The 72,089-nt window shown below is 45.8% G+C and overlaps 1 protein-coding gene across 1 annotated transcript; it reads right to left on the bottom strand.

Annotated features, from left to right (window-relative positions):
* Window positions 1-877: 877 nt before the first annotated feature.
* HCK (HCK proto-oncogene, Src family tyrosine kinase) lies at window positions 878-57,557 on the bottom strand. Its single transcript, XM_073682802.1, has 12 exons — window positions 57,417-57,557; window positions 47,429-47,673; window positions 9,456-9,486; window positions 6,460-6,559; window positions 6,014-6,112; window positions 5,403-5,506; window positions 4,987-5,136; window positions 4,717-4,869; window positions 2,921-3,180; window positions 2,661-2,814; window positions 2,449-2,580; window positions 878-2,287 (listed from the first exon to the last, which is right to left on the bottom strand). The coding sequence occupies exons 2-12, from the start codon at window positions 47,540-47,542 to the stop codon at window positions 2,085-2,087; spliced, it is 1,500 nt and encodes a 499-aa protein (XP_073538903.1). The 5' UTR covers window positions 47,543-47,673; window positions 57,417-57,557; the 3' UTR covers window positions 878-2,084.
* Between the last annotated feature and the right edge of the window lie 14,532 nt (window positions 57,558-72,089).

Below are 72,089 nucleotides of genomic sequence, written 5' to 3' on the forward strand. Positions count from 1 at the left end.
ATATAGCTGTATTATTTAGGCACTGTATGACAGTGTGCTAGCCATATAGCAGTAATGTAGGCACTGTATCACAGTGTGCTAGCCATATAGCAGTATTATGTAGGCACTGTATGATGGTGTGCTTGTCATATAGCAGTATTATGTAAGCACTGTATAATGGTGTGCTTGTCATATAGCAGTATTATATAGGCACTGTATGATGATGAGCTAGCCATATAGCAGTATTATTTAGGCATTGTATGACGGTGTGCTTGTCATATAGCAGTATTATATAGGCACTGTATGACGGTGTGCTAACCATATAACAGTATTAAGTAGGCACTACATGACAGTGTGCTAGCCATATAGCAACATTATGTATTCACCATACAGTATATGGGCACCATATAGTGCTATTATACTGGAACTGTACAACAGTATTACATTAAGATTGAACATTACTATCTGAGAACTGTATATCGTGCATCATAGTATAGGTGTACTATGTAGTTAACAAACAGCACCTTTACATGGACATTGACACTCTTACCTCTATAGTGGTATTATGTGGACACTGTATAGTTGTAATAATATAGGCACTGTATAGTGGCATTTATGGGCACTGTATAGCAGATTATGAGGTTGTTATGTTGCATTATTAAATGTTAATTGACACTCTTATGTGGACACAGCCAAGCTGTATTATGTGGCCACTGAATAACAGTAATATGTAGTTACTCTGTAGTCATAGTATTATGTGGACACAGTGCGGTGATATAACGTGAGCACTGTATAATGGTGTTATGTGGGCATGGTATAAGAGTATTACATGCTGACCTCAGTGTATACATGGCATTATTCTGGGACACACACAGACCAGCATGGACTCCACATGAGATGATCACACACTATGCACACTTGTGTATTATGTGCTGTATTCCCAGCAGTAGAGACAGATTAAGTGAATGTATAAAAAGAAACAATTAGATGACTGCGATATGAAAGTGCTATAAGCCTCGCTCAGTGAAAACAGTATATCTATAGAAAAAGGTGATAACACACAAATGGTTAAAAACACCAGTGCTCAGTGCTGAGCGACAGTCTCCCATATACAGTGTGCAAGATTCAGGAGTATTCGGCGCTGCCGAAATATCCAATGTACACAGCGGTGTAACAAAATTCCCATTGTACATAGTGCTGGTACAACGTCTCAGGTGTTTGCTCATAAGTATCCTATGTAACGCCTGCTGGTTCAGGGTCTCCGGTGTACACAGTGCTGGTTCAGGGGCTCCGGTGTACACAGTGCTAGTTCAGTCTCCATTGTACACAGTGCTGGCTCAATCTCCATTGTACACAGTGCTGGTTCGCAGTCTCCAGGGTTTGCTAACAGTCCACAGTTTGCACACTGGTTGTTCAGGGTATGCGGTGTACACAGTGCTAGTTCAGTCTCCATTGTACACAGTGGTGGTTCGCAGTCTCCAGTGTTTGCTCGGAGTCCACAGTCTGCACCCTGCTTGTTCAGGGTCTGCAGTGTACACAGTGCTGGCTCAGTCTGCAGGTGTACCCTCTCATGGATCAGTTTCAAATACATGGCACTGGTTCACTCACCAGTCTACATACAGCAGGCCCGATTTGCATGCACTTAATGTCGGTGGAAGGGCTCAGAGTCTATAATCACAACCCAATAAGACCAATGTATACAGTGCCGGTTAGCTTTGTGCCACCCGGCTTTTGGTGCCAGTACCGGCAGCGGTGGGCACACCACCAGCACAATACTAAATATAGTTTCTGCTCTAATATTATACAAATAGCTATAAAAGTCTCAAATTCTGGGTTTTTAATCTATAATTATAGATGTAACTGTTCACCGATCTTCTCTGTTAACGAATCAATTTGCAGATATTGATTGATCTGCCGCCATCCGATTGGTATAAATGTACATAAGGCAACGGTGTTAATAGATAATACCCCATAGAGGGCGGGCAGCAATTATAGCCCAATTATTAGCATCTGTAACAGTATATTGCGCCACTGATGGTTTGCAATGATGTGGTTGGGTGACAGATTTGGACAGTCAGTGGCAAATGGGCACAACCCGGCACTCCTTACGGCTGCTGCTGGTACTGGCTTTCCGTGGCAGTGAAGAAATCCTCCAGGACTCCTTGCAAATATTCAAAGGTTGGTCGCTGCTCTGAGTTTTGCTGCCAGCACTGCAGCATGATGCCGTACAGCTCCTGAGGGCAGTTGGCTGGGCATGGCATGCGATACCCGCGCTCCAGAGCGGTAATTACTTCCAGATTGGACATTCCTGGAAGAAAAGAAAATAACTTGTAATCAATTCGGAAGGACATGTCCTGCCATTGGCACTTCTCATGTCCGTCCGTGGGACATACTTTTCTGTGATTCCTTATTTTATTTGGTTCAGCCCACAAAATGCCCACTTCTGCCTGCAAAACATGATGCTCTCACCTGGATACGGGGTCCTTCCATATGTGATAATTTCCGTCATTAAGATGCCAAATGACCAGACGTCAGATTTGATGGTGAAGGAGCCGTAGTTTGCTGCCTCGGGAGCCGTCCATTTAATGGGAAATTTGGCACCTAAAATATTAATAGCATATCTGTCCAGATGCCACCTGACTTTACCAGCCACAGCTTGTCCCCATTATTCTGATAGTTACCCTCCCGTGCTGTATACTCGCTGTCCTCGATCACTCGAGCTAACCCGAAGTCTGCGATTTTACATGCCAAAGATGCGGACACCAGGCAGTTTGCTGCTCTCAGATCCCGGTGGATGTAATTCTTCTGTTCAATGAACCACATGCCCTCCGCAATCTACAGGCGTAAAAAGCAAAAAAAGTTTAAAAAAAAAAACCTATAAGACACAATAGGCCGTGATCTGGGAGGTGACCCCAATACTGTCCGACTCTGTGACCCTCACCTGGGCAGAAAAGTCGATAAGCTGCGGCAGTGACAGGCAATTCCCTTCCTGGCTCTTGAGGAAGTCCAGAAGGCTGCCCTTCTCCATATACTCAGTGATGATGTATATGGGCTCCTCCTGGGTTACGACGGCATTAAGACGAACAAGGCGGTCATGCTGCAAGGTCTTCATAAGGTTGGCTTCTTCCAAAAAGGCCTCAGGAGACATGCTGCCCGGCTTCATGGTCTTCACTGCCACCTGTGTGTGCCCATTGTATGTTGCTGTGGGTAAGAGATGGCACAAAGGTGAGTGTACAATAATCCCCAGGGAGTGTATCTAAGCCTTCATGTATCATACAGTCTGCTCAGATTAGTATCTAATGTATGATACTGTCTGAAGACCTGAGACATCTAAGCTTATTGTGTGATACCGTCTGCTCGGCTGCTGTATCGAAACCTATCATGTGTGTACTGTCTGCTGAGTTGGTGTATCTAATGCTATAATTTGCGATATGAATATCTACTGAGCCACTGTATCTAAGTCTATTGTGTGTTATAACATCTCCTAAGTTGATGAATCTAAGCCTATCATGTATGATATCAGCTGCATATCTAAGTCTATCTTGTGATTTTGGCTGCCAAGCCACTGTATCCAAGTCTATTGTGTGGTTATGGGTGCAAAGCTACTGTATCCAAATCTGTTGTGTGATTATGGGTGCAAAGCCACTGTATCCAAGTCTATTGTGTGGTTATGGGTGCAAAGCTACTGTATCCAAGTCTATTGTGTGGTTATGGGTGCAAAGCCACTATATCCAAGTCTATTGTGTGGTTATGGGTGCAAAGCTACTGTATCCAAATCTGTTGTGTGATTATGGGTGCAAAGCTACTGTATCCAAGTCTATTGTGTGGTTATGGGTGCAAAGCCACTGTATCCAAGTCTATTGTGTGGTTATGGGTGCAAAGCCACTGTATCCAAGTCTATTGTGTGATTATGGGTGCAAAGCCACTGTATCCAAGTCTGTTGTGTGGTTATGGGTGCAAAGCCACTGTATCCAAGTCTATTGTGTGGTTATGGGTGCAAAGCTACTGTATCCAAATCTGTTGTGTGATTATGGGTGCAAAGCTACTGTATCCAAGTCTATTGTGTGGTTATGGGTGCAAAGCTACTGTATCCAAGTCTATTGTGTGGTTATGGGTGCAAAGCCACTGTATCCAAGTCTATTGTGTGGTTATGGGTGCAAAGCCACTGTATCCAAGTCTATTGTGTGGTTATGGGTGCAAAGCCACTGTATCCAAGTCTATTGTGTGGTTATGGGTGCAAAGCCACTGTATCCAAGTCTGTTGTGTGATTATGGGTGCAAAGCCACTGTATCCAAGTCTATTGTGTGGTTATGGGTGCAAAGCTACTGTATCCAAGTCTATTGTGTGGTTATGGGTGCAAAGCCACTGTATCCAAGTCTATTGTGTGGTTATGGGTGCAAAGCCACTGTATCCAAGTCTGTTGTGTGGTTATGGGTGCAAAGCCACTGTATCTAAGTCTATTGTGTGGTTATGGGTGCAAAGCCACTGTATCCAAGTCTGTTGTGTGGTTATGGGTGCCAAAGAACTGTATCCAAGTCTATTGTGTATCTATGGGTGCCAAACCACTGTATCTAAGTCTATAATGTGTCCTACTGTCTGCTAAGTTGTAAAATCTAAGCCTATCATGTGTGATATGAGCTGCTTTATCTAAGTTTATCATATCTGTCTGCTAAAATGGGGAATCCAAGCCAATCATGTATGATACTGTATCTCAGCATTTTTATGCTGAGCACGTACCCAACCAAACATCTCCAAACTGTCCGGCTCCAAGCTTCTTCTCCAGCTTCAGCGATTCCCTCGGGACCTCCCAGGCGTCCTTCTCCCATGGTTTCTGTGGACAAGCCGACTTACAAGGCTTGGTGAGATACTGGCACAAGCCGTCCATATTACCTGAGAAGGTAAATCAGACATAAATCCTAAAGCTACCGCCACCTGACTTACAAATGATTCCTCCTGAATATAAATCTATTCTTTTTTCCCCCCAATTTTAACCATGGCCCATCTTACTTTTATAGTAGCTGACCAGCTCCTGCAGAGAGCTGAAAGTTTTGCGAGGAGAGACGTAGAAACCTCCATTATCCAGAGTACGGATCTTGTAATGCTTCACCATGTTCCCAGACTGAGAGTTGTAGTCCCTGACCGAAAGTGAGTAACAACCTGAAAAAATATCAGTAGGCGACGTCAGACATGATATGAACCAGTAGGTGGCAGCAGAGAGATGTTAAAGCCTGTAGCAAGTGAATAGATCAAGTGCAGCAGCTTTGGATGTGACTGGAGTATTGAACATCACTTTATAGACCAGCACCACCCTGGTTCACTCCATATAGTTTGGTCTCATGGATCTGCCCTTCTTCTCCCCAAATTTCATACTTATGAAACCCAATAGTTTTGTAGATTGACATCAGGAACCCTATAAGGCGCACCTTTCATGGTCTCACTGTCCCGAATCATGAATGCTCCGGCCTGGTTCTCGGAGGACAGCAGCTGCCGCTCAGCTTCCTTCCTACCAACGCTCTTAAAATACCATCTGCGGAAATAAAACAAAGAATTCTCTGCTAAATGGAAACTTGAAGATTTGCTCAAATTCAAGGCTTGTTGACACTTTCATATTGCTGTGAAATTCCAAATCTGCTATTTCTAAGACCAGTGAGATATTACAAACTGTTTTTAGGGTAATGTGTAACAATTCTTTGCTGACTCATTTCATAATATATTTTTATAGCCGTGTTAGTACCTCATAGATCTCAAAGAAATACATTATAAAATTCTGTCTACCTATAGCCACCACTAGGGGGAGCTCACTGCATACTGGATTCAATAATAAATATGTATGCACTGAGCTCATGAGCTCCCCCTACTGAAAACTACCCGCACCCAGATTTTTATAGCCTTACTAGGCGATTTGGAGCTTTATGTAAGAAAAGCTGTGGTTGCTATAAAAATATATGATGAACTGATTCAATGCAGTCTGCTTTATGGGACAACTGGTGGACCCGTTTACTTATTTCAGACATGTATTTAAAGGGACACTCACTCTTCAGACTCCAAGGAATTAACCCGTCCCACATAATTGCTGGGGATATAACCTTCTTGTCCTGTAATGGTCAGACGGGCTTTCCACCATTCTCCAGACCTAGAACAAGAAAAAAAAGTTGTAACGAACTGTCCTATGTATTGACAGGTTGAAGGGGAAATAATATATCTAGGTTACAGGGAAGCTATGGTAAAAAGGGAACAGAGTTTTGCACTGTAATAATTTCTAGAAGCGCTGATCTTCCTGTGGTGAGAGAGAATTATTCTAGCATTGGGCACCACAAGCAGGGGGCGACGACCCTTGTTCTCCTGTCTGGGGCGCTGTTCTGCACTTTGCAGTCAGGTGGGGACACAGCAGCTCAGAGAACCTCTTACATCTATATTAAGCCTGTGGCTGTGAACCCTAGATATAAGTACATAGTGAACCTGTAATATTCTACTACTTACTCCTCAAGAAGCTGTAAAGTATCTCCTTTCTGAAATGTCAGATCATCCGGGTGCACGCCATCATAATCATACAAAGCCACGAGGATGACGGGATCATCGCCTGTGAGGAAACACACGCGTCAATATCCCCGCACCATAGAGCAATGTGATACTGTCTGCTGAGCTGTGTATCTAAGCCTATAGTGTCAGCTGAGCTGCGCTATCTAAGTCTATCATCTGTGATACCATCTACTCAGCTGTGTATCTAAGCCTATCATGTGTGATACCATCTACTCAACTGTGTATCTAAGCCTATCATGTGTGATACCGTCTACCCAGCTGGATATCTAAGCCTATCATGTGTGATACCATCTACTCAACTGTGTATCTAAGCCTATAATGTGTGATACCATCTACTCAGCTGTGTATCTAAGCATATCATGTGTGATACCATCTACTCAGCAGTGTATCTAAGCCTATCATGTGTGATACCATCTACTCAGCTGTGTATCTAAGCATATCATGTGTGATACCATCTACTCAGCTGTGTATCTAAGCCTATCATGTGTGATACCATCTACTCAACTGTGTATCTAAGCCTATCATGTGTGATACCGTCTACCCAGCTGGATATCTAAGCCTATCATGTGTGATACCATCTACTCAACTGTGTATCTAAGCCTATAATGTGTGATACCATCTACTCAGCTGTGTATCTAAGCATATCATGTGTGATACCATCTACTCAGCAGTGTATCTAAGCCTATCATGTGTGATACCATCTACTCAGCTGTGTATCTAAGCCCATCATGTGTAATAGTGTGTAATAGTCACAGCTGAGGTGCCGTATCTAAGCCTATCATGTCTAACACTGACAGCCGAGCTGCTGTATCTAAACATATAACGTGATACTGTCTGTTTACACACGTGGTCAAAATTGTTGGTACGTTTAATGAAAGAAAAACCCACAATGGTCACAGAAATAACTTGAATCTGACAAAAGTAATAATAAATTAAAAATCTATGAAAATGAACAAATGAAAGTCAGACATTGCTTTTCTGCTTCACAGAATTTAAAAAAAAATTAAACTCATGAAATAGGCCTGGACAGAAATGATGGTACTCAGCTTAATATTTTGTTGAACAACCTTTTGAGGCAATCACTGCAATCAAACGATTCCTGTAACTGCCAATGAGACTTCTGCACCTCTCCACAGGTATTTTGGCCCACTCCTCATGAGCAAACTGCTCCAGTTGTCTCGTGTTTGAAGGTTGCCTTTTCCAGACGGCATGTTTCAGCTCTCTCCAAAGATGCTCAATAGGATTTAGGTCAGGGCTCATAGAAGGCCACTTCAGAATAGTCCATTGTTTTCCTCTTAGCCATTCAGGGTGTTTTTAGCTGTGTGTTTTGGATCAGAACAAAGTAGAGCCTCCTCCATGTTTCACAGTAGGGACAGTGTTCTTTTCTTGATATGCTTCAGATTTCCATCTGTGAACATAGAGCTGATGTGCCTTGCCAAAAACTTCCATTTTTGTCTCATCTGTCCACAGGACATTCTCCCAGAAGCTTTGTGGCTTGTCAACATGTAGTTTGGCAAATTCCAGTCTGGCTTTTTTATGATTTTTTTCAACAATGGTGTTCTCCTTGGTCGTCTCCCATGAAGTCCACTTTGGATCAAACAATGACAGATGGTGCGATCTGACACTGATGTTCCTTGAGCTTGAAGTTCACCTTTAATCTCTTTAGAAGTTTTCCTGGGCTCTTTTGTTACCATTCGTATTATCCGTCTCTTTGATTTGTCATTAATTTTCCTCCTGCGGCCAGGGAGGTTGGCTACAGTCCCATGGATCTTAAATTTCTGAATAATATGAGCAACTGTAGTCACAGGAACATCAAGCTGCTTGGAGATGGTCTTATAACCTTTACCTTTAACATACTTGTCTATAATTTTCTTTCTAATCTCCTGAGACAACTCTTTCCTTTGCTTCTTCTGGCCTATGTTGAGTGTGGTACACACCATGTCACCAAACAGCACAGTGAGTATCTGTAGCCCTATATACAGGCCCACTGACTGATTACAAGATTGTAGACCCCTGTGATGCTAATTAGTGGACACAACTTGATTTAACATGTCCCTTTTGTCACATTATTTTCAGGGGTACCATCATTTCTGTCCAGGCCGATTTCATGAGTTTCATTTTTTTTTTTTATTCTGTGGACGCAGGGTTGAAAAGCAATGTCTGACTTTCATTTGTTCATTTTCATAGAGTTTTCATTTATTATTACTTTTGTCAGATTCAAGTTATTTCTGTGACCATTGTTGGTTTTTCTTTCATTAAACGAGGGGTACCAACAATTTTGACCACATGTGTACCTGTGTATCTAAGTCTATTACATGTGATACGGTCTTCTGGCCCACTGTATCTAAGCCTATCATGTGTGATACTGTCTGCTGAGCTACGTATTTAAAGCCATCACGTGTAACATTGATAGCTGAGCTACAGTATCAAAGCCAATCACTTGTGATACTGTCTGCTAAACCAATGTATCTAAGCTTATCACATAAAATAATGACAGCTGAGCCGATGTATCTAAGCATAACATCTGTGATATGGTCGCCTGTTTTGCTGAATCTAAGTATATATAAGCCTAGTAAGTCTGATACTATATGCTGAACTGCTGGATCTAATCTATTGTGTGATACTGTCTGCTGGGATGGTGTATTCAAGGCTAACACATGTGATATTGTCTGCTTAGCTGTGTATCTAAGCCTATCGTGTGTGATACTGTCTTCTCAGCTGTGTATCTAAGCTTATCATGTGTGATACCGTCTTCTCAGTTGGGTATCTAATGATACCGTCTACTCAGCTGTATATCTAAGCCTATCATGTGGGATACTACCTGCTACTACATTCCCCATCATGTAATGTTTCTGAGTTGCTGACTGTGGCCGTGATGCGACCTCCCCACTGTCCTCCTCTCCCACTCCCGACCAGTCCTGGTGGCGGTCACTTACCTCCAGCTCCAGAGCCTTCTTTTGGTTTCTTCTGTAAAATAATCAATATCACACATAAGAATGACTATCTGGACATGTGATCATACAAGCACAATCACAACAGAAGGGGTTAAATTAAAGGTAATATCCAGGATTAGAAAAACATGCCTCTTTTTTTCCAAAAATAGCGCAACCCCTATTTACAGGTTTTGTGTGGTATTGCAGCTTTTGCACCACTCACTTGAATAAAGCTGAGCTGCAATACCAGACACAACCCATAGATGGGGGTGGCGCTGTTCTTAGAGAAAAGCGGGTATAGTTTTTTTTTTAAATTCTAGACAACCCCTTTAAGAGTTTATAAAAGTCAAACTGACAAGCGTTGTTGTAATTGCTGTTTTTACACTTTCAGCCCATTTGTCACCTCCCTTTCCCCACACACCAATGAGAAGGGGTTCTGATACCAGCATTTTATTATGTAGCTGTTATTTAAGCAATTCCCTGGTATAATCATTAACAGTAAATTGGGGGTGGGGTAGGGTAGGGGGGGTGTTTCCACTTTAAGATGTAGAGACCATTTACATAACATTTTGGGGAAGTGTCAGCTCTTCCGTTCACGCCAAGGATGAAGCAATTGGGGTTTATTGCATTTGCTTCCTATGTATTTGATGCAATCTCGCAAAGATGAAGTTTTGCACATTCGCCTGTAATTAGGGAACTTCCGAAACTTTTCTTCAATTTACCAGCAGACCATTAAATAAAATCTCCACTTTTTGCAAGATAAGAATATTTTGCAAATAGTTCATGAAGAATGAGGAACCGGACTCGTCATGTATAGAAATAACGACTTCTATAGAAGCGATCGTCATTGTGATGGTTCTTGAGACTTTAGCATTTTTGTCAAGAAAGAAAGAATTGTGCGGTGTTAGGGAAGTGCTAGAACAACTAGACAGGGGATTAAGGTTATAACACACAGACCTTTTATTGTTTAATACGCTTTCTAACACCACAACGCGTTTCGACAGAAGCTATCTTCCTCTGCATCAGGGAAAGTCCTACTGAGACTTATGCATTTTTGTGGCTCCTAATGAAGACTTTCCAGGTATTCGTTCTGAAAGGATCATGACAGCCGCTCCTTCAGCTATAAGGAAATGTCAGGCTGTCAGATGTGCTGTCTCTTCAATGTGATTGTGAATACATATGTTCCAGGTGGCAATTCTATAAACCAGATGACAGCGGCTCTTTCTGCCCTTAGGAATGAAGCCCCGTCCAGTTATATATACCCCTTGCAAATTTATAATTTCCATCTATTGATTTTAGATAATACATGACAGCCGCTCCTTCTGCCTTTAAACGTTAGAGAAGCAGTGAGATCTTCCCCTCCTAAATATGACTGTCAGCAGCCCTCCGCCATTCATGAAACCTCCTGAGAATAAATTCATTCTAACTGCTTATTCCAGTATGGCAGCAACTTCTACCAGGAATAGAGAGGCTGTCAAGTGTACACTCCACAAACCACTGGACATCAGTACTGGGACACTGTGATGAAAGCCGGCCGGTGGGTGCAGCTCTCTGGCGCCCCCTTACCTCTCAGGTCAGTCAAGGTACTGCACCTAGAGAAAGTAGTGCCAGGTAGCTGCAACCAGCGCAGGGAACACGGTAGTGTGTTATCCCTTCAACGTCACTACACAGCACAACTCGCTAGCGCCCTCTTAGCCTCAGGTCAGTCAAGGAACTGCACCTAGGATAAGCGGTCGCCAGGGAGACTGTCCTGTAACCTACTGGGTATCGGGGCCCTCTGTAGTGAGGGCGGTATATATATCTTCCTTGGCCGCGCCAGGAATATATATATCTGAACCTCCGACCGTCACTACCAGCCTTCCCCAATCCCCAGTTGGTATGCTGCCACCAGTCCCTATTTTAGATATACGCCCAGTCCGTGAATGGGCCTATATCGGGTCAGGAACCAACCCTGGGTAGCGTTTTTGGCTTGAGCCGAGCTCACACGGACGTGCGTTCGTTATGCAGAATAAAAGGCAGGCCCACAATTACTTGAGGTAATTGATTATAATAATACACTAGATACACGATATACCACTAAATATACACAGGTATAAGGTCAGGCTAAACTATACAACAATGGAATACAACACACAGAATCACCACAGCATATCAGTTACCGGTTTCTTGATTTTCTTGTGACGCAGGGAGAGGATTCTGCGGTCGCAGGCACGGTTCTTTGTTACAGGCTGAGGCCTACCACCGCATGGTCAAACTGCTCCTCCCCTTGGTGGCCTCAGCTGGTGCTCAGATGTTCAGCACACCACTCTTGGGTCAAGACTGACTTGTCTCTTGTCTGTCCTGCTATCTTACCTGCCCTGTCCCGCCCACTGCTGGTGAGGTCAGCTGACTCAGTCTCCACCCTCAGGTCTAACTTCGATCAGAAGCCCAAATTCTATGGAACCCAATAACTTCTTCTGGGATGGTCTCATGATACCCCCAGGGGTTCCCATGGATTCGGGCCGCCGTAACCGACCTTTTGATATCAATTATGATACCATACGGTCCTCAGGAATGGCTCCGCGCTATATCTTGGCTTCCAGAGCACGTACAAACGTCTACCGCGGAGGCTTGTGTGCGCAATGGCTCCGGGACGCCGTGATATTTTTTTATTGGCCCATCCCACGCAACATGCGTGTACTATTCATGTTTCTATATCTTATGCCTCCATGCTTGTGACAGACAAAGAAACTAGTCCTATGGGACAAATGGTCAGGTACAGATAGACGAAGCACCCCCCCCTGCTGGCTGTGTTTCCTCTCGAAGTCTTTGAAGCTCCTAGCATTCAAGTGTTAAGTAGGCTTCTTATCTTACAGGAGCCTGGATGGGGGGAAACTATCTAGTTGACGTTTTAACAGAAGGTCCCAAGGGTGGGGGCTGCTGAAGTGTGGCCATCCCTGGATATGATTTATCATTACCAAGATGGCGGCTACAGGTTCATCACACCTCCCCCTATACGAGGGCGCGAGGGGGTAGCACATTCCTGTGTTCCCCCGTGCGTCCTTCTGCACCCTCCCCTTGCCGGGATAACCCGTCAGCGTTACCGTGGTCACGGCCTCTTCTGTGGCGAATGGAGAAGTGGTACTGCTGGAGAGCGAGGCTCCAGCGTAGCAACCTGCCATTCGACCCAGAGACCGTGTGTAACCAGCTGAGGGGGTTGTGGTCCGTCTCCACGGTGAAATGGCTCCCGTACAAGTAGGGCTGCAGACGCTGCAGGGCCCATACAATTGCCAGGCATTCTTTTTCCACCGTGGAGTAAGCCACCTCCCGGGGCAGTAGCTTCCTGCTCAGGTACAAGACAGGATGTTCCTGGCCTGTCGTGTTGACCTGACTTAGCACAGCACCGAGGCCAAAGTCACTGGCGTCGGTCTGTACCACAAACGGCCGGTCGAAGTCGGCAGCTTGCAGTACAGGGGAGCTACTTAGGGCGGCCTTGAGTGCCCCGAAAGCTGTCTCGCAGGCGACTGTCCAGTCGACTGCGACGGGCAGCTTCTTCTTGGTGAGGTCCGTCAGGGGCTTGGCCAGGGTGCTATAGTGTGGGACGAACCTCCTATAGTACCCGGCGGTCCCCAAGAAGGACATCACCTGCTTTTTGGTCCTAGGAGTGGGCCAGGATGCGATGGCATCCACTTTCCCCGGTTCTGGCTTCAGAACCCCCCCGCCTACCCGGTGACCCAGGTAGAGGACCTCACTCATGCCCAGCTGGCACTTTTCCGGCTTGATGGTCAAGCCTGCCCGGTGGATCCGACCGAGCACCTGCCGCAGGTGCTCTAGGTGATCCTCCCAAGTGGGACTGAAGACTGCAATATCGTCCAAGTACGCAGCCGCGTACCCTTCAAGTCCCTCAAGCAGCGTATTGACCATCCGCTGAAAAGTGGCAGGGGCATTCTTCATGCCGAATGGCATCACTGTGGACTCGTACAGTCCAAAAGGGGTGATAAAGGCAGAGCGTTCCCTTGCCGCGGGGGTCAGAGGAATCTGCCAGTACCCCCGGCTCAGATCCATGATGGTCAGGTACTTAGCCCCGGCCATCCGATCGAGCAGGTCATCGATGCGTGGTATGGGGAACGCATCGGTGGCCGTTACAGCGTTGAGCCCCCGGTAGTCCACGCAGAACCGTGTAGTTCGGTCCTTCTTTGGTACGAGGACTACAGGCGAGGCCCACGCGCTGCTGGATGCCTGGATCACCCCCAGCTTCAGCATCTCGTCTATCTCTTGGCGCATGTTTCCCTGCACCTCGAAAGAGACCCGATATGCTGAACGCCGGATCGGCGGGTGATCGCCAGTGTCCACGTCGTGGACAGCCATCTCAGTCCTTCCGGGCAGGCTGCTGAACAGCCCCCGGAAGGGGTGCAGGGTGGTCCCCAGCTGGGACCGTTGGTCCTCCGTGAGCTGGTGGCCAACCCCCACATCCGCGATGGACCCACCCGCCTTGGCTTGGGTGAGCAGATCCAGGAGGGTTTCTACCTCTCCTTCCTCGGGAAGGTTGCACACTGGGTGGGCAGTCGCTTCCCGCTCATGATGAGCCTTCATCATGTTCACGTGGAAGGCCTTCCTCCTTCCACGGGCGTGATCCAGGGTGACCAGATAGGTGCCGGCGTTGAGTTTCTGGTGCACGAAGTAGGGACCTTCCCAGGCTGCCTGAAGCTTGTTCTGTGGTACGGGGACCAGTACCCACACCTTTTGACCCACCTGGTAGGTCCTCTCACAAGCATTCTGGTCGTACCACCGCTTCTGGTCGGCCTGGGCCTGGGCCATATTGTCCTGCACCAGCTTTGCCAAGGCCATCATCCTGTCCCGGTGGCGCACGACATACTCGATGACCGACACCTCGGGGGTGGCCAAATCCCCTTCCCATGCTTCCTTCACCAGAGCCAGGGGGCCCCGTACCCGTCGCCCGTACAGGAGCTCAAAGGGGGAGAACCCCGTTGAGGCCTGCGGAACCTCCCGGTAAGCAAATAGGAGGTGTGGGAGGTAACGCTCCCAGTCTCTCCCGTGGGAGTCGACCAACATCTTAAGCATCTGCTTTAAGGTGCCATTGAACCGCTCACACAGGCCATTAGTCTGTGGGTGATACGGGCTGGCCACCAGATGTTGCACCTGCATTTGCTTACAGAGGGACTCCATCAGCCGCGACATGAACTGGGTCCCTCGGTCGGTGAGCATTTCTTGGGGGAAACCCACTCTGGAGAAGATCTCCAGTAAGGCGGTAGCCACCTTGTCGGCCCGAATGGACGACAAAGCTACCGCTTCCGGGTACCGGGTGGCATAGTCCACTACCGTGAGTATGAAGCATTTCCCGGAGTGGCTGGGAGTGGACAGAGGTCCAATAAGATCCACAGCGACCCTCGAGAAAGGCTCTTCGATGATTGGCAGAGTTACCAGTGGGGCTTTGGGGCGCGGCCCCGCCTTCCCCACCCTCTGACAGGTGTCACACGAACGGCAGTAGGCACCCACCGCGGCTCCCATCCCAGGCCAGTAGAAATGCTGAGCTATCCTGGCCTTGGTTTTAGCGATCCCTAGGTGTCCGGCCATCGGAATCTCGTGTGCGATCCGCAACAATTCCGCCCTGAACGGATAGGGTACCACTAACTGTCGGTCCCTGGGCCACGCCTCCGGTGAACCCTGCTGGACCGTTACCCGGTACAGCCGTCCCTGGTCCCAGACCACCCGCTCGCAGTCTGACTCCATGGGAGGCTGTGCCGCCTGTTCCTTGAGAGCTTTCAGGCTGTCGTCTGCTTCCAACGCAGCCTGAAATTCCTGACTTGATGTGGCCAGAATCGACGAAACTGCCACATCCTCTGTCAGCCCCTCCGGGCATGTCACCTGGCCGCTGTCTGACCCGGCAGACACTTGGTCAGAAGTGGGGAAGCCGTCGGACCTCTGCAAGGCTCCTTGGGCTCCGGCGCTCCCACTCCTGGTGACAGCGGCTATGACCGCTGTGACCGTGGGTAGTGCCTGCTTCCCCTCTGTTTCTGACCAAGCCGCCCGATCAGGCAGGCTTCCTAGGCCTTTGGACATCTCGGATGTGGGGAACTCCTGCCCTGGGGTCTTACCTGGCGGCTCCTCTCTTGGGACACCCCCACCCCCCATGGCCTGTTCCTCCCCCTGCAGTGGGCCTATACTCAGCAGCCTGGATACCCCTGGGAGCCCTACACTGCCGGTAGCTGCCCCCCTCTCCATCCCTGAGCTTCCCTCTACAGAATCCTGCCCGCCCCCTCCCTCACCGGAGGACAAGAGGTCACGGCACGCCGGCTGAGCACCTCTGCGGGCATCCCCACACTCCCCACCTGCTTTCACTAACCCTGTTTGTGTTGTGTCTGTGCAGGTGTTACCCTCAGGTTTCACTCCCTCCTCCTCAGCAGGACGCACACTACATACAACATGGTTGGCATTAGCAGCAGACAAATCAATACACTCTTGGGGGGCCGAACTTGGGGGTTCAGAGGGTACATACTGCGATACTAGACGCCCCAAGTCGGTCCCTAATAAAACATTTGCGGGAATATTTGGCGTTACTCCCACCTCCCGCATCCCCCTTCCGGCACCCCAGTCCAAATACACCATGGCAACGGGAAGTGCCGGCTCCACGCCTCCAACCCCGGAGACGGAAAGAGTCTTTCCTGGTACCAAGTCCTGGGGGGACACCACCTCAGGCCGTACCAGTGTTCGTTCAGCGCCCGTGTCCCGCAGTCCCATGACCGCAGAACGGCCTATGGTGACGGGTTGGATGTTGTCCAGGGACCTACCACCACCCCCTCCCACACACAAAACATTGGGCGCTCTCTGGGACTGGGATGGGGTCTTTTGGCGCTGGGGACACTCAGCCCTAAAGTGTCCTGGTTTGTTGCATAGATGACAACGTCTTACGTCTGGTCCTTGCCTGGAGAGGGCAACAGGGGGATACACCCCTTGTGTTCTAGGGGCCGGGGAAACAGGGGCATGACTGGGCTTACCCCCTCTCCAGGTGCTGCTGGCAGACTTCTTCAGCTCAGGCGCCCTGTTATTGGCATACTCGTCTGCCAGGGCGGCTGTAGCAGAAGCCCCTGTTGGTTTTCGGTCACGGAGGAACTGTCGGAGGTCCTCTGGGCAGTTCCACAAGAACTGCTCCGTGACGAACAGTTCCTGGACCTCCTGGCGGGTAGTAAGCGCTAGACCCGAGGTCCAGTGCTCTGCGGCTCTCAACAGCGCCCGCATATGATCGGTCCAGGTGTCCTTGGGGCCACGCAGCAGGCTCCGGAACTTCTGGCGGTACGACTCGGGAGTGAGGTTGTACTGCCGGATCAGGGCCCGCTTGATGCAGTCGTAGTTCTGTACCTCCCCGGCAGGTAAGTCCCCCAAGGCATCCAGGGACTTACCCCTCAAACGGGGGGTCAGGTATCTGGCCCACTGATCCCGGGCCAGATGGTGCTGAAGACAGGTCCGTTCAAATGCCACCAGAAAGGAGTCCAGGTCCCCATCCTTCTCCAGTAGAGGGAAGTCCTCAGCTCGGACTTTGGACGACTTGGTCTCCTGATGGGTTGGTTGCTCTAGCGGAAGCCCCCGCTGGGCCAGGTCCAGTTGGTGCTGGCGCTCCGCAGCTCGCTCTGCACGCTCCGCAACCTCCCGGCGCTCTGCAGCTTCACGCTCCGCAGCCTCCCGGCGCTCTGCAGCTTCACGCTCCGCAGCCTCCCGGCGCTCTGCAGCTTCACGCTCCGCAGCCCGCTCCGCAGCCCGCTCCGCAGCCCGCTCTGCACGCTCCTCCTCCGCTGCCTTCTCTGATGCTGCCAGGAGGGTTTTGTAGACGGCATCGCCATGAGACTGGAGACTTGCCATAGCCGCTTGTAAAAGGGCTTGTGATCTGGACAGGCTGGGCTGGGTAGGTGGTGGGCAGCCCACTGCGGGACCGTATACTGGGGACTGGCTCCCTGAGGTGCCCGGGCTGGACTCCTCCTCGCCATGAGTAACAATGTCCTCCCCTCCTGCCACACGGACCGTAGCATTAGCCTCTTGCAGGGTCTTGCTCCTGGTGCCGTCTGCCATCTTGGTAACCGACACCGCTGCAACCCTGAGTTTGCACACACCTTGTTATACTTTTAGCCTGACCGTCTAACGTTGGGCTGACCTTAAGACTCCAGCAGTGGAAGTTACCACTGGCAGTCTTTAGTGCCTGGGAGTAGGGGTCCCACAACACTATTATTCTGCAATCCCACCGCTCTGCCACCAATGTGATGAAAGCCGGCCGGTGGGTGCAGCTCTCTGGCGCCCCCTTACCTCTCAGGTCAGTCAAGGTACTGCACCTAGAGAAAGTAGTGCCAGGTAGCTGCAACCAGCGCAGGGAACACGGTAGTGTGTTATCCCTTCAACGTCACTACACAGCACAACTCGCTAGCGCCCTCTTAGCCTCAGGTCAGTCAAGGAACTGCACCTAGGATAAGCGGTCGCCAGAGAGACTGTCCTGTAACCTACTGGGTATCGGGGCCCTCTGTAGTGAGGGCGGTATATATATCTTCCTTGGCCGCGCCAGGAATATATATATCTGAACCTCCGACCGTCACTACCAGCCTTCCCCAATCCCCAGTTGGTATGCTGCCACCAGTCCCTATTTTAGATATACGCCCAGTCCGTGAATGGGCCTATATCGGGTCAGGAACCAACCCTGGGTAGCGTTTTTGGCTTGAGCCGAGCTCACACGGACGTGCGTTCGTTATGCAGAATAAAAGGCAGGCCCACAATTACTTGAGGTAATTGATTATAATAATACACTAGATACACGATATACCACTAAATATACACAGGTATAAGGTCAGGCTAAACTATACAACAATGGAATACAACACACAGAATCACCACAGCATATCAGTTACCGGTTTCTTGATTTTCTTGTGACGCAGGGAGAGGATTCTGCGGTCGCAGGCACGGTTCTTTGTTACAGGCTGAGGCCTACCACCGCATGGTCAAACTGCTCCTCCCCTTGGTGGCCTCAGCTGGTGCTCAGATGTTCAGCACACCACTCTTGGGTCAAGACTGACTTGTCTCTTGTCTGTCCTGCTATCTTACCTGCCCTGTCCCGCCCACTGCTGGTGAGGTCAGCTGACTCAGTCTCCACCCTCAGGTCTAACTTCGATCAGAAGCCCAAATTCTATGGAACCCAATAACTTCTTCTGGGATGGTCTCATGATACCCCCAGGGGTTCCCATGGATTCGGGCCGCCGTAACCGACCTTTTGATATCAATTATGATACCATACGGTCCTCAGGAATGGCTCCGCGCTATATCTTGGCTTCCAGAGCACGTACAAACGTCTACCGCGGAGGCTTGTGTGCGCAATGGCTCCGGGACGCCGTGATATTTTTTTATTGGCCCATCCCACGCAACATGCGTGTACTATTCATGTTTCTATATCTTATGCCTCCATGCTTGTGACAGACAAAGAAACTAGTCCTATGGGACAAATGGTCAGGTACAGATAGACGAAGCACCCCCCCCTGCTGGCTGTGTTTCCTCTCGAAGTCTTTGAAGCTCCTAGCATTCAAGTGTTAAGTAGGCTTCTTATCTTACAGGAGCCTGGATGGGGGGAAACTATCTAGTTGACGTTTTAACAGAAGGTCCCAAGGGTGGGGGCTGCTGAAGTGTGGCCATCCCTGGATATGATTTATCATTACCAAGATGGCGGCTACAGGTTCATCACAAGCTATCTTCCTCTGCATCAGGGAAAGTCCTACTGAGACTTATGCATTTTTGTGGCTCCTAATGAAGACTTTCCAGGTATTCGTTCTGAAAGGATCATGACAGCCGCTCCTTCAGCTATAAGGAAATGTCAGGCTGTCAGATGTGCTGTCTCTTCAATGTGATTGTGAATACATATGTTCCAGGTGGCAATTCTATAAACCAGATGACAGCGGCTCTTTCTGCCCTTAGGAATGAAGCCCCGTCCAGTTATATATACCCCTTGCAAATTTATAATTTCCATCTATTGATTTTAGATAATACATGACAGCCGCTCCTTCTGCCTTTAAACGTTAGAGAAGCAGTGAGATCTTCCCCTCCTAAATATGACTGTCAGCAGCCCTCCGCCATTCATGAAACCTCCTGAGAATAAATTCATTCTAACTGCTTATTCCAGTATGGCAGCAACTTCTACCAGGAATAGAGAGGCTGTCAAGTGTACACTCCACAAACCACTGGACATCAGTACTGGGACACTAATACTGGGGCACCAATAATGGGACACCAAACCATTGTACACTAATACTGAGACACTAAACCACTGGACATTATTTTAGGAACATTAAACCACCGGCCATTAACACTGAGAGATTAAACCACAGGACACCAACATAGGGACAATAAACCACAGGACACCAACACTGGGACAAAAAACCACAGGACACCAACACTGGGACAATAACCCAAAGAACACCAATATTGGGACAATAAACCTAAGGGCACTAATACTGGGACAATAAACCACAGGACACCAATACTGGGACAGTAAACCAAAGGACACCAATACTGGGACAATAAACCAAAGGACACCAATACTGGGACAATAAACCACAGGATACCAATACTGGGACAATGAAACAAAGGACACCAATACTGGGACAATAAACTTAAGGGCACCAATACTGGGACAATAAACCACAGGACACCAATACTGGAACAATAAACCACAGGACACCAATACTGGGACAATAAACCACAGGGCACCAATACTGGGACACTAAACCACTGAATACCAAGATCACAACACTAAACCACTGGACACAAACAGTGGGACACTAAACCACTGGACACCAATAGTAGGACACTAAACCAATGGACACCAATAGTGGGCCAATAAACCACTGAACACCAATAATAGGACACTAAACCACTGGACACCAATAGTGGGACACTAAACCACTACTGGACACCAATACTGGGACACTAAACCAAAGGACACCAATACTGGGACAATAAACCTAAGGGCACCAATATTGGGACAATAAACCACAGGACACCAATACTGGGACAATAAACCACAGGACACCAATAATGGGACAATAAACCAAAGGACACTAATACTGGGACAATAAATCACAGGACACCAATACTGGGACAATAAACCACAGGACACCAATACTGGAACAATAAACCACAGGACACCAATACTGGGACAATAAACCACTGAACACCAATAATAGGACACTAAACCACTGGACACCAATACTGGGACAATAAACCACTGAACACCAATAATAGGACACTAAACCACAGGACACCAATAGTGGGACACTAAACCACCACTGGACACCAATACTGGGACACTAAACCACCACTGGACACCAATACTGGGACACTAAACCACCACTGGACACCAATACTGGGACAATAAACCACTGGACACCAATACTGGGACAATAAACCAAAGCACACCAATACTGGGACAATAAATTACAGGACACCAATACTGGGACAATAAACAACAGGACACCAATACCAGGACAATAAACCACAAGACACCAATAATGGGACAATAAACCAAAGGACACTAATACTGGAACAATAAATCACAGGACACCAATGCTGGGACAATAAACCACCACTGGACACCAATACTGGGACACTAAACCACTGGACACCAATACTGGGACAATAAACCAAAGGACACCAATATTGGGACAATAAATCAAAGGACACCAATTCTGGCACAATAAACCAAAAGACACCAATACTGGGACAATAAACCAAAGGACACCAATACTGGGACAATAAACCACAGGACACCAATATTGGGACAATAAACCAAAGGGCACCAATACTGGGACAATAAACCATAGAACATCAATACTGGGACAATAAACCACCACTGGACACCAATACTGGGCACTAAACCACCAGTGGACACCAATACTGGGACACTAAACCACTGGACACCAATACTGGGACAATAAACCAAAGGACACCAATACTGGGACAATAAACCATAGGACACCAATACTGGGACAATAACCCACAGGACACCAATATTGGGACAATAAACCAAAGGGCACCATACTGGGACAATAAACCAAAGGACACCAATACTGGGACAATAAACCACTCAACACCAATACCGGGACAATAAACCACTAAAGACCAATATCACAACACTAAAGGATTGGGCACCAATAGGGGGACACAAAACCACTGGACACCAACAGTGGGACACTAAACCACTGGACACCAATAGTAGGACACTAAACCAATGGACACAAATAGTGGGTCAGTAAACCACTGAACACCAATAATCAGACACTAAACCACTGGACACCAATACTGAGACACTAAACCACCACTGGACACCAATACTGGGACACTAAACCACCACTGGACACCAATACTGGGACACTAAACCACTGGACACCAATACTGGGACAATAAACCAAAGGACACCAATAGTAGAACACTAAACCACTGGACACCAATACTGGGACAATAAACCAAAGGACACCAATAGCAGAACACTAAACCACTGGACACCAATTCTGGGACAATAAACCAAAGGACACCAATACTGGGACAATAAACCACAAGACACCAATATTGGGGCAATAAACCAAAGGGCACCAATACTGGGACAATAAACCATAGAACACCAATACTGGGATAATAAACCACAGGACACCAATACAGGAACAATAAACCTAAGGGCACCAATACTGGGACAATAAACCAAAGCACACCAATACTGGAACAATAAACCACAGGACACCAATACTGGGACAATAAACCACAGGACACCAATATTGGGACAATAAACCAAAGGGCACCAATACTGGGACAATAAACCAAAGGACACCAATACTGGGACAATAAACCAAAGGACACCAATACTGGGACAATAAACCAAAGGACACCAATAGAGATGAGCGTTGTTCGACTCGAACGGTTCGCCAATCTCAAATTCGAGCTGTTTTGGGCGGTGTTCGAGCTGTTCGGCGAACACGAACGATTTGAGAAAAATTCGGCTGTTCGAGGTTATGTTCGATAACTGTTCGTGCACCAAAATCATAACTGGATTTTTTCTCAGTAATGATGAAAATTAATGTTAATACGCAGTTTGAGTGTACAGCGGGGTGGGGGGAGGGGCAGGGGATGGATCTCTGCAGAAATAATGAAGATCTCCATTTTTTTTTCTCTTTCCCGCATTTACAGTGGGGAGGTGCAATCTGTCAGCCTATCAGCAGCGCACACACGGAGCGAAGTGCTTTTTTTCACACAAGCAAGGGCATGTGTCATTGGCAGTGTATGTCACATGTCCTTGCCCTATAAGACCCAGCCATTTTCCCCGTCGCCACCATTTTCTCACTGCTGCAGCTGCGTGTTAGACGGCACCGCTGTTGCTGTGTGCGCTATACCTTGTTAATTTCAAGCCAATTTTCGCACAAATCTACAGATAGCTTTGGAGTAGGGAATAGTTGTGATTGCAGTCCTTTTAAGGACTAGGTTACAGCATTTCCTACGACTTTTATCAGGCAGGTCTGTGCTCTTAAATAGATAGATTGTGGGAGTAAAGACTAATTGTAATTGCAGTCCTTTTCAGGACTAGGTTACATCAGTTCCTATCAGTTTTAGCCAGGCAGGTCTGTGCCAGTGCTGTGCAAGTTTTTTTCACAGCATTTGGCTGAATCTAGCAAAGCTAATCCTTTTTGGCCTATTGCAGAGTGTGTTAGTCAGTGGAGTAGCCTATCTGTGTTGCAAGATATACCACCTGTGTATAGAATACCAATTTTTTTACTGCACCTAGTGAAGTAAAATCTTTTGGGCATAGCATCATTCTATTAGTCCATCTATACTGACCTCCATCAGGTTGCAAACTGAATATCATTTTTTTCTGCATCTAGCTCTGAAAAAATATTTGGCCTTCTAGCAGTGTGTGGGACTTGTTCTATTAGTCCATCTATACTGACCTCCATCAGGTTGCAAATTCAAAATAATTTTTTGTCTGCATCTAGCTCTGAAAAAATATTTGGCCTTCTAGCAGTGTGTGGGACTTTCTCTATTAGTCCATCTATACTGACCTCCATCAGGTTGCAAATTAAAAATAATTTTTATCTGCATCTAGCTCTGAAAAAATATTTGGGCTTCTAGCAGTGTGTGGGACTTGTTCTATTAGTCCATCTATACTGACCTCCATCAGGTTGCAAACTGAATATCATTTTTTTCTGCATCTAGCTCTGAAAAAATATTTGGCCTTCTAGCAGTGTGTGGGACTTTCTCTATTAGTCCATCTATACTGACCTCCATCAGGTTGCAAATTAAAAATAATTTATATCTGCATCTAGCTCTGAAAAAAATATTTGGCCTTCTAGCAGTGTGTGGGACTTTCTCTATTAGTCCATCTATACTGACCTCCATCAGGTTGCAAATTAAAAATAATTTTTTGTCTGCATCTAGCTCTGAAAAAATATTTGGCCTTCTAGCAGTGTGTGGGACTTTCTCTATTAGTCCATCTATACTGACCTCCATCAGGTTGCAAATTAAAAATAATTTATATCTGCATCTAGCTCTGAAAAAATATTTGGCCTTCTAGCAGTGTGTGGGACTTTCTCTATTAGTCCATCTATACTGACCTCCATCAGGTTGCAAACTGAATATATTTTTTTTCTGCATCTACCTCTGAAAAAATATTTGGGCTTCTAGCTGTGTGTGGGACTTGTTCTATTAGTCCATCTATACTGACCTCCATCAGGTTGCAAATTGAATATAATTTTTTTCTGCATCTAACCCAGCCAATAGTTTTGGCCTAATACCACAGTTTGGCCACTCAGCTCTGCTCGGTTCCCATCCATTGTTTTTTTGTGCAAACAACTCCAGAGTTGTGAATTAGTTAACCACCAAAATGAGTGGAAAAAGGCCTGCTGCTGGTGGAAAGGGGAATAGGCGTGTTGGGAAGGGGAAAAAAGGTTGTGTCCGTGGGGTAGGTGTTAAAGCAACAGTAACATCTGCAGAAGAAAGACCATCTTCCAGCCAAACTAAAATGTCTACTTCTTTTAGCGGACAATGTGATAAGATCCCTTTCTTACGGCCACGCCAATCGCTACAAATTCCAGATGAGGCACAAAAACAGCAGGTGCTTCAACGGATATCAAGTGTTCCTTTAAGTGGGCTCTCCTCCACATCAACTTCAACATCACAAATACTCCAGTCCTCAAAGGTGTCACCCCAATCGCACTTGCTTCCTCACAGCTCCCAAATCTCCAGCTGCCCGTCTGAGTATGAGGTAGAACAGATGGTTGAGTCTGCAGAGCTGTTTACTCATACTATAGCCTGGGAATCAGAGGTCGACTCCAGCGCTTCTGTGAATCCAGACGAGGAAATGATCTGCACTGATGCCCAGAATCTTTATGAGTCGGATCCAGGACCAGACGCAGAAGGTTCTGACCATAATGTAGACCCTCATTCCCAAACTGTAACTCCTGTTGGTGGAGACAATGAGGAAGACGATGATGAGACTCAAATACCTGATTGGAGCGACAACTTTAGTTTTTTGTCAGGGCAGGAACAGGTTGGCTCTGAGGACGACGGGTGTGATAACGCACAGGGTGATGATGATGAGGTTGGAGATCCCACTTACTGTCAACCCACAGTCAGCCAAGAGATGAGGTCAGCAGAGGAGGTGGAGGAAGATGCTAGTGACGACGAGGTCAGGTTGCGCCTTACTGGACAGAGAAGTAGTACTGGAAGCACGTCAACAACTGCATCCTCAAACACAACTCTGCCTCTCACCACAAGTCATGGTGGCTCTTCAGGTCGCATGGGTGCTAAGCCTTGCATAGCCTGGGCATTTTTTCAGATCGATAAAGATGACCCAACTCGTGTTATCTGTAACATTTGTCAGCAAAAGCTAAGTAGAGGCCAAAAAATACATAGTTTGAGTACTTCATGCATGAACCGGCACATGGACATGAAGCATAAGTTGCAGTGGGAAGCTCAGTGTGCTACAATGCGACCTAGCCGGCCGGGCCAACCACCGTCTGCCATATCTTGTGCATCCGCGGCCTCTTCATCCTCTGTGACTGGGGGGACAGCAGTCACACCTGTTTTGGGGCGCAGACCTGCCACCTCTTTACCCGCAACAGCCAGCGTGATTGGCAGGTCATCATTTTCTTTGGAGGTGGTAACACCAGCTGGTGTTGAGCGCTGTCCGACATCGATAGCACCACCTTTGGATCAAGGCAACCTAACATGTCCGCCTGCATCTTCCTCACAGACCGGCAGTTTGCCGGGGACACCCTTATCAACCCCGTCTAAGCACAATAGCCAGCCCTCGGTCCCTCAGATGTGGACAAGTAAAAGACCATTTCCTCCTAGCCATGAGAAAGCTAAGAGGTTGAATTTCACCATCTGCAAGCTCTTGGCTACAGAAATGCTGCCTTTCCGCCTGGTGGACACAGAGGATTTTCGAGACCTTATGTCCGTCGCAGTGCCCCAGTACCAGATGCCCAGTCGGCACTACTTCTCAAAGAAAGGTGTGCCTGCGCTCCACCAGCATGTCGCACACAACATCACCGCTTATTTGAGAAACTCTGTGTGTGACAGGGTGCATTTCACCACAGACACTTGGACGAGTAGGCATGGACAGGGGCGTTACATGTCGCTGACTGGGCACTGGGTAACTATGGTGACAGCAGGACAAGGGGCTGCTGTCCAAGTCTTGCCGTCCCCACGAGTTGTGCGTCAATCCTCTTTATGTCAAAGTTCCTCCACTGCTTCTGCCTCCTCAACCTCCTCTCGGTCTTCCACCTGCACCCAAAGCCTGTCTGGTCATGCCACAAGCTTTCTAACTGCGCAGAAGGGATCCTGCACACCTCCTTACTATGCTGGCAGTAGGGCTCAACGTCATCAGGCGGTTTTTACTTTGAAATGTCTGGGAAATGTGAGTCACACAGCTGAGGAGTTGTGGTCAGCTCTGGAGAACCAATTTCATGAATGGTTGTCTCCACTGGACCTGAAACCAGGGAAGGCCGTGTGCGACAATGCTGCAAACCTGGGTGCGGCCCTTCGCCGGGGCAATGTCACACACGTGCCTTGTATGGCTCACGTGTTGAACCTGGTTGTCCAGCAATTTTTAGCCCACTATCCCAGACTAGATGGCCTTCTGCAGAGAGCACGGTCGCTGTGTGCTCACTTCCGCCGTTCGCAACCCGCAGCTCAGCGACTTACATCTCTACAGAAGTCGTTGGGCCTGCTACTTCACCGGCTAAAATGCGATGTGCCTACCCAGTGGAATTCAACTCTGAACATGTTGCAGCGACTGTGGCAGCACCGACAAGCCCTGGTGCAATACGTTCTGACGTATAGCCTGGGCCAACGAGATCCAGAGGTGGGGCAAATCACGCTGGAGGAGTGGTCTCAGATCAGGGACCTATGCACCCTTCTGCACAGTTTTGAAATGGCGACGAAGATGTTTAGTGCTGACGATGCCATTATCAGCATGACTATTCCGGTGATTTACATGCTGGAGCACATGTTAAACAGAATTCGGAGTCAGGTGGTGGCACAAGAGGAGGTGGAGGAAGTAGAGGAGGAGGAGTTGTATGCGGAAGGGCTAACATCTGCAAGGTCCAGACGGTCGGCAGCACCAAGGCGACAGGCATGTGAGGGTGGGGGAGATGGTTTTACCAGGGCGCATGGTAGCAGCCAAACTAGTGAGGAAGGTGCAGGAGCCCAGGAAGAAGTGGAGGACGAACTGATGGAAGACTCATCAGATGAGGGAGACCTTGATCACATTTCTGTTGTGCGAGGTTGGGGGGAGAGGACAGAGGAAGGAAGCATGATTGTTACCTCGCCACCAACACAACAGGGACTTGGTGCTCCTGGATGCACAAGACACATGAGTGCCTTCTTGCTGCACTACCTGCAACATGACCCTCGAATTGGGAGAATTAGAAATAATCCTGACTACTGGGTTGCCACACTGTTAGATCCCCGGTACAAAAGTAAATTTGCAGAAATTATTCCTGCCATAGAAAGGGATGCACGCATGCAGGAGTATCAGCAGAGACTGTTGCAGAATCTTACATGTGCTTTTCCACAAAACACCAGTGGTGCACGTAGTGAATCTCACAGTTCCAACTTGCCAACCATGGGACCTTCGAGTGTTCAGCACTCAAACCGTAACAGAACCACAGTATCTGCTGGTAACATCAATTTTGCGGAATCATTTCACCACTTTTTTAGCCCATCCTTTGCAAGGCCACAGGAGACAAGAAGTCTGACACATAGTCAACGCCTAGAGACGATGGTACAGGAGTATCCCCAAGTAAACATTGAAGCCATGACTGTGTCACTGGACCCTTGCTCTTTTTGGGCTTCCAATCTGGATAAATGGCCGGAGCTAGCCACTTACGCCTTGGAGATCTTGTCATGCCCCGCAGCCAGCGTTCTGTCTGAACGTGTGTTCAGCGCTGCTGGTGGTGTGCTGACAGATAAGCGCACGTGGCTCTCCACTGATAATGTAGACAGACTCACGTTCATAAAGATGAACAAATCATGGATCCAAAACGACTTTTCTACCCCTGTGTCATCCTGGGGAGAGTAAAAGCTTGATGATTGGTTAAAATCACCCTACCAACCGTTTTAAGCTTTCAAATTACTAATCATGTTTATCTGTATCTTGGCTGGAAAATAATTTGGGCTTTGTAGCAGTGTGCAGCACTGATTCTATTAGGCCATCTATAATAAGCTCCACCAGATTTAAAATTACTAATCATGTTTATCTGTATCTTGACTGGAAAATAATTTGGGCTTTGTAGCAGTGTGCAGCACTGATCCTATTAGGCCATCTATACTAAGCTCCACCAGATTTAAAATTAATAATAATTTTTAGCTGCATCTAGCCCGGAAAATAATTTTGGGGCTCCGAGATGCGCAAGACACATAAGTGCCTTCTTGCTGCACTACCTGCAACATGACCCTCATATTGTCAGAATTCGAAGTAATCATGACTACTGGGTTGCCACACTCTTAGATCCCCCAAACTTTTCGATCAACCTTTTCATTTTAATAAAGACCAAAAAAATGGTCATTTTTGAAATTATAAGCATTAGCAGGTTATTAAAAACTGAAATCAAACAGTTTTCAACTCAAAACTTTATTCTAGGTGATGTTACATTTGCACATAGGACCCCTTGTTCGAAAGGAGCTTCTGAACTCTCTCGTCCATTGAATTTGTCAGGTTTTGGATGGTTTCTGCTTCAATTGTTTTGCATGAGGACAGAATACCCTCCCAGAGCTGTTGCTTAGATGTGAACTGCCTCCCGCCATCATAGACACTCCTTTTGATGATGCTCCAGAGGTTCTGAATGGGGTAGAGGTCAGGGGAGCATGGGGGTCACACCATAAGTTTGTCCCCTTTTATGCCCATATCAGCCAGAGATGCAGATGTTTTATGTGCAGCATGAGATGGTGCATTATCATGCAAAAAAATGATCTTGCTGTGAAATACACGGTTCTTCTTCTTGAACCATGGCAGGAAGTGCTGTTTGAGAAAATCCACATACATTATGGAGTTCATCTTTAGCGCCTTCAGGGATCCTAAAGGGGCCGACAATCTCTCTCCCCATGATTCCAGCCCAAAACATTACTCCACCTCCTCCTTGTTGGCGCTGTAGCCGTGTTTGCGTGGGGTGTCCATCAACCAGCCATCCTCCACTCCATCCATCTGGACCATCGAGCGCTGCACGGCACTCATCCGTGAGCAAAACAGTTTTGAAATCAGTCTTCATGTAATGTTTGGCCCACTGGAGCCGTTTCTGCTTGTGTGAAGTGGACAGAGGAGGTCGACAGGATGGCGTATGCACAGCTGCAAACCTCTGAAGGACCCTGCATCTTGTTGTTCGGGGGACGTTGGAGGCACCAGCAGCTTCAAAAACTTGTCTGCTGCTATGACAAGGCTTCTTTGCCGCTGCTCTTTTAACCTGACGTAATTGCCTGTAGGAAAGAGTCCTCAATTTGCCCTTATCAGCACGCACACGTGTGTACTGTGAATCAGCTACATACTTCTTGATTGCCAAGACACTTCATCCTGATCATCGCACAATGTTGATTGTAGTCATGCCTTGACCTAAACACTCCACAATTTGTTGCTTCTCAGCAGCCGACACATCCTTTTTCTTTCCCATTTTGGCAGAAAATGTAGGCTGCTTAATAATGTGAGACAGCCTTCTTAAGTAGTCTTGCCTTTCATTGGACACACCTGCCAAACTAATTAGCACAGGTGTCTGCAATTGCTTACAGTGATATAAAGAGCCCTGACACACATCACCATCAATGAGTTTAACTGACAAACAAACAAATTCTTCCCTTATCACTCCTAAACACTTTTTGCATAATAATTTGGAACACAGTGTACATGTGCTTTTCCACAAAACACCAGTGGTTCACGTAGTGAATCTTACAGTTCTAACTTGCCAACCGTGGTCTGTATGGAGTTGTTCAATAAAGGGCCCAAAATTAAGATAACATAGATGGGAGAGGTCTCTGTGAATAGGAATTCCTAAGTATTTGATACCCTGTGAGGGCCAGGCAAAGGGAAAGTTGGACTGGATGGAATCCTATATGGATTTCGGGAGGGAGACATCGAGGGCCTCAGACTTCGCTGCATTGATTTTAAAATTTGACCATGTAACAAAGTGATCTATTTCAGCCATAACAGCAGGGATGGATATATGTGATTGAGTGATATATACTAGGACATCATCAGCAAATAGAGAGCACTTGTACTCGGTGCCTCCCACCTCAATCCACCTAATATTGGGGTTATGGCGAATTGATGAGAGCAGGTGCTCCGTCACTAGGATGTATAAGAGAGGGGACAGAGGACATCCCTGCCTTGTCCCATTGGTGATTGTGAAAGGTGATGAAAATGTTCTGATGCACCCCCTGGGCCTTGGGACACCCGGAGCCGGACCCTTTTTGGTGGATGCTGGTGGTTGTAGTCTTCGTGGCGGCGACCCGGTTCCGTGGCTCAGGGTGGTCAAACCAGTGGCGGAACTATTTATGTGGTTTTGATGTTTAAATGTCCGACTACGCCACCCGTGGATTGCGGTCAGAGTGAACCGCCGCTGCAGGGCAGACCGCTGAGGCTGGTGTTGTGGGTGCAGCAGAGCGTAGCATAACTCCCCACGGGAGGAGTATAGCCTCAGGGCAGTGTATGCGGAGGATGGGGGTGATGGTGCAGGGCAGCAGCAGTAATGACACGGAGTCAGTGATGCAGTCCAGGGCCTTTACTCACAGTTCTTATTATCCAGACCACGTCTGCAGGTAACGGCTGTCCACGTCGTACTGTGCTCACCAGGTGAGGGGCTCAGACAACTCCCAGATAACTTTGGAGCGCTTCACAGGACCCCCTTTGTGTGTCCTTTGTCTGGCCTTTCTTACCAACCCTTCTGTCCGGCTGCCTCGGGCCTCCTCTTGGTAAACTTGGCGCCAGTTTCCCTGACCCTATGTGGTGCCTTCCTAGCGGGTGTAGCGAGGGGCTGCGCCACATAAAATGTCACAGCCTCCGGTTTCTAGCTGAGGGTCGTTTCCTGCCTCCACTAGTTTCGGGGACCGGTCTCCCCCTTTGGCCTGACCCCTCCACGCAGGTGGATTCGGGCGTGCGGTGGCGACTCGCCCGTCCGCACCCCTGGGATCCCTTCATTCCTCGTTCCTGGAGCCTTCTCCGCTCCTCTTCCTTCCTTCTCCCTCTTCCAGGCCTGGGCCTCTGTTACTAGGCCCGCCTCCGGAGCAGAGCTCATGCAGAGCCCCTGCTCCCTGCCACTTCTGCTCAGACTTCTCTGCACTGAACTAAGATGGTGCCCACCTTTTATATTCCCTTCTCAATGCACCCAGGAACTGCTTCCTCCCTGCTCCTGCACTACAGGGTTCCCCTTCCTCAGTGTTCCCTCCCCCCACTCCAGCCAGGGACAGGGACTGTCGTGCCCATCTCAGAGGCATATTGGTCGCCCTGCCCCACGGCAATGTGGTGTAATGCATGCAGGTGTCGGGTCCTGATCCACACTCCATCCTTACCTGAGAGTGAGATATCACACCTCTGGGTGAGGTGCAATACCTCTGTAGCAACCGAGCCCTCAGGGTGCTACAGTTCCATTTATCTTCAGCCTAGGTGACGTATTGTGATACAGGGCCGTGATTTTGGCTATAAAAGGGTCCCCTAGACCCCTACCCCAAGCTTTTTAAGAGAATCATATATGGCGTGCCAGGAGACTCTATGGAATGCTTTCTCAGCATCCAACGAGAGTATCTAATTACAAATTTTTAACTGCATCTAGCCCAGGAAATACTTTGTGCCTAGTAGCAGTGTCTGCTAGTCAGCGGATTATCCCGGCTGTTAAGCAAGCTACACCACCTGTAGTTTGGACACTTAATTTTTTCAAAGGAAATGCTTCGGGACCACGGGATACTCAGTGAAGAGCATCAGGAGGCACCCCAAGGCATAGGGGCTGGGACTGGCAGTAGGATGCCTTGCGGTGGACAGCCGAGCTCGATCCTTATAAAAGCTTTTTAACTGCAGCAGCTTTAGTGGACGCTACTGGAGCTGGAATTACGCGGCTGCTGGCATGAGACTTGCCCTCCAATAGATCCTTGTAAATGGATTTAAAGTGTATTCATTCAAATTAGAGAGACAATTTAAATTAAAAAGCTTAGAGCTGCCTCCACCACAGGGGGGCTCGCTCGACCCACCAGCGGACAGGCACCAGTATTGGGAGAGGGGGGCTGGCCGTCAGGGTTCACCGCGGCTCTGGCACAAACCCGGCGACACGGAGGTGGCACGGGCAGGAGCGGACTGAACGTGTCGGCTTCTCACTTTTTGGATTTTAGAAGGGCATGACATGCCTATATCTGTGTCTCCCCCTCCTTTTACTCCTCCACCTCTTTTCTTTTCGCATGACTATATGTACTTGTCACTTTTCCATGTGTTAGTTGTGTCTTCTGAGCAGTTTGTCAGCTTTTGGACACCTTTTCTATGTGTTTCTATGTGTTTTTGTTTGCCTGCCATTGGTTTTAACGGTGTTCGAAGGTGTTCGACGAACAGTTCGGCGAACACACGGTTGTTCGACGAACCGAACCGAACTCGAACACTACGGGGGTGGCTCAACACTAGACACCAATACTAGGACAATAAACCAAAGGACACCAATACTGGGACAATAAACTACAGGACACCAATACTGGGACAATAAACCAAAGCACACCAATACTGGGACAATAAATCACAGGACACCAATGCTGGGACAATAAACCACAGGACACCAATACCAGGACAATAAACCACAGGACACCAATAATGGGACAATAAACCAAAGGACACCAATACTGGGACAATAAATCACAGGACACCAATGCTGGGACAATAAACCACAGGACACCAATACTGGGACAATAAACCATGGGACACCAATACTGGGACACTAAACCACTGGATACCAAGATCACAACACTAAACCACTGGACACCAATAGTGGGACACTAAACCACTGGACACGCTACTACTGGGGCACCAATACTGGGACACTAAACCACTGGACATTATTTCAGAGACATTAAACCACTGGCCTCTAACACTGAGAGATTAAACCAAAGGACACCAATACTTAAACACTAAACCACTGGACACCAATACTAGGACACTAAACTACTGTACATCAATACTGGGTCACTAAACCACTGGACAGCAAGATCACAACACTAAACGATTGGACACCAATAGTGGGACACTAAACCACTGGAAACCAATACCACTCAACACCAATACTGGGACACTAAGCCACTGGACACCAATACTGGGACACTAAATCACTGGACACCAATACTGGGACACTAAACCACTCGACACCAATACTGGGACACTAAACCACTAGAGACCAATATCACAACACTAAATGATTGGACACCATTAGGGGGACACGAAACCACTGGACACAAATACTAGGACACTAAACCACTGGACACCAATAGGGGGACTCTAACCCACTGGACACCAACAGTGGGACAAAAAAACACTGGACACCAATAGTAGGACACTAAACCAATGGACACCAATAGTGGGTCAATAAACCACTGAACACCAATAATCGCACCCTAAACTACTGGACACCAATAGTGGGACACTAAACCACTCAACACCAATACTGGGACACTAAACCACCACTGGACACCAATACTGGGACACTAAACCACCAATGGACACCAATACTGGGACACTAAACCACTGGACACCAATACTGGGACAATAAACCAAAGGACACCAATAGTGGGTCAATAAACCACTGAACACCAATAATCGCACCCTAAACCACTGGACACCAATAGTGGGACACTAAACCACTCAACACCAATACTGGGACACTAAACCACCACTGGACACCAATACTGGGACACTAAACCACTGGACACTAAACCACTGGAGACCAATATCACAACACTAAACGATTGGACACCAATAGTGGGACACTTAACCCCTGGACACAAATACTAGGACACTAAACTACTGGACACCAATAGGGGGACACTAAACCACAAGACACCAATAGTGAGACACTAAACCACTGGACACCAACAGTGGGACACTAAGATCACAACACTAAACCACTGAACACCAATAGTTGGACACTAAATCTACTGGACACCAAGATCACAACACTAAACCACTAGGACACTACAGCAATGAACACAAGGACTGGGCACTAAACCACTTGACACATGATCAGAACTTGTATGTCTTTTTACCTTGTAAACAGGGATGTGCTGCCGGTGACATGATGCTGTATGGGGACAGAACAATTGTATTGATGCTACAGCTTACCCCTACGCAGTCGACCCATAAGAACAGGCCAGTAAATGAGCACTGATCAACTTCTATATAGTGACCAGTGCTCATTAATGGCCAGAGTAAATGGGCCATGAGCTTATAATATATCAGGATTGGGATAATAAACCCATGTACACCACTACTGGACATTTAGACTGGGACACTTAACCACTAGACACCAGGACAAAGACACTGAACCATCAGCACCGGTCCTATGTACTAAACGAATCTAGACCAGGAATTGGGGAAATTATCTCCAGGATAGAGGTGAAGAGGCAGTAAACCATTGGAAAGCAGTAAACCAGATACAATAGGAATGAATTATCAAATTGGATCTACTGTATATTAAAAAGATAGGAAGTGTGCCGATTGTGGTTTCTGCAAGCCATCCAAAAATAGATGATATCAGCTGAAGGCCCATTATATCAAGTTTTACATAAGGGGAAGTTAGAGAATGGCACTTGTGGTTTGATAGTCCCACACGTCTTCTGAGAAACTGAACACTGACCGTAATGTCATGGCGCTGACTAAAGGCTGGGACATTATTGTGCAGTAACGATGATGGATGGGGGCAATATGATGGTCACACAAGGATGTCATTCAACACATGCAAAGTGGATGAGGCAGGATGCAAAGCGCTGCTTGGTGTCAACGTGACGCCCTAGTCTTTGGTGTCGAAATTTGTAACTGATGCCAAAAAGTGTCTGCCAAACCTGGAAGGTGTGACCAATGGACTGGTCAACATGACAGGTCATGCCGCCGGTTACACGCCTGGCACATTTGTGGTCTTGACCACCCAAATCTTTCCTGTTTTGGGGAATAATGAAAATTAATTACCCCCATCCTACCCTATAAAGCTTCCACCCATATATCATCACTAGGGATGAGCGCAAGTGCTTATTACTGGAGTTTGCCTAGGGTGCTTGGGTATGCACAGGTTATCGCGGGTGCTTGAGTGACATGTTTGAGTGCCCAGGGGGAATGAACAAAAAATGCTTTGCGTTCTCCGTGCAGGGTAAGTAATTATATAGCTTTATAGTACAGGTCGATACGATGACGATACTTAAAAAAAAAAAGAATATTTTTTTACATCTTGCATCATGTTCTGAGAGCCGTAACATTTTCATTCTTCTGCGTAACAAGCCGTAGAATTTATTGGTAACATTTTGGGATACATATGACTTTTTATCTTTTATATTTAATTTTATGTGTGGTGACATGAACAAAAATTACAATTCTGTTGTACTTTTTAGTATTTTTTACAGCATTTACAAAGTAGGATATGTAATGTTGAATTTTTATTACATGGGTCGTTACAGACGTGATTGTCCCAAATATGTGTCTTTTTTTTAGGATGTTTTTATTTATTAAATTAAAAATTTATGTTTTTTTTTATGTTGTTTTTTTTTAAACAATATTTATTAGTTCCACAATGGGACTTGCAACACGCAATGCCTTCATTGCATTGAGAAAACCCTGCACTACTTACAGTTGAAACCAGAAGTTTACATACACTATATAAAAAGACACATATACATGTTTTTCTCAATATCTGACATGAAATCAGAATAAACCTTTCCCGTTTTAGGTCAATTAGGATTACCATAATTTTTAATATTTGCCAAATGCCAGAATAATGAGAGAGAGAATGTTTTAAGGCCATTTGAAATGACTTTAGTTTTGTGCCATGTCTGTGATCTGCTTTTTTTCAACATTAAACAACTGAATGAACATCCTCCGAGCCCGGTGATTCCATAATTTTTGCCACTTCTGGTTTCAACTGTATGTAGCGCAGAGCATTATCTAATCCTATTAGGGAAGAGTCAGATAGCCATATAACTCGGATGAGGATCGCAACGCAATGCTCAGACTGGCTGTTGGTTCTCCCAAGCATGACAGTTGCATAGAAATACAGGCTCTCACGCTTCGGGTCGGGAGAGCCAACGGCCAACCCGAGCATTGCGTTGCGATCCTTGTCCGAGTTATACGGCCTTCTGACTCTTACCTTAGTGTATCAGGCACGCTCTATTAGGCTTTGACCTTTCGTAGACATGGAGGCCATTGTTAGGTGAGGTGACGGGATGTGGTTATGAGTACATATGTGCTTTTGAAGTAGACATTTGAGATCACTCCCGCGTACTACCTTTTTTTACACTATATAAAGGATGCAAGCAAGGAAGGTCTAAAAGGAGTCAACCTGGCTTGAATGTGCCGAAACTGTAGGTCCTGATAGAACCTATTACGTGACAGCGTAGAAGCGCAGGAGCACATCACATTAAACTGATGATCAGTTAAGGATTCCTTCATTCTGCCAAAACTTAAATCCGTCCGACTTCGTAGAATATTGCTCATCATTCCATATGGAAGAGATCTCTACTATCACCTTGGCCTTGCTCCATATCTTATGATGGGGACAGGGCTTTTAATGGACCTAAATTTAAAGCAACAAGTAAATGGGTCTTATTTAGGGCATCTAGTACCATTTGTGCAGACAAAGCAGGACACAGAACGTCTCCCCACCCTCTGGGATAGTGCAGCTGGGCAGAAATAAAATGAAGCTAGAACTTTTTTTACAGATTAAAATCCCTGAATATACTGGTCAAATTCTGACAGTAATGGGCAATATTAAAGGGGTTGTCCACCATCAATAAGTCTTCATCCCCCGCCCCAGTTATGAAAAAAACAAACAAGCTGTAATCACTGTTATACTGTAGTTATAGAGTATACAGTGTAATAATATACCATATACCTAGTTATAGCATATATGGTGTAATAATATACTATATATGTAATTATACTGTATACTGTGTAATAATACTATACAGTCATGGCCAAAAGTATTGAGAATGAGACAAATAGTAATTTTTCCAAAGTTTACTGCTTCATTTTTTGTAATGGCAATTTGCATATACTCCTGAATGTCAAAGAGTGATCAGCTTAACAGCAATTACTGTACTTGCAAAGTCAATATTTGCCCAGAAAATGAACTTTAACCCCAAAAACACATTTCAACATCATTGCACTCCTGCCTTAAAAGGAGCAGCTAACATCGTTTTAGTGATTGATCCATTAACACAGGTGTGGGTGTTAATGAGGACAGGGCTGGCGATCAATCAGTCATGATTAAGTAAGAATGACATCACTGGACACTTTAAAAAGGAGGCTGGTTCTTGGTATCATTGTTTCTCTTCAGTTAACCATGGTTATCTCTAAAGAAACACGTGCAGCCATCATTGCACTGCACAAAAATGGCCTAACAGGGAAGAGTATCGCAGCTACAAAGATTGCACCTCAGTCAACAATCTATCGCATCATCAAGAACTTCAAGGAGAGAGCTTCCATTGTTGTCAAAAAGGCTCCAGGGCGCCCAAGAAAGACCAGCAAGCGCCAGGACCGTATCTTAAAACTGTTTCAGCTGCGGGATCGGACTACCAGCAGTGCCGAGCTTGCTCAGGAATGGCAGCAGGCTGGTGTGAGTGCTTCTGCACGCACTGTGAGGCGGAGACTCTTTGAGCAAAGGCTGGTTTCAAGGAGGGCAGCAAAGAAGCCACTTCTCTCCAGAAAAAACATCAGGGACCGACTGATATTCTGCAAAAGGTACAGGGAGTGGACTGCTGAGGACTGGGGCAAAGTCATTTTCTCTGATGAATCCCCTTTTCGATTGTTTGGGACATCTGGAAAACAGCTTATTCGGAGAAGAAGAGGTGAGCGCTACCACCAGTCTTGTCTCATGCCAACTGTAAAGCATCCTGAAACCATTTGTAGCACCCTGAGGATTCGGCTGCTACAGGGGTATTGCACCTCAACCCAGAGGTGTGATATTCCACTCCCGGGTAAGGATGGAGTGTGGAACTGAGCTCGGTAGGCTGCATGCACTACACACATCCCATTTCCGAGGAGCAGACCGACGGTACTCCCACTTAGAAATGTGCAGGTACGACCGAGTCTGTTCCTGGCTGGAGTGGAAGGGGGGTGGTACATCCCATGTAGTGTAGGGGCAGATAGGGGGAGCAGCCTGGGTAAAGTTAGGAGCTCATTGGGTGCTGGTCACCTGAGCTCACACATAGAGGGTGTATATAAGGTGGGCACCAACTAAGAACAGGGTCAGTCAGTTGCAGAGAACAAGTCAGGAGCAGAGGAGAGAAGAAAGACCCAGAGTGAGAGAGGAGAAAAGAGAGAGACCCAGAGGCACAGAAGAAAAGGACTCCGAGATCCCAACTAAAATCCCCGGGTGAAGAGTCGGCATCAGGGTACCGGAACCCAAGCTGGTGGGGGTAAAAACATTCCCCAGCCAGAGACCGGAGACCGTGGGCAGCGTTTGCCACGGTCACCCACCACATCCACCCCGAAGGCACACCACATGAAGGGTCAGGGAACCCAGGGCCAAGGGTGTCCCAACAGAAGGCCCGAGGGAGCTGGACCTAGGTGGATTACTGGTGGGGACGGCCAGAGAACGGTACAGAAAGAGAGCTCAGGGCCACGCTCCGGACTTGTTTGGGGGTTGGCTGGATCCAGGACCTGGTGGACGCAGCACGGCTAGGGTGGTCACTTGAAGCTGGAGTGACCAGTACAACATCTGCAGTAAGTAAACACCCTTAACTGCACAACCCGACTCTGTCTTCACTGCCGTCTGCACTACACCACCACAACCCCCATCCTCTGCACCTGTCCCCTCTGAGGCTATACCCCTCCCGTTGGGGGTTATCCCACCAAGCTGCGCACCCACCATCAGCCTCAGCGGACCCTGCTGCAGCGGCGGCCACAGTGACCGCATCACAACGGGTGGCGTAGTCGACACAAAAGAACTCTTAATAACATCTGTAGGACTGCCACATAACACTGAGCTTGACGCCCTGGGCACGGGCCGGGTCACAGCCGCTCGGAGACTACAACCCCCCATCTGATCCGGTGCCGGGTATTCCCCTCAAAAAGGAATATGTCCCAGGGGGCGCGTCAACTTTGGCGTAGTCGGCAGGATTACGTGCCCACAACAACCGGGTACTGCGTGCCTGAAGAAAAGTGCAAGCTTACCTCAGAAAGAAGTCTCCCGCCGGTTCCGGAGGGTCCACGCCATCGGACCCCATCACAGGTCGTTTCCCGCCGATTGTCCGCCATTTCCAGCTTGTTCCCGCCATCTGCAGAGTTTCCCGCCAATGGGCGACGCTTCCCGCCAAATCCGAAGATTTCCCGCCTTGGAAGAGCAGCGGACGCCATTATGGGCGTGCCAAAGGAGGGCAGGAGGCCACCTCCCATCGTGGGCCAGGACAGAAAATGGCGCCAAAAGTGGAAACCGCCCCCACCAACAGAGACTGTGATGCTGGAGGTGTCTGTCAGCGTGAAAGAACTACCCCTGGAGCTGACAGTCACCGAGTTGCCCCGGGACCGCCCTCGAAGTGGGAGGAGACGAAAGAAAAGGAAAAAGATGGGTGCCGCCTGGAGCAGTCTGGAGCGAGCGCACCCGGAGGCAAGAAGTCTGGAGAGGAGTAGCAGAGAAGCTCACCCGGAGATGTCCAGAGAGCAGAGCAGCACCGGCCCGCTGGCCAGGAGCCTGCTGGAAGAAGAGCAGAGCAGCACCGACCCGTTGGTCAGGAGCCTGCTGGACACCACGACCCCACTAGGCCTAGTGGAGGTCCTTGCACAGCTCCCCCGAGACCGGGAGTGTGCACAGACTGCCCTGGAGGGCCTCGCACGGAGGATGGCCCGGGTACAGCGAGAGACATTGGCGGAGTGGAGCCGGGAGATGGCCCAGCAAACCAAGACCCGGAGCACGCCAGCCGAGATGAGGAAGCAGACCGCCTCTGAGGATGGCGCGGGAGGACCCAAGGCCGGAGACGGCGCCGAGGAGGGAGCCGAACGCATGGAGGCAGGTAAAGGGGACGCCTATACCCCAAGCCGTGACACCGCTTACCTGCCCCAGCTCCCCGTCGCAGAGCCCGAAAGTCCCCCTGCTGTGCCCGAAAACGCCATGTCACCGACGCAGACTAGGCCCCAACCGGAAGCCGCCGCCGCGACCCCTGTGACGTCACACGCCTCGACCCCGAGCGTGACCAAGCAGGAAGTACCACCAGCCTGGTCGCAGGGCCTAGAATTCCCGGGCGTCGCATCACCAACAGCGCCCCCTACCTCCGCGGAGCCTCCGGCCTGGTCGCAAGGCCAGGTAGCCCAGGGCGCCGCCGTATTAACGGTGCCCTTCACCTTCCAGGTGCCCCAGGCCTGGCCGCAAGGCCTGGGCAACCCGGGCGCCACCACCACCGCGCCCGCACCCGTAAAACCAAGGGTGCCGCGTCTGGGAGAGGACTTGTTTGCCCAGCACACGTGGCCGGACGGGCAGCCTTTCATCTGGCCCCAGAAGTATTACGAACTGGAGCACCAGAGGAGGGTTGGGGCCATGTGTGCACCCCTGATTCCGGCTCCGAAGCCCGTAATAAGGATCTCGCCCCCGCTAGCGGAAGCGCAGTTTGAGTGGGACCCCACCGGAGAAGATCTAATGGGGTTCACTCAGGAAACCAGGGCAGCTGCAGCGGAGCGTGCTGAGTGCTGCCGCCAACAGCTCGAGGAGTTTGCGAGGGAGCGGAGAGAGAGGCGGGTCCGGGAACAACAGGCCCAAATAAGGAGCGCCGAGCAAAAGAGCCGGACCAGGAGGGACCCCCGTGCAGCGCACAGTCCCCGTACCACCGGGACTGTAATAAAGTTTAACCAGCAGCACGGGTGGGGCTTCATCAGAGACAACAACACCCCCGGCGACGTCTTTGTCACGCGCAGAGACGTGGAGTCCCATCTGCCGGAGGGGCACAGAGGTCGTGACCTCTACATCGGAGACGAGGTCACCTTTACCCGGCACAAGTGTGCCAAAGGACCTTACGCCCTCCATGTACACCGCCTGACGGAGGAGGAGTTGCAGTGCGAGGAGGAGGAGCAAGAGGACCCGGACGGGTCTGAAGTTACAACCAGTTATAAGCAAAGAGCAGGAGGAAGACGCCGTTGAGTGCGGCAGAGCAGTGATGTAAATAGTTACCCGATCGGGGTATAAAGAAACTGTTGCTACATATATATAGTCCCCGTTGGGACCAGCTGAGTGAACTGTTTACCCGTTAACCCCTTAATCCCACAGGCTGAGGACTGTGAGCAGCCATTCTCTTCCCTCTACCTGGCCGAGGACTGAGAGCGGCCAACTTCCCCTGTATATAGTTGCGCTTCCTAAAGCGCCCCCTACCGGTTTTATAGGAAAACCAGTTTTTCTAAGAGACTGTCGCACTTTTCCCGGACACACGTTGTACAGTGTCCGGAGGAGGAACCTGAAACAAGAGACGACGAGAATGTTGATATGAAAAGTTTTATATATATAATGTTTTATATGTTTTATATGTTTATGAAAAAAAAAAAAAAAATGTATGTTTTTGGTGTTATTTATGTCTTACAGCCCGAGGACGTGCTGTGATTTACCAGGGGGGAATGTAGCACCCTGAGGATTCGGCTGCTACAGGGGTATTGCACCTCAACCCAGAGGTGTGATATTCCACTCCCGGGTAAGGATGGAGTGTGGAACTGAGCTCGGTAGGCTGCATGCACTACACACATCCCATTTCCGAGGAGCAGACCGACGGTACTCCCACTTAGAAATGTGCAGGTACGACCGAGTCTGTTCCTGGCTGGAGTGGGAGGGGGGTGGTACATCCCATGTAGTGTAGGGGCAGATAGGGGGAGCAGCCTGGGTAAAGTTAGGAGCTCATTGGGTGCTGGTCACCTGAGCTCACACATAGAGGGTGTATATAAGGTGGGCACCAACTAAGAACAGGGTCAGTCAGTTGCAGAGAACAAGTCAGGAGCAGAGGAGAGAAGAAAGACCCAGAGTGAGAGAGGAGAAAAGAGAGAGACCCAGAGGCACAGAAGAAAAGGACTCCGAGATCCCAACTAAAATCCCCGGGTGAAGAGTCGGCATCAGGGTACCGGAACCCAAGCTGGTGGGGGTAAAAACATTCCCCAGCCAGAGACCGGAGACCGTGGGCAGCGTTTGCCACGGTCACCCACCACATCCACCCCGAAGGCACACCACATGAAGGGTCAGGGAACCCAGGGCCAAGGGTGTCCCAACAGAAGGCCCGAGGGAGCTGGACCTAGGTGGATTACTGGTGGGGACGGCCAGAGAACGGGACAGAAAGAGAGCTCAGGGCCACGCTCCGGACTTGTTTGGGGGTTGGCTGGATCCAGGACCTGGTGGACGCAGCACGGCTCGGGTGGTCACTCGAAGCTGGAGTGACCAGTACAACATCTGCAGTAAGTAAACACCCTTAACTGCACAACCCGACTCTGTCTTCACTGCCGTCTGCACTACACCACCACAACCCCCATCCTCTGCACCTGTCCCCTCTGAGGCTATACCCCTCCCGTTGGGGGTTATCCCACCAAGCTGCGCACCCACCATCAGCCTCAGCGGACCCTGCTGCAGCGGCGGCCACAGTGACCGCATCACAACGGGTGGCGTAGTCGACACAAAAGAACTCTTAATAACATCTGTAGGACTGCCACATAACACTGAGCTTGACGCCCTGGGCACGGGCCGGGTCACAGCCGCTCGGAGACTACAACCCCCCATCTGATCCGGTGCCGGGTATTCCCCTCAAAAAGGAATATGTCCCAGGGGGCGCGTCACATTCATGTGTGGGGTTGCTTCTCAGCCAAGGGAATCGGCTCACTCACAGTCTTGCCTAAAAACACAGCCATGAATAAAGAATGGTACCAGAATGTCCTCCAAGAGCAACTTCTCCCAACCGTCCAAGAGCAGTTTGGCGCCCAACAATGCCTTTTCCAGCAAGATGGAGCACCTTGCCATAAAGCAAAGGTGATAACTAAATGGCTCATGGAACAAAACATAGAGATTTTGGGTCCATGGCCTGGAAACTCCCCAGATCTTAATCCCATTGAGAACTTGTGGTCAATCATCAAGAGACGGGTGGACAAACAAAAACCAACAAATTCTGGCAAAATGCAAGCATTGATTATGCAAGAATGGACTGCTATCAGTCAGGATTTGGTCCAAAAGTTGATTGAGAGCATGCCAGGGAGAATTACAGAGGTCTTGAAGAAGAAGGGGCAACACTGCAAATATTGACTAGCTGCATTAACTCATTCTAACTGTCAATATAACCTATTGGTACTCATAATATGATTGCAATTATATTTCTGTATGTGATATAAACATCAGACAAACACTAATAAAAACCTGAGGCCAGCAGATCATGTGAAAATATAATTTTGGTGTCATTCTCAAAACTTTTGGCCATGACTGTATATCTAGTTAAGGTGTATATATACAGAGTAATAATATACTATATATGTTATAGTCTATATATACGGTGTAATAACATACTATATAGTTATACTGTATACAAGGTAATAATAATCTATATATCTAGCTATAGCGTATACTGTGTAATAATATACTATATATCTAGCTATGCTGTATATGGAGTAACAATGTACTATATCTCTAGTTATAGGGTATACCGTGTAATAATATACGATATACAGTGCATTGTGAAAGTATTTGGCCCCCTTGAACTTTTCTACCTTTTGCCACATTTCTGGCTTCAAACATAAAGATATAAAATTCTAATTTTTTTGGGAAGAATCAACAACAAGTGGGACACAATCGTGAAGTGGAACGAAATTTATTGGATATTTTAAACTTTTTTAACAATTTAAAAACTGAAAAGTGGGGCGTGCAATATTATTCGGCCCCCTTGAGTTAATACTTTGTAGCGCCACCTTTTGCTGCGATTACAGCTGCAAGTCGCTTGGGGTATGTCTCTATCAGTTTTGCACATCGAGAGGCTGAAATTCTTGCCCATTCTTCCTTGCAAAACAGCTCGAGCTCATTGAGGTTGGATGGAGGGCGTTTGTGAACAGCAGTTTTCAGCTCTTTCCACAGATTCTCGATTGGATTCAGGTCTGGACTTTGACTTGGCCATTCTAACACCTGGATACTTTTATTTTTGAACCATTCCATTGTAGATTTTGCTTTATGTTTGGCATCATTGTCTTGTTGGAAAATAAATCTCCGTCCCAGTCTCAGGTCTTTTGCAGACTCCAACAGGTTTTCTTCCAGAATGGTCCTGTATTTGGCTCCGTCCATCTTCCCATCAATTTTAACCATCTTCACTGTCCCTGCTGAAGAAAAGCAGGCCCAAACCATGATGCTGCCACCACCATGTTTGACAGTGGGGATGGTGTTTTGAGGGTAATGAGCTGTGTTGCTTTTACGCCAAACAGTTCGATTTTGGTTTCATCTGACCAGAGCACCTTATTCCACATGTTTGGTGTGTCTCCCAGGTGGCTTGTGGCAAACTTCAAACTAGGCTTTTTATGGATATCTTTGAGAAATGGCTTTCTTCTTGCCACTCTTCCATAAAGGCCAGATTTTTGCAGTGTACGACTGATTGTTGTCCTATGGACGGACTCTCCCACCTCAGCTGTAGATCTCTGCAGTTCATCCAGAGTGATCATGGGCCTTTTGGCTGCATCTATGATCAGTCTTCTCCTTGTTCGAGATGAAAGTTTAGAGGGATGGCCGGGTCTTGGTAGATTTGCAGTGGTCTGACACTCCTTCCATTTCAATATGATCGCTTGCACCTTGCTCCTTGAGATGTTTAAAACGTGGGAAATCTTTTTGTATCCAAATCCAGCTTTAAACTTCGCCACAACAGTATTTCGGACCTGCCTGGTGTGTTCCTTGGTCTTCATGATGCTCTCTGCACTTGAAACAGAACCCTGAGACTATCACAGAGCAGGTGCATTTATACAAGACTTGATTACACACAGGTGGATTCTATTCATCATTAACAGTCATTTAGGACAACATTGGATCATTCAGAGATCCTCACTGAACTTCTGCGCTGAAAGTAAAGGAGCTCGAATAATATTGCACGTCCCACTTTTCAGTTTTTAATTAGTTAAAAAAGCTTAAAATATCCAATAAATTTCGTTCCACTTCACGATTGTGTCCCACTCGTTGTTGATTCTTCCCCAAAAAATTAGAATTTTATATCTTTATGTTTGAAACCAGAAATGTGTCAAAAGATAGAAAAGTTCAAGGGGGGCAAATACTTTTACAATGCACTGTATCTAGTTATACTGCATACGGTGTAATAATATACTATATATCTAGTTATACTGTATATGGGGTAATAATATACTATATATCTAGTTATACTGTATACGAGGTAATATTATGCCATATATCTAGTTATACTGAATACGGTGTAATAATATACCTTGTGTCTAGTTATACTGCATACAGGGTAATAATATACTATATATCTAGTTATAGCATATACGGTGTAATAATATACTATGTGTCTAGTTATACTGTATACGGGGTAATAATATACGATATATCTAGTTATACTGTATACGAGGTAATAATATGCCATATATCTAGTTATACTGTATACGGTGTAATAATATACAATCTATCTAGTTATAATGTATAGGGGGTAATAATATACCATATATCTAGTTATACTGTATAAGGGGCAATAATATACCATATATCTAGTTATACTGAATACGGGGTAATAATATACTATATATCTAGTTACAGTGTATATGGGGTAATAATATACCATATATCTAGTAATACTGTATACAAGGTAATAATGTACTACATATCTAGTTATACTGAATACGGGGTAATAATATACCATATATCTAGTTATACTGTATATGGGGTAATAATATACCATATATCTAGTTATACTGTATATGATGTAATAATACACAATATATCTAGTTATAGCGTATACGGTGTAATAATATACTATGTGTCTAGTTATACTGTATACGGGGTAATAATATAACATATATCTAGTTATACTGAATACGGGGTAATAATATATGACATATCTAGTTATACTGTATACGGGGTAAAAATATACCATATATCTAGTTATACTGTATGCAATGTAATAATATACCATATATCTAGTTATACTGTATACGGTGTAATAATATACCATATATATAGTTATACTGTATACGGTGTAATAATATACCATATATCTAGTTATAGCGTATATGGTGTAATAATATATTATGTGTCTAGTTATACTGTATACGGGGTAATAATATACCATATATCTAGTTATACTGAATACGGGGTAATAATATACGACATATCTAGTTATACTGTATACGGGGTAATAATATACTATATATCTAGTTATACTGTATACGATGTAATAATATACCATATATCTAGTTATACTGTATACTGTGTAATAATATATCTAGTTATAGCGTATATGGTGTAATAATATACTATGTGTCTAGTTATACTGTATACGGGGTAATAATATACCATATATCTAGTTATGCTGAATACGGGTAATATACAATATATCTAGTTATACTGTATACGGAGTAATAATATACCATATATCTAGTTATACTGTATATGATGTAATAATATACCATATATCTAGTTATAGCGTATACGGTGTAATAATATACCATATATCTAGTTATAGCGTATACGGTGTAATGATATACTATGTGTCTAGTTATACTGTATATGGGGTAATAATATACCATATATATAGTTATGCTGAATACGGGGTAATAATATACGATATATCTCGTTATACTGTATACGGGGTAATAATATACCATATATCTTGTTATATTGTATACGATGTAATAATATACCATATATCTAGTTATAGCGTATACGGTGTAATAATATAAACATATCTCGTTATACTGTATATGGGGTAATGATATACTATATATCTAGTTATACTGTATACAATGTAATAATATACTACATATCTAGTTATTCTGAATACAGGGTAATAATATACGATATATCTAGTTATACTGTATACGGGGTAATAATATACTGTACATCTAGTTATACTGAATACGGGGAAATAATATACGATATATCTAGTTATACTCTATACGGTGTAATAATATACAATATATCTAGTTATACTGAGTACGGGGTAATAATATCCGATATATCTAGTTATACTGTATACGGGGTAATAATGTATATCTAGCTACAGCGTGTACAGTGTGATAATATACTATGGAGCATACAATATTATATACTCACCGCCCCATTGGGGGATGTGGGGTCTTTCACATAATGCCCGGGTTCGGTCCTGGGTGCGGGGTCCCATGTTTTGACTTGCACATTGGATCCTGCTTTAGACTTTATGCAGCCCATGCTGATGGCACCGTTGTCGGTCAGAGGTAATACGGGTGCAGGGAAGGGGTGACAGCACCAGAGACGTCCTGAGTTTTCTCCAGGTCACTAGTGGCTCATCTTCATGCTTTCCAGACAGGAAGCAGCGTTTCCTAGAAGGGATGGAGGTGACATTACAGGACGACGCAGGTTATGTGACTTCTCCCACCGGCTGTGAATGATGGATGTTACAAGTCACTTCACTTTTCAAGAGCTGAATTTACATAAAATGAGCTTCCTTCTAAAAATGCAGAACTGGTGGTTGAAAGACAAACCCCAGAGAGCAGAAGAGACCGAGAGAAGGAGAACGCTACTCCTTAAAGGGCCACGTCCCCAAACACAATGATATTCGTGTAAAATATGGCACTACTTACTAGTCATATAGCTGATCCTGGGACAAATAGGGAATGTCACCCAGCTTAATCAGAGTCCTAAGAAGTCATGGCTACCAATAGAGCTACCACAGAGAGTGGCAACCAACTTATTCACAGTCCTCAACATCCTTGGCTACCCTTACAACAACCATAGGGAGTGTCACCCAGCTTATCCAGGGTCCTGAACATCCATGGCTACCATTACACCAACCATAGGGAGTGTTACCCAGCTTATCCAGGGTCCTGAACATCCATGGCTACCATTACACCAACCATAGGGAGTGTTACCCAGCTTATCCAGGGTCCTGAACATCCATGGCTACCATTACACCAACCATAGGGAGTGTCACGCAGCTTATCCAGGGTCCTTTTTGAAAACCCCCAACAAGTCAGGCAGTGAGACAGTATCACAACACAAATAAGCATACACCCAGAAGCCTCACCTGTGGGAGCCACAATGGCCATCATATTGCTTGCCACCGCTCTTTACGAACACAGATATGAGCTATAACAAGACACAGACCTTTTAACATCTTTTTTTCATGAGGGAAATGTTCTACAAATACTGTGGACAAAAGCGGTTTACGACACATATGACCTAATGTCATCGGCTTAAACTGAAGCTCCACGTCTCAGTAATGTTAGCTTAGAGTTGATAATTTTTTCTTTTCTGCTTCTTTTACTTGGTTTTTAGTCTTTTTTTTCCCTTTGCAGAGCAGAAAATCATACATTGATTGTGGAAACCATCAACAAGCTGATCTTATATACTTTTTTCTGTTTGACGATTTAAGTGTATAATGGTTTCCTGCAGCCTTAGGGTGATACCACATGTAAAGGCTGGCAGCACATTGCCGAAACTCCGACCACCGCGATGGACAATTGCTGCATGACCTTCTCTTAGAATTAGCCCATCACTATGTATGGCCACACCACTAGGGGTCGAATGGGAGCGTAACCTACTTAATATCCTGCTTTAATCACATTACCACTAGACTACAGTATCTAAAGAACATACAAGGGAACCCGTTTCTTTCTTGAGGCCGCCATACACATTAGATGGCTGTCGGCCGAACAATGATTTGACCAGCAACCATCTCGGCCGGATCTCCAAAACACAGGAGCACTTGCCCGAATGAGCGCTCCTGTGTTTTGAAGAGCGGGCCGAGGTGGTTGCTGGTTGATAGTCTGAAATTGGACATGCCAGTTCGATATTCTCCCCGACAATCAATTGTCTGGAGTTCTCATACATGACAGACCGTCGGCTGATGCCATCGATATCAGCGTATTGAGCCAACATTAGTCTAATGCAACGTTTCCCAAACTCCAGTCCTCACGGCCCCCAACAAATCATGTTTTTTTGCACAGTGACCAGTGGCGTACCGCCAATGGCGGCAGACCACGCCACTGCTATGGGGCCCGTGGCCGGAGGGGGCCCGTGAGCCGGGAGGGCCCCGAGCAGCGTGGGAACGAGGAGGATAGGTGAGTAGGCGGTTGCGGCAGTGGAGGAGCGGAGCACACACAGTAGCCGCTGCTGCAGCTATCACGTGTGCCCGCTGCTAAAGGGACATGAATATTCCCTCTTCTCCACTCCCATGGGCGTGGAGAAGACGGAATATTCATTCTATTTAGTAGCGACCACGGAGGAGCGCTGAGCCCCGGCTCCTGCTGTCAGTGGCCGCCGCTAAAGAGAATGCATATTCACGCGAGAGGAGTGAATGTGCCGGCAGCAGCTCACCTCGGCTTCTGAGAGCGCGCGCAGCTCAGATGCCGACATGAGCTGCTGCAGACAGGACTCAGCGATGGAGCAGAGGTGAGGAAGGAAGGTGAGTATAAGTGTTTATTGTTTTGTGTGCAGTGATTGGGGGATGAGGGGGCCACACATGCCAGGATACTTGGATTGAGGAAGCCACACATGCCAGGATTGGGGGATTGAGGAGGCCACACATACCAGGATTGGGGGATTGAGGAGGCTACACATACCAGGGATTGTGGGGGCCACACATACCAGGGATTGTGGGATTGAGGGGGCCACACATACGAGGATGGGGAAATTTACCAGTAGCTGCTGCATTTCCCACCCTAGGCTTATACTCAAGTCAATAGGTTTTCCCATTTTTATGTGGTAAAATTAGGGGCCTCGGCTTATACTCGAGTCGGCTTATTTAAAATATACGGTATTTTAAAATCAGTGAGTACGTGGTGCCCATAATACTGCAGGACTGTGGAGTGCATTATACTATATGGGGGCTGCATTTTACCCTATGGGGTGTGTAATATACTGTATGGAGGACTATGGGGAGTGCATTATATTCTATGGAGGACCATGGGAAGTTCATTATACTATATGGAGGATTATGGGGGGCGCATTATACTATATGGAGGTTTATGGGGGGAGCATTATACTATATGGAGGATTATGGGGGCGCATTATACTATATGGAAGATTATTGGTGGTGCATGATACTATATGGAAGGCTATGTGGGGCCATTATAATATTTTGAGGGCTGTGTGGGGGCCATTATACTGTTTGGAGGGCTGTGTGGGGGCCATGAGAGTGTATGGAGGGCTCTGTGGGGTTCACAGTTGGGGGATTATACTGTGTTAGGGTCACCATACTTTGCCGTGGGAGTTGATGTGGGGTACAATAGGGTCATTATACTGTGCATGTGGAGGCTAATGTGGAGGAATGCACCATAGGGGTATCATACTGTTTGGGGGGCACTTTTGTTGGCATCATACTTTATGGGGGCAATGAAGGAGGAATCTACGACTTCAGAAGGAGGTAAATTACTATGTAAAGGCTGGAAAGTTATGAGAGCTGCTCTTCTGTGACACACAAATATTTATTTTTTGTAGGGGGGGGGGGGGGCCAATTAGAGCTTCTGCTATGGGGCCTCATGACTTCTATGTACGCCCCTGACAGTGACTGATGCCTTGATGATAATTCCATTACCTGTGCAATACTGAGAAAATCCTGATCTGTTGGAGGCCAGAAGGACTGGAGTTTAGGAAACACTGGTCTAATGTATATAGAGGGCTTTAAACTGCATTTATGCAGAAAGATCTTAAAAACTCTCTGTTCGCAATAATCTTGCAGTGCGAACAGGCTGCAGATCACCCAATGAATGAGCAAACCGCTCATTCGACAGGTGAAATTATGTTTTGCGCTGCTTAAAAGATAATCATTTTCTTTGGCGCATCATCCTGTGTAAACAGGATTTGGCTGTCGAGAACAATGGCAGCCAAAGCGCACTGAGCGATCTGGTATAGACCTACAACAGATTGCTCAGTGCACGTCATTTACTGTGATCCCCCTGTGAAAATGTCAGTAAAATGATTACAGAACGGCAGTCATATTGGACGGACCCTCAGTGTAGTTCTATGTTTATACAAAGCACCCAGGTAATAAACTGGATCGTTAGAGATGTGGACACAATACAATTAAGAGAGCTACAATAAAAAATGTAACTAGCCTGCTTGTTGATGGTTTCTATAAGGCTGCGTGCCCACTATGTGTTTTTCAAGCGTTTTTGCCGCGGAATATCCGCAGCAAAAACGCTTAAAAAACGCTTGGTAATACGTGCCCCGTGGTCCCCAATGACAATCCGCATGTGCTGTGCACATGCTGCGGAAATTTCCGCTGTGGATTATCATTGCAGAAAAATACGCAGCACGTCCATTAATTTTGCGGACACGCAGCGTAATTGCCGCCATTTACTTGCATTGAACTGCATATTATCCATGTGAGCACATGTGCCCATGCGGATATCATACGGTTCAATATGCGGATGGTACCCGGGTTTGGAGAAGAGGAGACTCTCCTCCAGACCCGGGTACCACAGAACCTGTTAAAAAAAGAATTTAAAATAAAAAATAAAGATTATACTTACCTTCTGATGGCCCCCGGTCTCCTCAGCGATGCGTCCGGTCTATTGTATGGGTCGCAGTGGTGTGAGGACCAGCCATGACGTAATTTAGTCATGTGACAGGTCACGCGACCGCTGACGTCGGTGGTCGTGTGACCTGTCACATGACTCAATGACGTCATCGCAGGTCCTTTCACACCACCCCGACCCATACAACAGACCAGACGGAGTGGAGAAAATACCGGGGGCCATCGGAAGGTAAGTATAATCTTTATTTTTTACCATTTTTATTCTTTTTTTTTAACTATTACTTGGTCACACTATATAAATCCATGCCAGTTGCATGTATGTATATAGTCTGATAGTCTGACCAAGTTGTCAAGCACTTTTCCAAGTGATGCTAAAAATGCGTTTTTCCTGCCAGGGAGATGCAAAAAAAATATGCAGCATTTCTGCATCGTGGGCACTTAGCCTAAAATAAATATATATATATATATATATATATATATATATATATATATATATATATATATATATTGTAATGCAGCAGCTTGCTAGCATTACTGTAAATGGTCCAGGATGTGTTTTACCTGACCATGTACCTTCCCCTTTAACTGACTGGTCACATGACTGTGACATCACACAGGTCCTGTATGCACAGTAAAGGTCTGTACACATAACTGGGACAGCACACAGGACCTATACACACAGCTGACTGATCACATGACTGTGACATCAGCAAGGTCCTGTCAGTATGGGTGTATGTGTGCACAGGATATATAAACCCTGGTAATTGGAGACAGGTGTGTTCGGTGTGAGAGACATGAGGCCTGTTCCCCATGTGTGTGGGACACCGTTCTGCCTAGTGAGGCTGAGTGAAGCCTGGCAGCCTGAAAGGCTGAGACTGGATCCTGTGAGTGGATGCCAGTGGCCTTGGAAGGCAGCGGCTTGGTGAAGAGTCCGGAAAGGCACAGACTGGATGTGTGTGAGTGAAACATTCCAGTAGCCTTAGACGGGACGATGGCTAGAGACCCCTACCTGGGAAGCCACAAAGCCACAGTGGTGGCGGATTAAAGGGACTGCAGCAACTAAACCCGGCAAAGGTAATACACTTTGTTACATGGACTGTGTTATGGACATTGCTATAGTATTACCTTGCTGAAGGCTGTAACTTGGGCCAATTGGGCCTGTCTGCTATTTGAGAGACTCCCGGATGTTAAGTGTGTAAACATGTCGGTGACAAACTAAGATGGACATTATGTGTGTGAACAGCGGTTTATGATAACATAATAAACTGCTGTATTGAGAAAATACCGGAAGGACTTTGCACGTGTGCTTAATTTACCCGGTGCAGCGAGTATCCCCCAGTATGATGACTAGCGCTGCCTTACAATATATATATATATATATATATATATATATATATATGTATATATATATATATATATATATATATATATATATATATATATATATATATATATATATATATATATATACAGTGGCATGTAAAAGATCAAAATTACTGTTATTGTAAACAGTTAAGCAAGTTGAAGATGAAAGGATCTATAAAAGGGCTAAAGTTAAAAATGACGCATTTCCTTCGTATTTTAGGCAAAAAAAGGAAATTTTCATTTTAAAAATTCCAAAAAGAAAAATGACCCAGCTTTATAAAAACCCAGCCTCCTCTAACCTTGTGGCAAAAAACAGCAACCATGGGTTCTTCTAAGCAGCTGCCTAGCACTCTGAAAATGAAAATGGTGGAGGCCCACAAAGCAGGAGAAGGCTATAAGAAGATAGCAAAGCATTTTCCAGTTTCCTCAGCTCGAAATGTAATTAAGAAATAGCAGTAAACGGAAACAGTGGAGGTCAAGATCAGGTCTGGAAGACCAAGCAAAATTTCAGTAAGAGCTGCTTGTAGGATTGCTAGAGAGGCAAATCAGAACCCCCGCTTGACTGCCAAAGACCTTCAGAAAGATTTAGCAGACTCTGGATTTCTAGTACATTGTTCTACTATTCAGAGACACCTGCACAAATATGGCCTTCATGGAAGAGTCATCAGAGGAAAACCTCTCCTGTGTCCTCACCACAAAATTCAGTGTCAGAAGTATGCATGTAGCATCGGCGTCTCTGCCTCCTGCCAGGCAGAAACACCGATCCCCTCACTGCCGCGGTCCCTTCCGGCGTCCTCCAGCTCCCCTGCTGCGTCTGCCTGGGGTGCGCGCATCGCGTGCAGTTCCCCCGCCACTGTACGCTCCCTCCCTCTTAAAGGGGCTGCGCGCGCTGTCCTAAAGAGTCCCTGGCCAATGGCCAGAGGACTGCCCTAATATAAGGTACCTCCTCCAATATGGAGGTGCCTGTGCAAGATTGTTGTTTGTGTGCTAACACTCTCCTCAGTCCTCAGGTTCCAGTGCCCGCCTGCCTGTCTATTAGCTGTGCCCGCCTGCCTGTCTATCAGCCGTGCCCGCCTGCCTGCTCATCGGCCGTGCCCGCCTGCTTGTCTACCCACATCACCTGCCTGTCTACCAGCCGTGCTCAGCTGCTGTGCCTGTCGGCCTCGGCCATCAGTCCCGTGGGAGTCGCCTGCTCTCACACAAGGTCGGTCACTGAGTGGGGCCTGGTTCACCTTCACGGTCCCTCCTTGGTTCCACTAAGCCGCTGTGAGGCCAGGGTCTGTCCGGGTAGGCACTTAGTTACGCCCCTCTGGTCCCTCCTTGTATCACACCACAGAGGTTCCACCACCCGGATCCGTAACAATGCAAAAGAACGTCTAAACAAGCCTGATGAATTTTGGTCATGTGGCCCGATGAGGTTAAAATAGAACTCTTTGGCCACAATGATCAAAGGTATGTGTGGAGAAAAAAGGGCATAGAATTTCAGGAAAATCTCACCAACCATTAAGCATGGGGGTAGATCAATCATGCTTTGGGGCTGTGTTGCAGCCAATGGCACGGGGAACATTTCACAGGTAGAGGGAAGAATGAATTCATTGAAATTTCAACAATTTCTTGATGCAAACATAACACCATCTGTAAAAAAGCTGAAGTTGAAAAGAGGATGACTTCTACAAATGGATAATGATCCTAAACACATGTCAAAATCCACAATAAACTACCTCAAAAAGCGCAAGCTGAAAGTTTTATAATGGCCCTCACAGTCCACTGATCTGAACATCATTGAAAATCTGTGGCAAGACCTCAAAATAGCAGTGCATGCAAGACGACTCAGGAATCTCACAGAGCTGGAAGAATTTTCCAAGGAAGAATGGATGAAAATCCCCCAAACAAGAATTGAAAGACCCTTGTCTGGCTACAAAAAGTGTTTACAAGCTGTGATATTTTCAAAAGGGGGTGCTACTAGGTACTAACCATGCAGGGTGCCCAAACTTTAACATCGGCCCATTTTTATTTTTGTAATTTTTAAAATGTAAAAGATGAAAATGTGTTTTTTTTTTGCCTAAAATATAAAGGAAATGTGTCATCTTTAACTTTAGCCCTTTTAGAGATCATTTCATTTTTAACCTGTTTAACTGTTTACAATAACAGTAATTTTGACCAGGGGTGCCCAAACTTTTACATGCCACTGTATATATCTATAAATGTATAATTTTTTTTTAAACAAACAATAAATCCATGAAGCTAGAGTACATACATACAGAGTTTTACAGACTGCGAGGCTATGGTAGAGCTTCCCCTAAAGTAGCTCAACTGCACAGTCTGCATGCATACAGTACAGACCAAAAGTTTGGACAAACCTTCTCATTTAAAGATTTTTCTGTAGTTTCATGACTTTGAAAGTTGTACATTCACACTGAAGGCATCAAAACTATGAATTAACACATGTGGAATTATATACTTAACAAAAAAGTGTGAAACAACGGAAAATATGTCTTATATTCTAGGTTCTTCAAAGTAGCCACCTTTTGCTTTGATGACTGCTTTGCACACTCTTGGCATTCTCTTGATGAGCTTCAAGAGGTAGTCACCGGAAATGGTTTTCACTTCACAGGTGTGCCCTGTCAGGTTTAATAAGTGGGATTTCTTGCCTTATAAATGGGATTAGGAACATCAGTTCTGTTGTGCAGAAGTCAGGTGGATACACGGCTGATAGTCCTACTGAATAGACTGTTAGAATTTGTATTATGACAAGAAAAAAGCAGCTAAGTAAAGAAAAACAAGTGGCCATCATTACTTTAAGAAATGAGGTCAGTCAGTCCGAAAAATTGGGCAAACTTTGAAAGTGTCCCCAAGTGCAGTTGCAAAAAACCATCAAGCGCTACAAAGAAACTGGCTCACATGAGGACCGCCCCAGGAAAGGAAGACCAAGAGTCACCTCTGCTTCTGAGGATAAGTTTATCCGAGTCACCAGCCTCAAAAATCGCAGGTTAACAGCAGCTCAGATTAGAGACCAGGTCAATACCACACAGAGTTCTAGCAGCAGACACATCTCTACAACAACTGTTAAGAGGAGACTTTGTGCAGCAGGCCTTCATTGTAAAATAGCTGGTAGGAAACCACTGCTAAGGACAGGCAACAAGCAGAAGAGACTTGTTTGGGCTAAAGAACACAAGGAATGGACATTAGACCAGTGGAAATCTGTGCTTTGGTCTGATGAGTCCAAATTTGAGATCTTTGGTTCCAACCACCGTGTCTTTGTGCGACGCAGAAAAGGTGAATGGATGGACTCTACATGCCTGGTTCCCACCGTGAAGCATGGAGGAGGAGGTGTGATGGTGTGGGGGTGCTTTGCAGGTGACACTGTTGGGGATTTATTCAAAATTGAAGGCATACTGAACCAGCATGGCTACCACAGCATCTTGCAGCGGCATGCTATTCCATCCGGTTTGCGTTTAGTTGGACCATCATTTATTTTTCAACAGGACAATGACCCCAAACACACCTCCAGGCTATGTAAGGGCTATTTGACCAAGAAGGAGAGTGATGGGGTGCTGCGCCAGATGACCTGGCCTCCACAGTCACCAGACCTGAACCCAATCGAGATGGTTTGTGGTGAGCTGGACCACAGAGTGAAGGCAAAAGGGCCAGCAAGTGCTAAGCATCTCTGGGAACTCCTTCAAGATTGTTGGAAGACCATTTCCGGTGACTACTTCTTGAAGCTCATCAAGAGAATGCCAAGAGTTTGCAAAGCAGTCATGAAAGCAAAAGGTGGCTACTTTGAAGAACCTAGAATATAAGACATATTTTCAGTTGTTTCACACTTTTTTGTTAAGTATATAATTCCATATGTGTTAATTGATAGTTTTGATGCCTTCAGTGTGAATGTACAATTTTCATAGTCATGGAAATACAGAAAAATCTTTAAATGAGAAGGTGTGTCCAAACTTTTGGTCTGTACTGTACATCATAACTTATATTGTCCTGTAAATTCTCCCATGCTTGAACCTTCATTGGCATGAGGCCCATAAACATTATTCTACTGGCAGATCCAACTTTATCCACTTATTTCTAAAGGCAAATGCAATTGCTTACTGCAATAGAGAGAACAAAGACTGACAAATCCATGTACAGAAGATGCTCCACCATAATAAATATACACAGACCTGAAGCTTAGTCACAAAGCAAGCAGCGGGACAGGGAAGCTAACAGAAGACTTACCGTAAAACTCAAAGCTAGCATAACATCTCTGGCCGTACATAAGACTGTACGGGGGAAAGAGGAACCAAAAATAAGATATCAGCAGGAAACACAGAAGCTGCAAACACATAACCACTGAACCTTATACACTCAGCTCACTGGAGCTCAGCTCATGTCATGGTTAGTGGTCCTCCTACTCATATGCCACTATTATTATATCTATATCCTTTTAGTTTAGGGCATTACCACACCATATTATAATATTGCCCCTATGTACAAGAAAATAACTACTATAATACTGCCCCCCATGTACAAGACTATAACTACTATAATACTGCTCCTATGTACAAGAATATAACTACTATAATACTGCCCCTATGTACAAGAATATAACTACTATAATACTGCTCCTATGTACAGGAATATAACTACTGAAATACTGCCCCCTATATAAAGAAATATAACTACTATAATACAGCCCCTATGTAAAAGAATATAACTACTATAGCACTGCCCCCTATATACAAGAATATAACTACTATAATACTGTCCCGTATGTACAAGAATATAACTACTATAATACTGCCCCTTGTTACGGATCCGGGTGGTGGAACCTCTGTGCTGCGGTGCAAGGAGGGACCAGAGGGGCGTAACTAGGTATCAACTCGGACCGACCAAGGTCGTACGGAGGCTCAATCGACTCCGTGAACCAGGGAAGGACCGAGCAGAGGGACCAGGTGCTACTCTGGGCCAGTCCTTGTATGAGAGCAGGTGACTCCCACGGGTCAGAGGGCAGGGACTGACCGGTACAGCAGATGAGGACGGCAGGCAGGCTGACGGGTGATCCGGGTAGACGGACTGGCAGACACCACTATGTACTGGCAGGAGCCTCGAGGTAGGCTGGCTGGTAGGCACGGCAGGTTACTGGTACGTTCTCCGGGTAGGCAGGCAAGCCTGGCCCATAGACAGACTGGCGGGTTTGGACCGTAGGCAGACCGTCGGGCTGGAGAGTGCACTTGGCTGGCAGAGACAGGTAGTCAGGCTGGCGGACTGGACTGGTAGTCAGGCTGGCGGACAGGACTGATAGTCAGGCTGGCGGACTGGACTGGAAGTAAGGCTGGCGCACTGGACTGGTAGTCAGACTAGCAGCTGGACCTGAAGGCTGAAGCAGAGTTAGAACACAGAGCTACAACCTTGCACGGGCACCTTCATTTTGGAGGAGGTGCCTTTTATATGAGAAGTCCTCCGGCCATTGGCCGGGGACTCCTTAGGACGGCGCGCGCGGCCCCTTTAAGAGGGAGGGAGCGTGCGCCCTTAGCACAGTGCCCGGGAAGCTGCGCGCACCGGCAACAGCAGGAGGGCCGGAAGACGCCGGGCCAGGAGCGCGGCGGTAAGGGGGACGGCGTCTCTGCCTGTCAGGGGGCAGAGAAGCTGATACTACACCCCTATGTACAAGAATATAACTACTATAATACTGCTCCTATGTACAAGAATATAACTACTATAATACTGCCCCTATGTACAAGAATATAACTACTATAATACTGCCCCTATGTACAGGAATATAACTACTATAATACTGCCTCTATGTACAAGAATATAACTACTATAATACTGCCCACTATATACAAGAATATAACTACTATAATACTACCCGCACGCTATGTACAAGAATATAACTAATATAATTCTGCCCCCTATGTACAAGAATATAACTACTATAATACTGTAATCTATGTATAATAATATGACTACTATAATACTGCTCCCTATGTACAAGAATATAACTAATATAATACTGCCCCCTATGTACAAGAATATAACTACTATAATACTGCCTCCTATGTACAAGAATATAACTACTATAATACTGCTCCATATGTACCAGATTATAACTACTATAATACTGCCCCAATGTACAAGAATATAGCTACTATAATACTGCCCCCTATGTACAAGAATACAACTACTATAATACTGTTCTCTATGTATAATAATATGACTACTATAATACTGCTCCCTATAATTATGGAATAGTATGGGTAAGGTCATTTTCATAAGAAGCTTGCGTCTATTTACATATTATTACACTGTAAATGCTGTATACAGACATATTTCTCACGATCCACTTGTTTCTCTTTCCTTCTTATCTATATATTTATCTCTGTCGTATCTTCCAGTCATTAAATAGTGTGGTCTTAGGGTGTTGATTTTGATCTTGTGGTGTCAACACATTTTACACAGATAAACATCACCAGTAATTTTCTTCTTCCCGTGCACCTGCCATGGAAAAAAAGACAAGTGAGGCTAAATGTGAGACAAGAAAACTAATTCACAGAAAGCATTCTACATCACCAGAATTTATGAAGTTTCCCCCATTGTGCTCTGGCCACCTGGCGTGTAGCTAGAGTGGGCAAGAAGAACTTTCCATCTGAAAACAGATCTAGGTGTGTTTATACTCCAGAAAGGTACCACTATAAGTAAACTATAAGGATGTGTACACAGCGACTCCAGCAGAATAGAACAGTGAGTGCAGCTCTGGAGTATAATACAGGATGTAACTCAGGATCAGTACAGGATAAGTAATGTAATGTATGTACACAGCGACTCCAGCAGAATAGAACAGTGAGTGCAGCTCTGGAGTATAATACAGGATGTAACTCAGGATCAGTACAGGATAAGTAATGTAATGTATGTACACAGCGACTCCAGCAGGAGAATAGTGAGTGCCGCTCTAGAGTATAATACAGGATGTAACTCAGGATCAATACAGGATAAGTAATGTAATGTATGTACACAGTGACTGCACCAGCAGAATAGTGAGTGCAGCTCTGGAGTATAATACAGGATGTAACTCAGGATCAGTACAGGATAAGTAATGTAATGTATGTACACAGTGACTCCACCAGCAGAATAGTGAGTGCAGCTCTGGAGCATAATACAGGATGTAACTCAGGATCAGTACAGGATAAGTAATGTAATGTATGTACACAGTGACTCCACCAGCAGAATAGTGAGTGCAGCTCTGGAGTATAATACAGGATGTAACTCAGGATCAGTACAGGATAAGTAATATATTTACACAGTGACTGCACCAGCAGAATAGTGAGTGCAGTTCTGGAGTATAATACAGGATGTAACTCAGGATCAGTACAGGATAAGTAATGTAATGTATGTACACAGTGACTCCACCAGCAGAATAGTGAGTGCAGCTCTGGAGTATAATACAGGATGTAACTCAGGATCAGTACAGGATAAGTAATGTAATGTATGTACACAGTGACTCCACCAGCAGAATAGTGAGTGCAGCTCTGGAGTATAATACAGGATATAACTCAGGATCAGTACAGGATAAGTAATGTAATGTATGTACACAGTGACTGCACCAGCAGAATAGTGAGTGCAGCTCTGGAGTATAATACAGGATGTAACTCAGGATCAGTACAGGATAAGTAATGTAATGTATGTACACAGTGACTGCACCAGCAGAATAGTGAGTGCAGCTCTGGAGTATAATACAGGATGTAACTCAGGATCAGTACAGGATAAGTAATGTAATGTATGTACACAGTGACTCCACCAGCAGAATAGTGAGTGCAGCTCTGGAGTATAATACAGGATGTAACTCAGGATCAGTACAGGATAAGTAATATATTTACACAGTGACTCCACCAGCAGAATAGTGAATGCAGCTCTGGAGTATAATACAGGATGTAACTCAGGATCAGTACAGGATAAGTAATGTAATGTATGTACACAGTGACTGCACCAGCAGAATAGTGAGTGCAGCTCTGGATTATAATACAGGATGTTACTCAGGATCAGTACAGGATAAGTAATGTAATGTATGTACACAGCGACTCCAGCAGGAGAATAGTGAGTGCCGCTCTAGAGTATAATACAGGATGTAACTCAGGATCAGTACAAGATAAGTAATGTAATGTATGTACACAGTGACTGCACCAGCAGAATAGTGAATGCAGCTCTGGATTATAATACAGGATGTTACTCAGGATCAGTACAGGATAAGTAATGTAATGTATGTACACAGTGACTGCACCAGCAGAATAGTGAGTGCAGCTCTGGAGTATAATACAGGATGTAACTCAGGATCAGTACAGGATAAGTAATGTAATGTATGTACACAGTGACTCCACCAGCAGAATAGTGAGTGCAGCTCTGGAGCATAATACAGGATGTAACTCAGGATCAGTACAGGATAAGTAATGTAATGTATGTACACAGTGACTCCACCAGCAGAATAGTGAGTGCAGCTCTGGAGTATAATACAGGATGTAACTCAGGATCAGTACAGGATAAGTAATATATTTACACAGTGACTCCACCAGCAGAATAGTGAATGCAGCTCTGGAGTATAATACAGGATGTAACTCAGGATCAGTACAGGATAAGTAATGTAATGTATGTACACAGTGACTGCACCAGCAGAATAGTGAGTGCAGCTCTGGATTATAATACAGGATGTTACTCAGGATCAGTACAGGATAAGTAATGTAATGTATGTACACAGCGACTCCAGCAGGAGAATAGTGAGTGCCGCTCTAGAGTATAATACAGGATGTAACTCAGGATCAGTACAAGATAAGTAATGTAATGTATGTACACAGTGACTGCACCAGCAGAATAGTGAGTGCAGCTCTGGATTATAATACAGGATGTTACTCAGGATCAGTACAGGATAAGTAATGTAATGTATGTACACAGTGACTGCACCAGCAGAATAGTGAGTGCAGCTCTGGAGTATAATACAGGATGTAACTCAGGATCAGTACAGGATAAGTAATGTAATGTATGTACACAGTGACTCCACCAGCAGAATAGTGAGTGCAGCTCTGGAGCATAATACAGGATGTAACTCAGGATCAGTACAGGATAAGTAATGTAATGTATGTACACAGTGACTCCACCAGCAGAATAGTGAGTGCAGCTCTGGAGTATAATACAGGATGTAACTCAGGATCAGTACAGGATAAGTAATATATTTACACAGTGACTCCACCAGCAGAATAGTGAGTGCAGTTCTGAAGTATAATACAGGATGTAACTCAGGATCAGTACAGGATAAGTAATGTAATGTATGTACACAGTGACTCCACCAGCAGAATAGTGAGTGCAGCTCTGGAGTATAATACAGGATGTAACTCAGGATCAGTACAGGATAAGTAATGTAATGTATGTACACAGTGACTCCACCAGCAGAATAGTGAGTGCAGCTCTGGAGTATAATACAGGATATAACTCAGGATCAGTACAGGATAAGTAATGTAATGTATGTACACAGTGACTGCACCAGCAGAATAGTGAGTGCAGCTCTGGAGTATAATACAGGATGTAACTCAGGATCAGTACAGGATAAGTAATGTAATGTATGTACACAGTGACTGCACCAGCAGAATAGTGAGTGCAGCTCTGGAGTATAATACAGGATGTAACTCAGGATCAGTACAGGATAAGTAATGTAATGTATGTACACAGTGACTCCACCAGCAGAATAGTGAGTGCAGCTCTGGAGTATAATACAGGATGTAACTCAGGATCAGTACAGGATAAGTAATATATTTACACAGTGACTCCACCAGCAGAATAGTGAATGCAGCTCTGGAGTATAATACAGGATGTAACTCAGGATCAGTACAGGATAAGTAATGTAATGTATGTACACAGTGACTGCACCAGCAGAATAGTGAGTGCAGCTCTGGATTATAATACAGGATGTTACTCAGGATCAGTACAGGATAAGTAATGTAATGTATGTACACAGCGACTCCAGCAGGAGAATAGTGAGTGCCGCTCTAGAGTATAATACAGGATGTAACTCAGGATCAGTACAAGATAAGTAATGTAATGTATGTACACAGTGACTGCACCAGCAGAATAGTGAATGCAGCTCTGGATTATAATACAGGATGTTACTCAGGATCAGTACAGGATAAGTAATGTAATGTATGTACACAGTGACTGCACCAGCAGAATAGTGAGTGCAGCTCTGGAGTATAATACAGGATGTAACTCAGGATCAGTACAGGATAAGTAATGTAATGTATGTACACAGTGACTCCACCAGCAGAATAGTGAGTGCAGCTCTGGAGCATAATACAGGATGTAACTCAGGATCAGTACAGGATAAGTAATGTAATGTATGTACACAGTGACTCCACCAGCAGAATAGTGAGTGCAGCTCTGGAGTATAATACAGGATGTAACTCAGGATCAGTACAGGATAAGTAATATATTTACACAGTGACTGCACCAGCAGAATAGTGAGTGCAGTTCTGAAGTATAATACAGGATGTAACTCAGGATCAGTACAGGATAAGTAATGTAATGTATGTACACAGTGACTGCACCAGCAGAATAGTGAGTGCAGCTCTGGAGTATAATACAGGATGTAACTCAGGATCAGTACAGGATAAGTAATGTAATGTATGTACACAGTGACTGCACCAGCAGAATAGTGAGTGCAGCTCTGGAGTATAATACAGGATGTAACTCAGGATCAGTACAGGATAAGTAATGTAATGTATGTACACAGTGACTCCACCAGCAGAATAGTGAGTGCAGCTCTGGAGTATAATACAGGATGTAACTCAGGATCAGTACAGGATAAGTAATATATTTACACAGTGACTCCACCAGCAGAATAGTGAATGCAGCTCTGGAGTATAATACAGGATGTAACTCAGGATCAGTACAGGATAAGTAATGTAATGTATGTACACAGTGACTGCACCAGCAGAATAGTGAGTGCAGCTCTGGATTATAATACAGGATGTTACTCAGGATCAGTACAGGATAAGTAATGTAATGTATGTACACAGTGACTGCACCAGCAGAATAGTGAGTGCATCTCTGGAGTATAATACAGGATGTAACTCAGGATCAGTACAGGATAAGTAATGTAATGTATGTACACAGTGACTGCACCAGCAGAATAGTGAGTGCAGCTCTGGATTATAATACAGGATGTTACTCAGGATCAGTACAGGATAAGTAATGTAATGTATGTACACAGTGACTGCACCAGCAGAATAGTGAGTGCAGCTCTGGAGTATAATACAGGATGTAACTCAGGATCAGTACAGGATAAGTAATGTAATGTATGTACACAGTGACTCCACCAGCAGAATAGTGAGTGCAGCTCTGGAGCATAATACAGGATGTAACTCAGGATCAGTACAGGATAAGTAATGTAATGTATGTACACAGTGACTCCACCAGCAGAATAGTGAGTGCAGCTCTGGAGTATAATACAGGATATAACTCAGGATCAGTACAGGATAAGTAATGTAATGTATGTACACAGTGACTGCACCAGCAGAATAGTGAGTGCAGCTCTGGAGTATAATACAGGATGTAACTCAGGATCAGTACAGGATAAGTAATGTAATGTATGTACACAGTGACTGCACCAGCAGAATAGTGAGTGCAGCTCTGGAGTATAATACAGGATGTAACTCAGGATCAGTACAGGATAAGTAATGTAATGTATGTACACAGTGACTCCACCAGCAGAATAGTGAGTGCAGCTCTGGAGTATAATACAGGATGTAACTCAGGATCAGTACAGGATAAGTAATATATTTACACAGTGACTCCACCAGCAGAATAGTGAATGCAGCTCTGGAGTATAATACAGGATGTAACTCAGGATCAGTACAGGATAAGTAATGTAATGTATGTACACAGTGACTGCACCAGCAGAATAGTGAGTGCAGCTCTGGATTATAATACAGGATGTTACTCAGGATCAGTACAGGATAAGTAATGTAATGTATGTACACAGCGACTCCAGCAGGAGAATAGTGAGTGCCGCTCTAGAGTATAATACAGGATGTAACTCAGGATCAGTACAAGATAAGTAATGTAATGTATGTACACAGTGACTGCACCAGCAGAATAGTGAATGCAGCTCTGGATTATAATACAGGATGTTACTCAGGATCAGTACAGGATAAGTAATGTAATGTATGTACACAGTGACTGCACCAGCAGAATAGTGAGTGCAGCTCTGGAGTATAATACAGGATGTAACTCAGGATCAGTACAGGATAAGTAATGTAATGTATGTACACAGTGACTCCACCAGCAGAATAGTGAGTGCAGCTCTGGAGCATAATACAGGATGTAACTCAGGATCAGTACAGGATAAGTAATGTAATGTATGTACACAGTGACTCCACCAGCAGAATAGTGAGTGCAGCTCTGGAGTATAATACAGGATGTAACTCAGGATCAGTACAGGATAAGTAATATATTTACACAGTGACTGCACCAGCAGAATAGTGAGTGCAGTTCTGAAGTATAATACAGGATGTAACTCAGGATCAGTACAGGATAAGTAATGTAATGTATGTACACAGTGACTGCACCAGCAGAATAGTGAGTGCAGCTCTGGAGTATAATACAGGATGTAACTCAGGATCAGTACAGGATAAGTAATGTAATGTATGTACACAGTGACTGCACCAGCAGAATAGTGAGTGCAGCTCTGGAGTATAATACAGGATGTAACTCAGGATCAGTACAGGATAAGTAATGTAATGTATGTACACAGTGACTCCACCAGCAGAATAGTGAGTGCAGCTCTGGAGTATAATACAGGATGTAACTCAGGATCAGTACAGGATAAGTAATATATTTACACAGTGACTCCACCAGCAGAATAGTGAATGCAGCTCTGGAGTATAATACAGGATGTAACTCAGGATCAGTACAGGATAAGTAATGTAATGTATGTACACAGTGACTGCACCAGCAGAATAGTGAGTGCAGCTCTGGATTATAATACAGGATGTTACTCAGGATCAGTACAGGATAAGTAATGTAATGTATGTACACAGTGACTGCACCAGCAGAATAGTGAGTGCATCTCTGGAGTATAATACAGGATGTAACTCAGGATCAGTACAGGATAAGTAATGTAATGTATGTACACAGTGACTGCACCAGCAGAATAGTGAGTGCAGCTCTGGATTATAATACAGGATGTTACTCAGGATCAGTACAGGATAAGTAATGTAATGTATGTACACAGTGACTGCACCAGCAGAATAGTGAGTGCAGCTCTGGAGTATAATACAGGATGTAACTCAGGATCAGTACAGGATAAGTAATGTAATGTATGTACACAGTGACTCCACCAGCAGAATAGTGAGTGCAGCTCTGGAGCATAATACAGGATGTAACTCAGGATCAGTACAGGATAAGTAATGTAATGTATGTACACAGTGACTCCACCAGCAGAATAGTGAGTGCAGCTCTGGAGTATAATACAGGATGTAACTCAGGATCAGTACAGGATAAGTAATATATTTACACAGTGACTCCACCAGCAGAATAGTGAGTGCAGTTCTGGAGTATAATACAGGATGTAACTCAGGATCAGTACAGGATAAGTAATGTAATGTATGTACACAGTGACTGCACCAGCAGAATAGTGAGTGCAGCTCTGGAGTATAATACAGGATGTAACTCAGGATCAGTACAGGATAAGTAATGTAATGTATGTACACAGTGACTGCACCAGCAGAATAGTGAGTGCAGCTCTGGAGTATAATACAGGATGTAACTCAGGATCAGTACAGGATAAGTAATGTAATGTATGTACACAGTGACTCCACCAGCAGAATAGTGAGTGCAGCTCTGGAGTATAATACAGGATGTAACTCAGGATCAGTACAGGATAAGTAATATATTTACACAGTGACTCCACCAGCAGAATAGTGAATGCAGCTCTGGAGTATAATACAGGATGTAACTCAGGATCAGTACAGGATAAGTAATGTAATGTATGTACACAGTGACTGCACCAGCAGAATAGTGAGTGCAGCTCTGGATTATAATACAGGATGTTACTCAGGATCAGTACAGGATAAGTAATGTAATGTATGTACACAGTGACTGCACCAGCAGAATAGTAAGTGCAGCTCTGGAGTATAATACAGGATGTAACTCAGGATCAGTACAGGATAAGTAATGTAATGTATGTACACAGTGACTCCACCAGCAGAATAGTGAGTGCAGCTCTGGAGCATAATACAGGATGTAACTCAGGATCAGTACAGGATAAGTAATGTAATGTATGTACACAGTGACTCCACCAGCAGAATAGTGAGTGCAGCTCTGGAGTATAATACAGGATGTAACTCAGGATCAGTACAGGATAAGTAATATATTTACACAGTGACTCCACCAGCAGAATAGTGAGTGCAGTTCTGGAGTATAATACAGGATATAACTCAGGATCAGTAGGATAAGTAATGTAATGTATGTACACAGTGACTGCACCAGCAGAATAGTGAGTGCAGCTCTGGAGTATAATACAGGATGTAACTCAGGATCAGTACAGTATAAGTAATGTAATGTATGTACACAGCGACTCCAGCAGAATAGTGAGTGCAGCTCTGGAGTATAATACAGGATGTAACTCAGGATCAATACAGGATAAGTAATGTAATGTATGTACACAGTGACTCCACCAGCAGAATAGTGAGTGCAGCTGTGGAGTATAATACAGGATGTAACTCAGGATCAGTACAGGATAAGTAATGTAATGTATGTACACAGTGACTCCACCAGCAGAATAGTGACTGCAGCTCTGGAGTATAATACAGGATGTAACTCAGGATCAGTACAGGATAAGTAATGTAATGTATGTACACAGTGACTCCACCAGCAGAATAGTGATTGCAGCTCTGGAGTATAATACAGGATGTAACTCAGGATCAGTACAGGATAAGTAATGTAATGTATGAACACAGTGATTCCACCAGCAGAATAGTGAGTGCAGTTCTGGAGTATAATACAGGATGTAACTCAGGATCAGTACAGGATAAGTAATATATTTACACAGTGACTCCACCAGCAGAATAGTGAGTGCAGTTCTGGAGTATAATACAGGATGTAACTCAGGATCAGTACAGGATAAGTAATGTAATGTATGTACACAGTGACTGCACCAGCAGAATAGTGAGTGCAGCTCTGGAGTATAATACAGGATGTAACTCAGGATCAGTACAGGATAAGTAATGTAATGTATGTACACAGTGACTGCACCAGCAGAATAGTGAGTGCAGCTCTGGAGTATAATACAGGATGTAACTCAGGATCAGTACAGGACAAGTAATGTAATGTATGTACACAGTGACTCCACCAGCAGAATAGTGAGTGCAGCTCTGGAGTATAATACAGGATGTAACTCAGGATCAGTACAGGATAAGTAATATATTTACACAGTGACTCCACCAGCAGAATAGTGAATGCAGCTCTGGAGTATAATACAGGATGTAACTCAGGATCAGTACAGGATAAGTAATGTAATGTATGTACACAGTGACTGCACCAGCAGAATAGTGAGTGCAGCTCTGGATTATAATACAGGATGTTACTCAGGATCAGTACAGGATAAGTAATGTAATGTATGTACACAGTGACTGCACCAGCAGAATAGTGAGTGCAGCTCTGGAGTATAATACAGGATGTAACTCAGGATCAGTACAGGATAAGTAATGTAATGTATGTACACAGTGACTCCACCAGCAGAATAGTGAGTGCAGCTCTGGAGCATAATACAGGATGTAACTCAGGATCAGTACAGGATAAGTAATGTAATGTATGTACACAGTGACTCCACCAGCAGAATAGTGAGTGCAGCTCTGGAGTATAATACAGGATGTAACTCAGGATCAGTACAGGATAAGTAATATATTTACACAGTGACTCCACCAGCAGAATAGTGAGTGCAGTTCTGGAGTATAATACAGGATGTAACTCAGGATCAGTACAGGATAAGTAATGTAATGTATGTACACAGTGACTGCACCAGCAGAATAGTGAGTGCAGCTCTGGAGTATAATACAGGATGTAACTCAGGATCAGTACAGGATAAGTAATGTAATGTATGTACACAGTGACTGCACCAGCAGAATAGTGAGTGCAGCTCTGGAGTATAATACAGGATGTAACTCAGGATCAGTACAGGATAAGTAATGTAATGTATGTACACAGTGACTCCACCAGCAGAATAGTGAGTGCAGCTCTGGAGTATAATACAGGATGTAACTCAGGATCAGTACAGGACAAGTAATGTAATGTATGTACTCAGTGACTCCACCAGCAGAATAGTGAGTGCAGCTCTGGAGTATAATACAGGATGTAACTCAGGATCAGTACAGGATAAGTCATGTAATGTATGTACACAGTGACTCCACCAGCAGAATAGTGAGTGCAGCTTTGGAGTATAATACAGGATGTAACTCAGGATCAGTACAGGATAAGTAATGTAATGTATGTACACAGTGACTGCACCAGGAGAATAGTGAGTGCAGCTCTGGAGTATAATACAGGATGTAACTCAGGATCAGTACAGGATAAGTAATATAATGTATGTACACAGTGACTCCACCAGCAGAATAGTGAGTGCAGCTCTGGAGTATAATACAGGATGTAACTCAGGATCAATACAGGGTAAGTAATGTAATGCATGTACACAGTGACTGCACCAGCAGAATAGTGAGTGCAGCCCTGGTGTATAATACAGGATGTAACTCAGGATCAGTACAGGGTAAGTAATGTAATGTATGTACACAGTGACTCCACCAGCAGAATAGTGAGTGCAGCTCTGGAGTATAATACAGGATGTAACTCAGGATCAATACAGGGTAAGTAATGTAATGCATGTACACAGTGACTGCACCAGCAGAATAGCGAGTGCAGCCCTGGTGTATAATACAGGATGTAACTCAGGATCAGTACAGGGTAAGTAATGTAATGTATGTACACAGTGACTCCACCAGCAGAATAGTGAGTGCAGCTCTGGAGTATAATACAGGATGTAACTCAGGATCAGTACAGGATAAGTAATGTAATGTATGTACACAGTGACTGCACCAGCAGAATAGTGAGTGCAGCTCTGGAGTATAATACAGGATGTAACTAAAGATCAGTACAGGATAAGTAATGTAATGTATGTACACAGCGACTCCAGCAGAATAGTGAGTGCAGCTCTGGAGTATAATACAGGATGTAACTCAGGATCAATACAGGATAAGTAATGTAATGTATGTACACAGTGACTCCACCAGCAGAATAGTGAGTGCAGCTGTGGAGTATAATACAGGATGTAACTCAGGATCAGTACAGGATAAGTAATGTAATGTATGTACACAGTGACTCCACCAGCAGAATAGTGACTGCAGCTCTGGAGTATAATACAGGATGTAACTCAGGATCAGTACAGGATAAATAATGTAATGTATGCAGGGCCGGCTCCAGGTTTTTCTGGGCCCCGGGCGAAAGAGTCCCAGTGGGCCCCTTTAACACATACCACGATTCATGATGCACAGATACCACAGAGAAATATATGTATATTAGTACAATGCAAAGATTTCACTTCTTACATTACATGAGTGATATCTACTGTAAATTCGACAATAGCTCAGAAACCGGTGAATCGCTCCATACGGAATACTGGCCCCCATATAAGGCTCCATACGGAATACTGGCCCCCATATAAGGCCCCATACGGAATATTGGCCCCCATATAAGGCCCCATACGGAATACTGGCCCCATATAAGGCTCCATACGGAATACTGGCCCCCATATAAGGCCCCATACGGAATACTGGCCCCCATATAAGGCCCCATACAGAATACTGGCCCCCATATAAGGCCCCATACGGAATACTTGGCCTCCATATAAGGCTCCATACGGAATACTGGCCCCCATACGGAATACTGGCCCCCATATAATACTCCATACAGGATACCGGTCCCCATATAATGCCCCATACAGGCTGTCCCCCCCTTATAATGCTCCATGCAGGCTGTTATCCCCCACATAATGCCCCATACAGGCTGCCCCCCCCCCTTTATAATGCCCCATGCAGGCTGTTCCCCACCTTATAATGCCCCATGCAGGCTGTCACCCCTCCTCTTTATAATGCCCCATGCAGGATGTCACCCCTCCTCTTTATAATGCCCCATGCAGGATGTCCCCCCCCCTCTTTATAATGCCCCATGCAGGCTGTTCCCCACCTTATAATGCCCCATGCAGGCTGTCACCCCTCCTCTTTATAATGCCCCATGCAGGCTGTCACACCCCCCTCTTTATAATGCCCCATGCAGGATGTCCCCCCCCTCTTTATAATGCCCCATGCAGGCTGTCACACCCCCCTCTTTTTAATGCCCCATGCAGGATGTCCCCCCCCTCTTTATAATGCCCCATGCAGGCTGTTCCCCCCCTTATAATGCTCCATGCAGGCTGTCACCCCTCCTCTTTATAATGCCCCATGCAGGCTGTCACCCCCCCTCTTTATAATGCCCCATGCAGGATGTCCCCCCCTCTCTTTATAATGCCCCATGCAGGATGTCCCCCCCCTTCTCTTTATACTGCCCCATGCCTCCATACATTAAAAAAAAAAAATCAAATACTCACCTCCCTTCTCCTCACCTGCTACCTGCTACCTGCTGCTCGGATCCGAACTCCAGCGTTGTCGGCGTCTTCCCGCTCAGCGCTCCCTGTGACGGCTCAGGGGAGGGCGCAGTGTAAAGACGTCACCGCGCCCTCTGACCTGAGACGTCACAGGGAGCGCAGAGCAGGAAGACAGCTGATCTGCGGAGGCACGGGGAGAGGTAAGTATCCGCCTGCCGGGGCCCTGAGCAAGCGGCGGAGAA

This window comes from Phyllobates terribilis, unplaced genomic scaffold (genome assembly GCF_046119375.1).
Source record: "Phyllobates terribilis strain yellow unplaced genomic scaffold, ASM4611937v1 Scaffold_5__5_contigs__length_657084704, whole genome shotgun sequence".
Taxonomy (NCBI): domain Eukaryota; kingdom Metazoa; phylum Chordata; class Amphibia; order Anura; family Dendrobatidae; genus Phyllobates; species Phyllobates terribilis.

Excerpts from the sequence above, each read along its gene's own strand:
- HCK (XM_073682802.1), bottom strand. The coding sequence starts at position 47,542 with ATGGGCTGCATAAAGTCTAAAGCAGGATCCAATGTGCAAGTCAAAACA. Across the intron at positions 5,137-5,402 it reads GGACAGTGAGACCATGAAAG|GTTGTTACTCACTTTCGGTC; the intron begins GTGCGCCTTATA and ends ATATTTTTTCAG. Across the intron at positions 2,288-2,448 it reads TGGAAGGACCCCGTATCCAG|GAATGTCCAATCTGGAAGTA; the intron begins GTGAGAGCATCA and ends CTTTTCTTCCAG.